The sequence below is a fragment of the Thalia democratica genome, chromosome 1, assembly GCF_965202585.1.
Source record: "Thalia democratica chromosome 1, ktThaDemo2.hap1.1, whole genome shotgun sequence".
NCBI classification, from domain to species: Eukaryota; Metazoa; Chordata; class Thaliacea; order Salpida; family Salpidae; genus Thalia; species Thalia democratica.
Genome location: NC_139165.1, coordinates 66899666 through 66971529, shown reverse-complemented (window position 1 = coordinate 66971529; position 71864 = coordinate 66899666). Strand labels below are relative to the sequence as shown.

Below are 71864 nucleotides of genomic sequence, written 5' to 3'. Positions count from 1 at the left end.
TATTTTAGAAAAACGAAGAAGAAGATGAAGAAATAAGAAGCAGAATGAATTTAATTGTTTTTTTGTTTTGTGTTTTGTTTATTGCATCACTGTGTATGTTTTTTTTTTTAAACATGTAATTTTTTTTTTTTTCTTCTCTGTGCACAACACGCATAGCCGATCTCGGCTGATAGCGGGCCTTATTATTATTATTATTATTATTATTATTATTATACCTAAGACCTTTTTTTTGCTCTATATCATAAATTACAGAATTGTTTTAAACTAAGGCCTCATGGCCCCTTTGCGCTTACCGCCACCTTAATTTCTGTAATGGCCTCCAAGGGTGTAATATGGCTCACTTTAAGCAACCCTAATCTAGTGTAAGTTGCAAAATATAACCTTGTGGCTCGCCCTTTTACAGCTTATGGCCCCATAAATTTCAAGAAAAATTTCATAATATCTACTTTAATTTCAAAACTACCAATCTACTAATTTTAAAACATCATCAACTCAAGAATATCTAGTGTAAGTTTCAAATTATGACCTCATGGCCCCTTTAGTACTCAGCCCCCTTTGGCGCCTTTTACAGCTTATGGCCCATAAATCTCTAAAATGTTTCCTTAAATATCTAGTGTAAGGTTTAAAACTACCCTGAAACACGACTAACACCTTTTTTTTGTTTTTATTGTCAACTCCAGAATATCTAGTGTAAGTTTCAAATTATGACCTCATGGTCCCTTTACTACTCAGCCCCGTTTGATCCCTTTACAGCTTATGGCCGCCTAAATGTCTAAGATCGCATCTAAAAAGGTCATATGGCTGACTTTGGAAAACCCTGGTTTACACTGTCATAAATTTAAGTTTTGTAAAACTATGCTGCTTGCTGTAAAGTATAGCTTAAGTCAGGATTGCCACACACTCAAGATACTCGGGATATTTTGAAACTTTTGACATTATTAGGATGACTCAAGTTATTATGAAGTCATTTTTATAACTCAAGCTGACAGGTAAGGATTTTAAAAAAATCAGTTTTTGGCTATGCAGGATAGTTTTATTGACTCAAAGAGTTGCAACCCTGTTAGTTGTAAACATTAGTTGAGCAGTTTTATTTTTTTTTTTTGCCTTAAATTGCATTCATTTTCTAAAAAGAAGTTTGTTGAAACTAAACTTGATAGTTTTTTGGGATCCATTTTCCTTAACTCCAATTTACAACCTAAATTCAAGCTAAAACCATTTCAATTCTAACATAAACATTTCTCTACATTTAAAACTAAAATTTTACAAACATGTTGTGCAATATACAGTCATAATGGAACACATTTATTACAGTTCTAAATTTTAAATTTATGACCTTTTGAATTTCTTTATAAAATATTTTGAATAATTGATTTTAAAAAATAAAAGCTTAATATAAGCTGATAACATATTTAATCTAATACAAACAATTATTTATACAAACAACTAAACATTTGCAAACATGTTATTCAATATACACTACTCTCATAATTAAACTATTTTACATTGATTCTAACTTGTGTGTTTTCGAATTTACAAACATATGAACTCAACCTTGAAATGAGAAGAATAGTTGCTTACAAAATTGGAGCATAGTAAAGTTTAGCCTTTAAGACATAATGACAGTTTTCACTTTTTTTCAACATTATCAAACTTATTGTAAAATTATAACTTTTTATCACAAAAGTTTACCAAAAATATGTTTGTTTGGTTGAAAAATTCATGGTATATATTTTTATATATAAAAATATGTGTATAAGTATTTTAGACAAAATTATGCATAAACCTATTAAAGCATTTTAGTTTAATATCTGATCTATTGATTAAGACAAACTTTAAACTTTGTAAAATTTATATTCTCAAAACTCAAACTTGTTGTATATGTAAACCATGTTTTTGAACTCTGTATATCATTACATTTAATACACTAGTCTATACAGTTTAAAACTTCAAAATAATAGTTTAATTATTTTTTTTATAAATATTAACAGTTATTAATTTTGCTAACTAAATGATAGGTTCTTAATATTTAATAATCTTAAATTGATTGTTTATGAATTCATCACTGTAAGTCAGTTATTGCAATTAAATGTCTATATCTAAAGTTTTTCCAAGCTCATTTTAGCAATGAGGTTATTATACTTTTTATAATTTTTTAAAACTACTATAAAACTTTTTTAATTAAGTTTTAAAAAAATAACAACAATAGTAATTTCATGGCTAAAATGAATTTGGAAAAAACTTTTAAACACAATACTAACTACAATTTTTTTAATTAAGTTGTACTACGTTATCTTTATATAATAGCTGAATTAGATTTTTACTACTTAACTAACAAAGCGAATACATCAGATCTATTTAAAGTTTTATATATAAACGTTTAAAGCTTGTAATTAAATTTGCTAACTTTACATTTTGTTTAAATTAAAAAACTAAAAAATCCTTAGTAATTTTTTTAATATTTATTTTTTTAGAATAACAGTTTAAACAAGTTGGAAGCTGTCTACTTTAATTTTATTAATTTATAAAAATTATAAAATAAAGTAGTTAAAAACAAAATAAGAATGGAGTGAAGCAATAAAACCTAAAGATGTATTTCTTTAAAAAAAGTCATGTTTGTAATTTAATTACTGAGCGTTATTTCTATTTTTTGTCACAACTATATACTTGAATAGAAAGCTAAGAATCCAGTATTAAAGTACAATATATTATTTTTTAATTTCAGTTATGAGTATTATGATTTAAGCTTAAGCGATTTAAATTATTTTGTACAATATAAACAATTTTTATATTTAATTACAGAATAACATTTAAAATGAATTCTAGTTTAAAAAGTTTCATATTTGACCCAATAAAATTTAAAAATCTGGTTTATTTGAATAAAGTTTATATAATTGATGTACGAAGTCCACAGGAAATAAGTCAGCAAGGACATATTAATACTGCTAATTTTATCAACATTCCTTTGAATGAGCTTAAAACACAATTTAGTTTGAATGAAGGTGATTTCAAAGCCAAGTATGGTATTGAAAAGCCTAATAAAAATGAAGAAAATATTTGTACCTTCTGTAAAATTGGAAGAAGGAGTGTTGTTGCAATGAATATGTTGCATGAGTTTGGTTTTACTCAAGCAAAAACGTTTGAAGGTGGTTGGGACGCTTGGTTGTTGATTAATTCTAACTAATGAACATTAAGTGAACTTAAATTAATCATATCAATTAATTGTTTTACTTACAATATATTATCATTGTTTGAAAATTTTGATTTCCTTTTTATCATTATTATTAGAATTTATTATTTTTAAATCAATGAGTGAAATGGTCAATGATACATTTTTTATTACTTAATAACTTTATAACTTGTATTTTAACAAAACTTTACGATAAAGGTGTTTATATAAAAAAGTTAAAACTACTTTTTCTTAAAGCCCATTGACAGAAACAGGCAAAACTTTAATTTTTTGATATGTTGAAATAGTCCTTTTTTTTCACAAAATATTTGTACTATAGCCAACTTTACTTATTTGTTATGTATTATTTATGTGTATTTTTTGATTAAAACTCGAAATAACTCATTTAGAAATGTTGGAACTAAAGTCTTCATAGAAGTCTTGTAATTTGTTTAAAAAACAGGTACATAGTTAGGTTTTTTTTTTTAATTTGAAACTTTATTTGTTGAACACATAATGTACACTACAACTATTGGAAAGATTTTCCATCTTTTTATGGCAATTTTGATGTTTTTTTCTATTAATCAATTTAACTTTTTTGTGGCACCACTTCATACAAAAAAACTAGGAGGATCTTTTAGGTTCCTAACATTTCTGAACATAGTAAGTTTATTAAACTTTTTTTTCTACTACAAATTTAGTATTGCTTGTGTTAATTAAAGTTAAAAAGAACTTCTAAATTAACTAAATATATCTATCTTAATAAATAAGTAGTAGTAGTAGTACTGAACCCTACAACATTTTTATAAAAAAATATTATTATTGAGACCATAAAGGATAAGGAATTTTTTACAAACTGACCTCATTTTATAAGTTTTTAAACAAGTTATAAGTTGCTTTTTTCCAATTTTTAAGGATAAGTGTTCAGAGTGTCCTATAGAAAAAGGATATCCTAGTTAGGCTATAAAGTCTCTTTTTGGTGATTTTAAGAGCATAATGGGCGATAATTAATAAAATGATAAGGAATTGGTGATTTGAATTATTTTATATTTTAAATTTTGCTATTTATTATTAAAAACTAAGGTTAATAATTAATTTTTATTTTATAAAGTCAAAATTTAAAAAACAGTAGTATTGCTGTAGTAAAAGTTACTAAAGCATTATATTGTTATTGAAGATAAAGTAAATATGTATGTAAAGTTCTTAATAATAATACACATAAGTTTACAATGTATATATATCACCTAAACTGAACTAAAATTTATTTAGAGAGTTTTTTTATTATTCTGATCTCTATTTTTATTATTCTCTAAATGTTAAATTATGCTAAGTGTTTTTGGTTGTGGTTTTAATATGTTTTTAGTAGTTAATTTTTTAAGACTAAAACTATTTTTATACTATTAATATTTCCAATAAGTTTTGCTGTTCATGTCTAATGCTAAACCTGGTATGTATAAAAAAAAGTTATGTACTTAAAAAGTTGAATAATAAAACAAAAGTTGTTTTGTTTTTTTTAACTCTAATTGCTCGTACTTTTCAAAAGATTAAAAAATTCTAGCAGTTTTACCTACAAATTCAAATTGGTATAATCACAATTCCCACCCAAATCTATTCTTGCCTGATAAAATTTCAACCAAAACTTTTTTTTTTTTTTTTTTTTTTTTATTATCACTGTTACCCCTTACCCTGGGTTGGTAACTTGTTTTTCTTATTAATTATTTTTTCCTTGTGTTTATTTTTTTACTTAAAATTTATGGGGTGGGAATTGATTTGGATGGGAATATTGTGCGAGGGTTGACAAGCATGTCGCATTTACATTATGTATTTAGACATAATTATAATATTTATAAAAACAATTATGTACAATACAGTTTTATATTTCAACTATTTGGCTTGGAAAAAATAATTCTTATAACCAGAAAAGTGGACAATTTGTCAAAAAGTTTTGTATATTCTACTAATAATTAATGAACTTTACCGCAAGATCAACAACAACAGCATCCGAAACAATACTACGACCGGTTTTGTCTTAATTAGGACTCATCAGGTAGGAACAGTCGCGAGAAATCGCTGTTGTGATCTTAACTAAGCGGGCTTAAGTACAAAGCACCTAATTAGGACGAAACCGGTTGTAGGATTGTCTCGGATGCTGTTGTTGTTGATATTGCGGTAAAGTTCATTAATTATTATTGATGGCACAAAACATCTCAACTCTGTTGATGATGGCCGTAATAACTACTGGTATATTCTACTATAAATGAAGTAAATTAAAATAGATAAAAGTAAGTTGAGTAAAAAAAAATTGTATTAAGTTATTAACTTTGAAAGTTTTATTTGCACTTAACCTAATTATAATCAAATATTGTTTCTTTTATTTTGAAATTTTCAGTTATATTTTTTTACATACCAGAAATTTAATTTTTATTAAGTTTTAGTCATGAAGATTTTTTTATATAAAATGCTGCATATTATCTTTTTAATTATGCAAAGAACATTTCTTAAAATTTTTAAGTTTATTTCTTAAAGTAAAAAGGAGATGATTTATTTATTATTGTTTTATAGTTTTCCTATAAAATTGAACATTTAAATTGTTTTAGCTGATGTTAGTTTTTGCAAGTTTTTACAAAAATAACTTAAGTAAATTGAATCAATATCTTCTAATAAATATAGTGATTATATCATTAATAGCAAATGTAAGTTTTTAAATAAAACTTAGTCTACTTATTGCCTAGACTTGTAAAGAAATATTTTTTAAATAAAGTTAAGTCCAATATTTGATAATTATTAATAAGGTAAGCTGTCTTCTTAGTTGTAGTATCTGGTTGTATCAAATAAATAATATTTTTTAAACTGCTAGTAATCATTTATCAAATGGAATATTAATAATAAATTATTAAAGCTAACTGTTACAAGTTTTTTATTTTATTTTCAGTAATATATTAAAAACTATAAACTTGACTCTTTCAAATGTTACTGAAAATAAAAAAGTATGGTAAGATCTATACTTGAATCCAAAAAATATATAAAAACATTATTCTGTTCTAAATGATTAAAGTATATTAACAAACAACAGTTCTATTTTTTTATGTATTTATAGAAATAATTTGTTTCAACTTCATTATACCCTAAGTATATTTAATTTAATATTACTAAAAAGTTAGACTATTAACAATACAAAGTTTTTAAAAAAAAGTTTTAAATATTAAAGATAAGTTATAGTATTATAATTATAATCATCTTTTTTAGTTATTCCAAACAACGTATTACTTTTTTGCCTTCGCAATAGATATGCTAACTGTTGTGTTGAATAAGAAAAGTTCTGAAAAGCTCCACAAAATCAGAGATTTTTTCTTAGCCAGCATTGCATTTCCATATGCTATGGTAAGTCAGCTATTTTTTTTATTTGTACTTCATTTTTCAAAGTCTCTATTTTAATTCTGTTCATTTAGATAAAAAAAATTTATAACTCAAAATTAACTTAAGTAAGTTTTTGTTTAAATAACTTTTATTATTATTGTCTAAGTTTGTACCTAAAATTAAATTAATTTATATGGAAGTATAATTATTCAGATAAGATATTAAAGAAAACTTCAATAGTAGATAAGTACAACTTCTTGATGAAATATTTAAGAATGTTTTATTTTTAAGTGTTATACATTAACAATCCTGAAATTTGTTCTGTATGACTGAATACCACAGTATTAAAGACTTGGTTTGTATTTTATACGTTTTGTAGATGTTTAGCATTTTCGAAAAAAAAAACCTTATTTATATAAATTTTTTAATATTTAACAGTATATATACAAAGGGTATTACAACTGGTAGTTCCATAAAAAAAGATTTTTAATAAAAATCTTAGTGTAATATTTAGATAGTAGTTTCTACATTTTGGAGTGTGTACTCAGTTGACCGGGAACTGATTTATCCAAGCTTTCTCGATGATTTAATCCCTTATTATGTTAATAATCTCAGTGTAAGTTATAGTTATTAAATGTATGTTCTCAAGTATGTTTTAAGGTAGAATTTAAACTTGCTTTATTGTATAAAGCTAAAAATAATTTTCTGTTGTAAAAAGAAAACTAAAAATTTTTGTTTTAAAGTTTAGTGTAAAAATATTTCTAACTAACAGAGCTGACAATTAAAAATTTTCAAATCTCCAAAAAATTAATATCAGATTTCGATTTACTATTTAGCTATACTTTTTTCTTAAAGTTTAGTTCATCTTTGATTAACTTGTAATTGAAAAACATATTTAAGTTATTATCTGTTATAGTTTTGCTCACAATAGTTATTAAAGTTAGTATTTAAAATTTTTAATTTAAGGTAATTTTTAAGTTCTTTAATTGTTTTAGCTTAAGATTTACATTTTAATTTCAAAATATTTAAAAATTGTTAAAGTGGAAAGCTAAACATTCTTATGTATAATTATGATTATTACACAGGCATTTATTAGCTGTCATTAATTTTAATGTGAAATAAAGTTTATAAATACTTATCTAAATTTCAGCTCATTTCGTAAATAGGTAGTAAAGTTTTAATTAAAATACTGTATTTTTGATCAAATCAATTATACACTGTTACTTATGTTTACTTAAAAAGCTATAAAAAATATATAAATGTTTTCAGATAATTTTTTTATGTAATTATTATATCTTTATTTCAAAGAATTCTTTACTTAAGTATAATTAACTTATTTTATAAGTTTAAAATATAATGGTGAGTTAAAATATTGAAATATTTTTTGTTTACTATAGAATATTAGCAAAAATATTAAATCCTGAAAGCACATTGTTTTTTTATTCAGCGTTTAATAATAAAAGTATTAGTTAATTTGTAATTAAGTGAAAAAATTAATTGTTAAAAACTTTTAGCACACCTCAGTTGCTCTTATTTTGCTTGAACTTATAATAACTCCACATCAATATCCAAGTCGAAAAGCTGGACTTTCTTTCACCTATCTTATTGGAGTATCGTATTTTGTATGGTATGTATATGTAAGATTTTTGATTCATATACTGATCAATGTCTAATTTTTTTTTAGATTTAAGTATTTCTAGTATAATGCTCGTTTTTATGAGTTTGATGTATATAAGTTTATTTAACTGAATTTTATAGACTTAATTTTCTGGTATAAATAAGTTTTATTTATTAAAAGTTTTTCTTATAACTTATTAGTTTTAATTAAATCTATAAAACTCCTTTGAAAAATTTACTTGAACAGAAAAACGTAGTTCGTTTCTTGATCCATATTGGTATACATTTGATACATATAATATTCTCTATTGTTAATTTTCTAAAGATTAATTGTTGAAAAAAAGATTAAAATATGTTTTAAATGATCATAGTTTTTACTCTCCTTAGTTATATTCTAATTAACTAAATCTTGTTAATTATTTTTAAATCATTAGATATATGTTAATCTTTGCGAATTAATAATTAAAAAATTATCAATAAGACAAAGTTTAATGCATTTTCCTTAGTTTTTAACATTCATAAACTGCTGCAGGTATTAAAAGTTGTATTAAGTAGTTTAAGGAAAACATAGATTAATCGATTTACTTTGGTAAATAAATGTAAATCGCTTTGATGTTAATGAAAAAATAGCGATTTTTATTTATGAGAATTAGCTTCGTATAAATTTCTAAACTTATAAAAAAATATTTTCTTTTCAAGTGACTTGCGTAAATAATCGAACTTTTTAATCTAGCTCTTCAATAAAAAGGTAGTATTTTATGATTTCAATTATCAGAACTGTATGTAAATACAGATTTTGATAAAAAACATAGTAAACAAATTTATGAATAAAAAAGAGCATACTACATAAAATAAAACTGAAATTGTTTTCAATGATATTTTTTTGCAGGATTTCTTACATAAGATATGCAAGTGGAAGATGGGTGTACATTTTCATGGACCACCTGAATGCACCCTTGTTTGCTGTTTTCGTAGTTTGCTTGCTTTCTCTCGCCAACTTGTTCTACAAAACCGGTGAAAGATTTCACTTAAAATGTAAGTTATATTATTTAATTTTTTTTTGATATATTTATTTTTTTAAATGTTTTTTTTGTGTGAAATAATAGTTGTTGGTAGGTCGAAGTTTACTAAAAAAAGTTTTTTGTTTGCTGGATTTGCTGAAAAAATGTCTTAGTTGGCCGTGTAATTTTTGTAAGTTAGAGTATTAAATTAAAATTATAATCAAATATCTATTCTATAAGCATTAATTTGAATTATAAATTTAATTGTGTTTAAATTTAGTTTTATTTATCATCAAAAATGATTTTTATTTGTTTTTTTTTAAGTAGTTCTTAAACTAAGGTAGTGGTCAAAAATGCACAACAGTCACTTTTTTTAGCACGCTGTTTTTACTTTAATTAGTTTAATTTTTCATTAAAACTAGTTAAAAGTTTCAGTTTTTTTTTTTATCTAAATTAATTTATAACTTTAATTATAAAATTTAAACACGTTAAAAATATAAAAAAAATTGTGAAAAATGACGACTCTTGCAAAAGTGACTTGTTCCTCTAAATCTAAAACATAACCGGCCTAATATTTCACTTCGCAAACCGCACGTTTCCCACTTTTAAGGTAAAGATCTATTTTAACTGGTTCTAGTTTTACATAATTTTAAAATGATTAAAAACATTAACAGATAATTCAGTCACGAAAAAAATCAAATAAGAATAAACAACCGAAGTAGAAGACCTTGTTTGTGTTTTTAGTAGTTTATTAACAAGAACTAAGTTTCTAAACATTAATATAGATTTTTTTTTGGAACAATTTGATTAGACTTTTTTTAAATAATGTTTTATGGTAAAACACTCTTTTATACTACATACAGTACAGTTAAATATAACTTGAATTTAGTTAATTTCAATACTTAAAAATTTTTAAGTCAATATTCAAGTACTTATACTCAACAATTTTTTTAATTATTTTTCAGTTAACATTTAATCTTTTAAAAAAATATTACTGTTTTATATTTTTTCTGAATACATCAGTGAAATAACAAAAAATTTCTTGAAAAATGTTTAAAAACTAAAAAAATTATGAAGAATTTTTTAACTGTTTTTTTTTTCCTCTTTTCAATATCATTTTTTAATTATGTTACATATTTAAAAACGTACTATTTTTATAGCTACATATATTTAGTATTTACGATAATTTTTATTAGTTAATGATTAATTCTTGTTTCCTGTCTTAAAAAATTCAACCCTTAAATCTTGTGCGTTAAATTATTTTGAGTACAACTGTAAACATTCAATTTGTGTAACTTTTTCTAAATAAACAAAAGATAAGCTATCGAAAATTTTAGTTTAGTTTAACAAAATATAGGTATATTTTTAACTCGTAGTGTTATATAAGTAAGGTAGTATTTTAAACTGTGCCTGAATGGCTGTTGTTTTTTACAGGTGTTTTGCTATTAATAGTTTTTAAAAATTAAGAATATTTATTTAAGTCTTTTCTAACAACCGTATGATTCGCTTAATAATTTTTAATATTACAAATCGTTCTATAATAAAAAAAAAAAAACCTTTATGAAGTATTTCTTTTGTAAAAATTTCAGTCGTTAACTTTTATTACTCGCTTGAAACTACTACTTGTTATTTTAAATATAACCTAATATTAAAAAATAAAATTTCTTTTGCAAATAATTAAATTATTACTAATTGTTACTAAAAGATTAAAAATAGTTTTCTCTTAATTATAGTGTATAAAAGAAAAGTTTTATAAAATATGTTACGATCATAAACTTTGTTGTTAATAACTTTTATAGTTATTTTTTATATATTTACGTCTATTCTAATAATATTATATCTAACTTTCAATAACCTTAAACTTTGATTTGTAATAAAAATTTTAAATGATAAATAAGTTATGTTATATAAAATATTACATATTAATTAATTAAATGATGTAAAAATATAAATTTTGTAAAACATTTTAATTCAAACTAGCTTTTTTTGTTTTTTTAATGAGATATTAGTTTGAAAGATGACAAGTGATATGTTTTGAAAAAATTTCTTTTTGAATCGAAATTTGATTTAAAGTTATATTAAAAAACAAAAAAAAGTTTGTTTTACTACATGTAATAAACTGGGTTGCCACTTAAAGTTTTGAACAAAAATCACTAAAAAATCTTTGAAAAACTATTACATGTTAAGTAGTAAAACTTCTATTGTATAAATAAGTTTTTTTCTCGTCATCTAATTTTTTTTTATAAAAAACACTTTTTAAAGTCTCTTTTCGATGTTGTTATTATACTTAACACAGTTTTTTACCTTAAACTTGATTTAAACTAAAAATATTGGTGCAATTTTAAGAACCTGGAAGAAATTTCGAAAAGCTGGAGAAAATTTAGCAACCCTGTACTAACTAATATGTATGGATAAAACTTGTTAAGCTATTGTTTATAAAAAGCTTGTATTAACACAATGATCATAGATTACTTTATTTATATTGCTTAAACCAATATAATTTTAATTTATCATACAAAGGATATTTTACTATAGAAGATTTTATATAAAACCGAGTTTATTAAACTTAAAACTACATTTTTTGCTGTTAGTTAAAACTATATAAAATTCAATATTTTGTTTCTTCCATCTTCATATAGTAAACAAATACTTTTTTTTTCTGTAATGTAAAAGATTTAGAATTTGTAAGTTTAAAATAATTATATAACTACTAGTAGATCTATTTACATTTGTTAAACTAGTTCAGGGTTTCCTAAAGTAGGTCATAATTTAGAAATTTAGGGTGCAACAAGCTTCAAAGGGAGATGTGAGTAGTAAAGGGGCCATAATTTGTAACTTACACTAGGTATTCTGCAGTTGGAGATAAAACTTAAAAAAAAGGTCTTAGTCGTATTTAAGGGTAGTTTTAAAACTTATACTAGATAAAATGGGAAAGTTTCATAAGTTTAGAGGGCAATAACTTTAAACTCACACTAGTTACTTTTCATTTTATGAAAAAGATCAAAAAAAGGTCTTAAGCCTGTTTAAGAGCAGTTTTTTGATAAATATTGTCGGAGGGAGCCATAGCTTTTTTCAATTTCTTCAAAGGAGGCCATATGAAAAAAAGTTTGAGAAACCCTGAATTAATCAGAAATCAAACTGAGTTTTCTAGGTAAATATTGTACCGACAAACGACTGTTTTGATTTTATTTTTTCTGTCTTAAGTAACTAAAAACAAATTAGTTTGAAACAATTGATATTTTGACAGAGTACAATTTTTTTAAGATTACTAACAATTTCTTTGTAGTTCTTTACTTATATATATTAAACAAGTACTATAATTCAGTTTATAGAAAAATCTTTAAGAATAGTTACATAAATTCTCTATAAGCGCAAATTTACTCAATTATTTTTTTGAAATTTCTATTAAAACATCAGTATATATTTTTTAAAGTAAACATGTAATTGATTGTTTAAGTAAATGTTTTTTATCTTTTTATTAAAAATGTTACAAGTGTTAGAAAAGTAATTTATTTGTTTGAAAGGCAATACAAACTCAATATTAGTTTACTAGCTTATTCGCGTAAACTAAGGGGCCCGCAGATAAAAATGACTGGCCAGCGAGTGAAGTGACTGGCCACAAGGTCAATACTACGAAATTTGTATAAAACTTAGAAAATTATTTTTACAAAACGTAAGAGTGAGACTTTGAAAACATATTTATTTTAATTTATGTGTAAGAATGAAAACACAGCTTGGTACTTACTAATACTTTGTTTTGTTTAAACTCACTTGGAATATTTTTTTTTGTCAAATTACCCTAATAAAATGTTTTATTTAAAGTCTGATATTTTACATATCTACCTTTCTTAATCTACTATATCAAAGACATTCATAAACAATAGACAAGTCAAAATGTTAAAGTGTTTAAGCGTATGAACGGATTTAATACCAAACTAATTGGTAAGGGTACTTTTGCTCATGAAATGTACTCTGTAGCTAAAGGACAAAGGTTTAAGTTGAATAAAAGTTCTACCCATCTAAGTAAGAATGACTTGACGCATTTTTTAACTCTTGTAGATACTGAACAATCAGTTATATCAACAGAAAAGTACATTAATATCATAGTTTCAGCTGACTATGAGTTTGGTGTGACGATGAACTTCAATAAAACAATACCTTCATAGTAAAATACAAAACTGAAAAACTTACAAAACTTATGATACACTTAACAAAATAAGCTTTTCTAGAGTAACTTTTAGTAGTTTAACTATTGCATTTATAAAATTATTATTAATTTTGCCCAGGGTTATGATAAAAATATAAAGTTAAATATATACTAAGTATTAACTTAAAATGTAATAATTTTGAAAGTTTTTGGGAATTAAAAAAATTCGAAATAGTGATCAACCACATCAATAAAATTAGTATCCGGTCGGATCCGAATCGTTAATAATCGGATAATAATTTCTTATTAGAATCTTATATAAAAAGGAATTATCTGGTCGAATTCGTATACTGGATCTGGTAGATTACTAACTTTAAATGCTCCGGCCCGCCCAAGACTAAATTCTTCCTGATCCGCCCGCGGACTAAAAACGTTGCCCACCCCTAGCCTTAACAATGACCCATAAAGTTAAAAACATATAAAGATTAAACAAAAAAAGATTGTTTGAATATAAATTGTTTTGTCAACGGAAACTATTTGGTAACATCCTTAATTCTGTTATATTATGATGTTATAAATTCAAAACGTTTTAACTTTATACCGCTTATCAGCTAAATTAGCTTGTTTTCAAATTTTTTCCATTAAACGTTTAAAAAGTTTATGCTTAAAATAAATTACGAAACTATGTAAACAAATTTTTATTGCAAGTTCATTTAAACTAAGTTATGCTGCAAAACACTAAACACTTATAAAAAAAGGAATAAAAGCTGTTATAAATATTAAAAATCAGTTAAATTTATTAATATTTAGATCACTTATATTTGTTATAGAATAAAGGTGTAAAACATACGGCCTTTAGTAAAAATCTGGCTTTCGAATTTATTTAAAATAATAAAAACTTGTGATATGCAAATACATAAAAAAAATTAGCAATTTAATTTTTTTAGAACTGAAAACAATATAAGCAAATAAACTTTGATACTAGTAAACGAGATTCACCAAAAACTGGTAAATTTAATAAAAATCTTATTCGAAACACCGTCAGACGTTAATAAACGCATACCAGTAAAATTTTGAGTTATAAGCTTTTTAACCAATATAAACCTATAAAACAGTTAGTTAACTTAAAAAAATTACTAATTTTTATGCTTATAACCGCTATAATTAAAAAAAAAATTGTTTTGATATCAGCAAAATTGAAATTTAAAGATGTTAGAGCGGAATAACTTATGTCTCTCCTCTAAAAACTCATAAAAAAGAATGAAATAATTTCTTGTTGTGCATTTAATTTTCAAAACATACCTATGAAGGATAGAAAAACAATAAAACTACTTTTGCGATAAAATAATAATTATTAAAGAACGTAGTATTTTTATAAAGCATTAAATTTTTCTTTAACAGACTTAAATTGTCTTTTCGCTATAAGTTAAAAATTGCGTATATGTACGTATAATTTTTTATGTATAGACTACTTTACTTTATTAAAAAAAACTCATGGTATTGAATAAGTTATAACAAATAAAAAAATACCAAGTTTTTCTTTTTACAAAAATTGTTGTTTTTTCTTTCTTTTTGCATAAGTTTTGAACTATTTGAATACTTTTTTTGTTAATAGTAACTTAAAAAAACTAAGTTTAATCCTAAATTTCAGCTTTTGAAAATATTTTTTATGCTAGACATTTTTTTTTTAAAGTTTTATTACGTATTTTAAACCCCAAAAAAAGAAAACAAAAGGGAAATAATCTTTAAATTGCAGTCATCTTAATATTGTCTTACAATTCTCTCGTAAGAGCTGAAGCTTGTTCGAGATCTTGAAGACTGAGCAACAAGTTTTTATATACATTTTCAAAGAGTCCCTACTTCAAGAACAATGGAGCACTCATTGTTGCTATGCCTAAAACCAAGCTAACTTTAGATACTTTCATTTCTTTATGCAAATTAATCAAGCAATATGTTTAACAAGTTTATTAGATCTAATTATAATTAGTCCTTGATCAGGGTTGCCACTCGGTCAGGAAAAGTCAGGAAATCAGGAAAAGTCAGGAAAAATTAAAAAATATTACAAAAGTCAGGAAAAAATGGGGGGTTTTGAAAAAAAAGTCAGGAAATTTGATAAAATTAAAAAAAAAGTCAGATTTTGTCAGTTTAAATCTACAAAGTTCTTTGTTTTCCAAAGCCTTTAAATAGTAAAAATTAATTAAAAGTCCTTTAAAGTCAGAAAAAATTCCAAAATTTTCCTAGAAATTTACAAAAATTTTTAATTTTATTTCCAATGCCTTCATCTGGTATAAATTAGTAAAATATCCTTTATAAAACTGCAAAAATTTTCTATTAACATATTGAACAGCTTTATATAGTTTTAAGTTTTAGATTATGTATTTTAAAATAAGTTTAATTTAAGAGTTTGATTTAGAAAAGTCAGGAAAATTTTGGTAAAAAGTCAGGAAAAAGTCAGAAAAATCAGGAAATTTGTCTAAGCTTGATCAGTGGCAACCATGCTTGATAATTAATGTTTAATTTATACATTTTGTGGTCAGTCTTGATGATGGCTATAAAAATTCTTTTAGTTAAGCTTTGAAAAATCAAAACTCTGATGTTGACACATTTATAAAACAAAAAAGAGCCTTATATAATTGAAGCTAATATTTTTAATTTACTATGAGTAAAGATTTTACTAATTGTAACTTAAGCTTTGATTTAAACACTTAGTATCTAAGCTCATCAAAAATTAGTAAAATAAAGTGTTTTTTATGGTGGAAAAATATCAGTCTTAATCTTCCCCTCAAAGATAAACGTTAGTGCCAAGATTAATTCCAGGTCATCAACCAAAACTTGAATTTTTGTAACTATGAAGTATAGGAATAAATTTGAAATGATTTATGTATGTCTGTCTGAAAGAGAGAAAGCATACATATCAAACATCTATAATGTTCAAACTTTAGTTTAAATTTATCTTAATAAATTATCCCTATCAACTCTAAAAACTAAAATTAAGATATGTGCTCTGGATGATTTAGGGCAAGGATCAGCAAACTGCAGCCCGCAAGCGGCATTAAAATCTATTGCCTAATTTTTTTTTGTTCAAAAAGTTAACTTTAAATTTTTTTTTTAAAGCACATAAAAATCGTTCCTTTTTTGACCTGCTGACCCCTGACTTAGAGGTTCTATTGAGATCTTAAGTTATAAAATGCAAGATTAAAACCTGCTTCAACAAATAACAAAAACCGTAAACAACAATTTTATGAACATGTTTTGTAGGTTGTAAAATATCAGAATATAAATTACTATATACATTCACAAATATATCTAAAAATTGAAGTGAAAATAAACACCAAGTAAGAAATTAGTAGTTTTAAAAAGCTTTCTTACACACTAAACAAAACATCAGAACCTATTTTTAAGTATTTATGCCAAACTTTGTTTTAGTTATTTAGATTGCAGTTACTCTACTATCAGAGTAAACAAAAAAGAGTAAAAGTACTTTAGTTATAAGTTCAAGCCAATAATGAGGTGCAGCATCAATTTAAAGTTTTGCATACTTAATACTGCAGTCAACTTCAGTAGATGAACTATAAAAACTGTTATGGGATAGAGCAGGTGATTTTTTTTTACTTTTTTTACAAACAGTTTGATTCATCAGTAGCCAAAAGTCATTATAAAACTTTTGTTTAAGCAATTTAAAATATAATTTTCAATGTTCTCCAAGTATTTTGACATTATATATCTGTCTTGCCACACAATTGATGTTCAAATGAAAAAAAAAATATTTTTGTTCATCTACAGTTCTTACAATTTCTGTATTAAAGATAGCTTTAATTTCTAAATAGTTTCTGATTATATGTTCAAAACATTTTATTTGTAAAATAAATTGACTTTGTGTTGTTGTTGTTTTTTTAACTTTTATTTTTTTTTATTCATACTGATAATTAGTGCTGCCTAATATACTTTTAATGTAAATTAAAACAGAAGAGCAGCTTAATAAACCTCAAAAACCGTTCTTGTTTTTTTATGTAAGCAAATTTGTATAACCATATAAATAAATAAAATTTAACGGTAAAATACAAAATTTAATAGTTTTAAATAGTTTTTGGCCACTCCTTAAGATTTTTTCATTTTTACACACCATCATATGATAAATTAAATAAAATTTTCATTTTATATGCAATATGAGTTTACATAGAATTTATGTTCAAATAATAAAAAAAATAGATAAAGTATTTTTTTAATATCACGAACATAAGCCTACTATAGTTTATTTTACCAATATGAATAACAATTCAATGTTTTTCATTAAAGTTTTGATATATTTTCATTGCAGCTCTTCAGAAACTTACTGCAGACATTTGAAATAAAACAATAGTTTTTAAACTAAAAACAATAAACTTTAGAAAACTACTTAAGAAACTAATTAGATTGCTGTAAAAAACAATCAACAAAAATCAATTAAAACATTTTTTTATATTAATGTAACATAGTGATTAATGCAAAAATAATTATTTTAAAATACAAAATAAAATGCTTAAAACAAACAAAGACACTTTTAAGTAATTAAAATAACCAAAGATACTTACAAATAAATAAAGAAACCTTATCGTCAAACTCTTTTTGCTTACATAATTCAGGTTTCTAACCAAATCAATTGAATTTGTTCAATTCTTAATAACCTTAAATTTTACAAATCATAGTTTTGCATAATCAATGCTATTAAACAGATGTTCTGCTATTGAGGATATTTTATTGCAATTACAACAGCTTTTGTCTTATTATTAGTCTTTTCTTTTATAAAGTTTAATATAAATTTAGGTATATGTTTCACTCTTGTTTTTAGATGCCTAGATGTTTGCCCATTATAACTTCTTTTACAGAACAATTAAATTTGTAAATAATGCAACTTTTGTCAACGTAAGATATTGGGTTTTTGAGTTCCAATCTATAAACTGGTTTTGAAACAAATACTACTCTAGGCTTTACTTGGTTATAAGTCAACTGTCTTAGTTCTTGCACTTTCTTCTCAAATAAACGTGATACATTAACCAACTATGGTAGTTTGAGAACCCTAGGAAATTTCTCTGGTCCAAACAATTTAGACTTCCCAGGTTGTCATTGTATGGTTTTATGACTCTTTTTATAAGCTCTAATGGATAGCCATTTCCCACTAGAATTTACTTAATCTTTTCTGCTTGAGAATGAAGAAAATCAGGAGAACAAATCATACAAGCCAATGGTATAAGATTCCTATCAGTTTTATTTTACCTTTTTTTGGTACAAAAAGATTGAAAATGTAAATATTTCCCTGTAAATGAAGGCTTTCTATACAAACTGGTGAGGAATTTAGCTTTACTCTTTGTAATTAATATATCTAAAAATGGATATTGATTTCTATTTCCTTAATTAGTATTACAATAATCTAAAAAAAAATTGAAAATTGTTTTCTATTGATTGTTTTATTAATTAGTCACTTATGTAGTTTTCTAAAGTTTATTATTTTTAGTTAAAAAACTTTTTTTTTTTTTCAAATGTCTGCAGTAAGTTTCTGAAGAGTTGCAATGAAAGTATATTAAAACTTGTATGAAGTACATTGGGTTGTTACTTATATAGTTGAAATAAATTAAGTTTTGTAATTAATTTTAAGCAAAATATATATTTAAGAATACCAGATAATGTTTTTTTCTATTGAAAAATAGTTAACTTGTAAGGGACCTGTATCATAAATGGTAGTCATAAGCCATTTATTGTTTTTCTTACTAACCTTTTAAATTAATTTGTTACCCCACTTATTTCTATTGTTGTTGTTTTGAACTAAAAAAGAGGTTTTAAACTTTTATTTAGATAATGTAAAATTTTAGTTAGTTTTTAAAAGTAAACAAAATTGTTTCAATAAATATTATTAATGCTTTTCAAAATCCTTCAGTTATGTTAATAAAACTTTGCTCTAATTAATAATTAAAGAGCTTCAGATATACGATTATACTACAACCATAGGTAGTGATTTTAAATATTTAATGTAACTGATGATCATTGGTGTTTTTACCACTGTGAAACTGTAGTTTTGCATAAGTCACTAGTAAATTGTTCATAAATATAAATAACAAATTAGTATACAATCAAAAATAGAATAGTATTTTTTATTATTACTAAGATACCTTTTACTTCCGCTAATCTTAAGGGAATTATTTTAAGTACTAAATCAGTATCTTGTTTTTGTATTTTTAATACCTGTTTTATTTAGAAAAACAGCTTTTAAAATACTTTCACTGTAAATGGATGTAACTCGTCAATGTAGACCTCTAAACAGAGGGGGTGAAGTGATGATTGGTAACTGGCTTGAAGAGGTTGCAAATTCTTATAAACAAATTAATATCATTGATTTTTGTTGCCTCAGCTTTATACTTTTTTATTAAAATCTAATTAAATTTAGGTGAAATTTACTATAATGTGTTCTTGAAAAAATTTAAATTCTTGTTAAATATTTTTCAATTAAATAGTTATTTAATTGAATCTTTTTATAGCACCAAAAATTTTAGTGAATAAGATATATAAAACTGTACAAATCAGGAACTTAGTAACAAAACTTTAAATATATATTAAGTGGTTTATTATCAGAATTTGATTTTCAGTTTACTAATAAGTTTAAGTAATATTGTATTGTAATCCAAAACTGTATAATGTATGCATTTTTTTGTCATTGTTTAATGCAAGCAAAGTTTATTTGAAGAAAATTTATTAACAAAATTACTATAAAAAAGATAAGTTTAATTCTATACTTGTCCAAACCATTTAAAATTTGTGTCTTTTTAATTTTTCAGAGGAAAACAAAGTGCCTTGACCCTGAAGGGCTTACAGATCCTGGATCAAATGTTGCAAAAAAATTGATGAATGGTAACAAGGGAATTATTACTATGAATTTTGATGCAAAAAACAAAAAGACAACTACACAGATGGCAGCATACTCACGGCCAAAGTATCCCCCTATACGTACCAAAGGAGTGAGGTCTCAGTTTATTGAAGAAACATTTTCTAGCAGATTTAGGTTTTTTTTTTATTGAATAAATTAGTTTTTGAAACTATATAAACATGTGCTACTAACTATTATGCTTGTTCTTATAATAATATAAAAACAAAATAACTAATTTTCATGAGTTATAAAAAAACTTTTAACATTTTTTTATCAATTTATTTCCATTATGCCAATATAACAAGTTTGACGGTTTTTTAATTTAGAATGATAAAAAATCATGCATACTTAAAAGTTATAAGTTTTAAAAATCTTAACAGGTTTGGAAAAAGTTTAAAACTTTTATTTATTACACATCCATTAAAGTTAAAACTAAAGCTAAGACTGTTAATATTGTGTTTAATTTTTAGTTTTGTTATTAACATTGTAAGAACTTTTTTTGCTTTAGTCGTAATATTTTTATTATTTGTTAAATAACTTTTATTAAGACTGTAGTTTTTAAAAATTTTAGTACTTTGATTCAATACTCAACTGAAAAAGTTCGACAACTCAATCTAACAGTGTTTGAAAAAAAAAACTTTTATTTTGACAATTTAACAAAGCAAGTTGAGGTATCACATTTAGTACTAACAAGTAGTTTTGTTTCAAACAATTGTAATGTATACATTTATTTAAAATATTGCGTTTCAACAGTTTATATTTTTGGTTTTTCTTTTTAATAGTTAAAGTTTGTTTTTATCTTACTTATACAGCCGTATAAAAAGTTTTGTTGACAGAATTACAAAAATATGTCTAACTTTAAGGCAGTTAAGGACTTAAAAAATTATTTAAGCTTGTTTTGCAACAACTGTTTTTTTGATGTGATACTTTTAAAGTATATTAAAGACCTTTTTTCAGTCTTTAATAGGTATTGAATGATGTACATTAGGGTGCTTATTGTTACAGCTACTTTTGAGTTTCTGGCTGGACATTTTTTTATGTTTTGCAAATATCATAAAAACAACCTGTACAAAATTTTATATGATTTGAAGAAAATTTCACTTTGGCTTAAACCAATTTTCTAAAAACACCCCAATGCAAAATGTATGAGATTTGAAAAATGCAATTCTGGAGTTTTAAGCTGAATTTTTTTTACATGTGGCCAATTATCACAAAAACATATTAAGAACAACTTAAAACGATTTAAAGAAAGTTTTATGGTAGTATTTCTTGTTTTTTAAATAAAAATCTATATAGTTATTTGTCTTAACTAAAAAAGATTGCTCAATTTACTGAAATGTAAAGAGCTTATTTAAAAAACCTTTTTGAATTCTATTTAAATAAAAACCTAGAAATTCAAAAAAACTTACAAAAAGTGAAAAAAATTACATAAAAATAAGAAATGCCACCATAAAATTTTCTATAAATCGTTTTAAGTTGTTCACAATGTGTTTGTGTGATGATTATCCACATGTAAAATATTTTCAGCTTAAAACTCAAAAGTTGTATTTTTTGGATCTCATACATTTTTCATTGAGGTAGTTTTTAGAAAATCGGTTTTAGCCAAGGTGAAAGTTTTTTTTATAATCATCTAAAACTTTGCACAGGGTGTTTTTATAATGTTTCCAAAACATAAAAAAAAATTCCAGAAAATCAAAAGTAGCTATAGAAATAAGCACCCTAATGTACATAAGTTGTTTAAAACATTAAATTTACATGTTCTTAATAGGTTAAAATCGTGTTGTTATATAACGGTCAGAGAAGGCCTTGTACTTGACTACATTAAAAAAGCAGTAAGAAATCTTATTGGTTTATTATTAATTGTGTTTAAGTCCGTTAGGTACAACTGTGTTACGCATAAAGATCGAGTTGGTGATAGTTGTGAAAAAAGTTATTTCTATTATATAACTAATTTATAGATATAAGTGTAAAATTTTATTACGTTCTTTAATTTTTTTTTTTTTTAGAATAAATAGAACTACACCCTTCTATTAATAAGAACATGCTACTTTATTCATATGTATACATTATAGTACTATTACTGTAATTTAATTTGTAACTGTGTGTTATTATGTGTACTTTGTAAATTTCTATAAGTTATAGTCATTAAATATAATTATACTTCCCAATAAACTTATGTTTGCTTATTACAGAAACTATCTAAGAACTAAAAAAGCAGAATTACCAGATGAAGAACCTACCGACTATAACAGCATTTACGTCAAGTCGTTCAACAAACCGGAGTTTGTACCCACTTTTCCAGAGCCCACAATGGTTAGTTCTTTTTTTTAAATGTTTATAATACTTTTTGAGTTTTATACTTCATAACAAAATTCTTTTAGTTATTATTCTAGTAAAGTTTTAATAAAAACAAAACTGGAAGATCAGATTAACATTTAAAAAAAATCCGATTTTTTTAATATTATGAAATATATTAGCTCATATTTTACAAAAGTTTGCATGTATATTTATCTACGTTTAAATAGTGTACATTTTTTTCTAAACTGTAATAAATAATTCTATTCAGGCAAACTAAATCGACATTAACTAATTTTAGTAAATTTGTTGTATTTATAAACTGCATTTAAAAATATATAATATCTGGGTTATATTATAACTCAGTACAGACTATTATGACCGACCGAAATTTAATGTTTATCATTTAATTTAACAGCCACATGATGTTAACAATGAAGTAAGTGTGTCATACTGGTCTGAAAATGCTGAAAAAGTACACGTTAGTTTATTTACATCAAATAAAATTTAAGAAAGTAGATTGAGATGTTTAGGTTGAGGTTTGAAAACTTACGTTAAGTTTGAGATCTAACTATATTTAAAAACAGTATATGTTTTACTTAACCTAATAAGGACATGACTGTTTTGTGACACAATTTATTTTTGAAAAGTTGTATATTTTATAAATTAAAATTTTAGTATAAGAAAACTTTTATAAAGTATTTGTAGTTATAAATTTTTATTATATATTCAGTTTTAGTGTTTAAGAACTTAAATTAAATAAATTTTTACAACACTGACTAATTAAAATTTTAAAATGGGTTATAGAGTTCTTGCTAATATTTTAGTTTGTTTATATATTTACAACATCTAAAACAAGGTTTAGTTTTCTTTAATAATCTCTAAGTTTTTATGTTAAATTATTAAGTTTTGTTTCTGAACAATATACTTTATAGTTATACAGCAGTGCTAAAACTTTACTGTTGTTTTTTTTTTTTGATAATCTTCAAACTACTTGCAAATTAGCAATATTTTATTAATTTATTTGTGTTTTAGTTAACATATTAGCGAATAAATTGATAACAAATTAAAGTATATACTTAGGGTGTAACTCAGATGAATAGGAAAGATGACAACTTCAAGAAGAGTTCTTACTTCACCATGCCTGTTGAGGACCGGTATGTTGATAGTCTCCATATCGGCCCTACTAACACCCTTGACATGAAGTCTTAAGTAACAAGTAGCCTTCTTACTCACTGTGTATTTGTGTTTATAACTTTCACACGTTCGTCATTATTTACGAATTAAGCAAGCTTATATATTTAGTTTTGTTCTAGTTAATTTAAGTGTTTCTTTTAATTCTTAAAATTCCTGCTCAGCAATTTTCGCTAAGGATGATACTGTGAAGTTTGTTTTTGTTCTAATAAACTGAAAATTTACTTGTATATTATTCTATTTTTTGCCGTTATACTGTTTAAACTTAACTGAATTTTGTACTTATACTTTTACTTATATACCCATTTCAATCACAATAAACTTCAGGTTATTTTAATTATATTCTTTTGAATTTAAGCCAATCGATAAAACTATAGTACTGACAATTACTTCTTTTAAAAGTTTAAAAGTAATTTATTCGTATTTACACTTGACTTGTTCATATTTTAGTAGATCAATAGCTCATTTAAAAAAATTACAGTCCTAAAAACTAAAGTTATGTGTTTGAAAGTATTAATTTCAAAATTAAATATGTAAGTTTTTCTAAGTTTTTTCAACTTGTAAAATTTGAGGTTTTTAACTTTGCCTATCGTGAATTTATTTTGAATAATTTTCACTCATTTTTTATTATGCTGTAGAGAACTTTCCAAAGTTTATTTAGATATGTTGAATTTCAGACACTACCAAATTTAAACGAAATGTAGTATTAAAAATTGTGTTATAATGAAAAAAATTTTAAGGTACTAAATTCAAAAGTTACTTTATGAATAATTCATACAAAAAACTATAAGCTTTTGAACACGATTAAAAAAATCAACACTCAAAAATTTTGGTCAAAGGACCTTGTGTATTAGTCATCAGTGAGGTTTCAGTCAGATGAATTAGTTCAATTTGTAAGTTTAAGTTACAAGTTAAAAAATCAGTTCTATGAGTTTTTCATAATTTCTGATAAATATTTTCTTAAATTTAATTTGTACATTTGCAAAAAATTAAATTTAGCTTGCACAAAATTTTTTTTATAAATATTTAAATACAAAAGTATTAAAATTATGGTTGTCAAATCAATTCATAAAAAATAACTTTAACTAGCCTTAAAAAAATGCTACTTTTAACTTACTTGCTAAAGTAACAATTTGCTACTTTAAAATAGTTCTATAAATGTTTACTTGATAAGTATTTCAGTAATGAAACCGTTATAATAAGGGAATTTAATCAAGTTTTTTTTAACTTTTGCTTTAGTGCAATCTTCACGTTTATTCAATATAAAATCTTTTTCAAACTAACCTACAAACAAATACAATCAATGAAGTAATTATTTTTTTAATTGTACAAGATATTTAAAATGTCTTAAATATTGTTATAGAACTTAACACTTTTAGTTAGATACTTGTTTGTTTAAATTTGCAACAGCTGATTGTGAGTTCACACTGGTGGCAGTGACCACACAACTGGATTGTTGCAGCATCGGCAGATACTTGCTTGGGGATTTGAGATTCATGACTTTCCTAAACTTTTAAACAGTAGTTAATACGGCCATCATCAACAGAATTGAGATGTTTCACACCATCAATAATAATTAATAAACTTTACCGCAAGATCAACAGCATCCGAGACAACCTACGATCAGTTTCGTCCTAAATAGGACTCATTAGGTAGGCCTAGTCGCGAGAAACCGCTGCTGTAATCATAACCAAGCAGGCTTAATTATTATTTAATCTCGCTTGGTTAAGATTACATCAGTGGTTTCTCGCGACTATGATTAGGACGAAATCGTTCGTTGGTTGTCTCGGATGATGTTGTCGTTGTTGATCTTGCGGTAAATTTCATTAATAATTATTTCCTATACTGTGTAATGTTAAGAATTAAGCTTAATAGTTTTTTCCAAGTGATAACTTATTTAGTTAGTTTGATGTAACTTTTAAAGGCGCATGTAGAACTACAGGTGATGATAACTTGCTTGCTTGACCTTCATAGTTGTAGAGGGAAGAGTAAATCGGATGTTTTTTACCATTAAATAATATCTTAAAAAGTTCAACTTAAATAATTTACAGAAAAAACTATTGTGCTAATTTTTCAATTTAATAATTTATCTTTATTATGTTCCCTTTCTATACACAAGCTTTCGAAATATAGGTGCTGTATATAAAAATGCTGTTCTAATTTGTATTTGAAAAATTGGTATTACATTCTCAAAAAGATTAAAAAAAAAAAGTATATAAATCGAAGATTTATTATTTTATATTTTTATTAATGAATATTTGTTTTGAGTGGTTAACTACTGAACATATTCACACAAAGTTTTAAGCTATACATACATGTAAAGAAAATTTTTGTTAATCAAGAATTTCAATAAATCTGCTTACTTAAGCTCCAACACCCTAAAGTAAAACATAAGTAATTTATATTACTAAAATCTTTTAAAAGTTATGAGTGGAATAATTGCAAAACTTTTAAACTAATTTATTTGTACTGTTTTTAATTAATTTGCCCACTGTTTTGCTTATACCATTAATAACAAATTACTACCAGTTTCTTAATTGTTCACTTTAAACTAAACTTAATAGTCAATGAAAAAAATTGAATACGATATAAAGAAAAAGTTCTCGTCGTGCTTAAAAAGTGTTTTAAATTTTATGTCACTTAAAAAAAGTAGATTAAGAGAAAAACTGTTTCGCAGTAATGGTAAATATATAAACTTTACCTTTTCTAAAAAGTTATTGATATGCGATAAAATATATTTAACAAACCGGAAATTGTAAACAAACTTATTTAGTAAATAACTTATATCTAATTTAAACTTATCTAAAATATATTTTACTTTTAAGTAAAAACATATATAATGTTTTTGTTTTTACTTGTCTTTAATTTTACTTCTGAGACACTTTAGAAATATATTTAAGTGTTACTTTTTAGTTGTAATGCTTTTCATTTACATTTGGTTCAGAAATAGTTTATTCACAACTATTAAAAGTAGTTTGTTTTAGTGATTATTTATTAAAAGATAAAGAACGTGTTTCATCCAGTAAGCAAATAGTTTTTTTTTGGCTTTTTTATCTATAAGACATGTTGTAGACAAGTAAAACACTTTATTTACAGAAAATGATAATAAAAAAAATATTATATATTTTTTAAATACCGTAGATATAATGTTTTATTCGGCATGTTTTTATCTTACAAGATTAAAAATCACTTGTTAATATAACAGATAACAACACAAAATGCGTTAAAACTTTAAACGACAAAAAAGTCAAGACTGAGATTTTAGGGTTTTTATTTTGTTCCTTTTACTTTGTGAGCTCGGTCGACCTAGTAAATACTGCTAAAGTTGCTCTGACCACGAGGAGTCGTAATCTTGTCCTTATTTTTCATAATCAAATCGTGTATGGATGAGCAAGAGTTTCTAAGCTCAGCTACCATCAAGCGCAAGCCAACAAACTGCTTTTCATCTTCTTCTGTAATGAACCTGGCGTAATCTTTTACTCCTGGACGCTTGCTTATTTGACTGACAACTTTGGCTCGAGCAAGGAAGTAGTTTGCAATCTGTTCCTGGTTACCCGCCAATTCTTGCTCAAAGACTCGAAGTTCACCTAAAGTTTCTTCTTGCACCTGTATTACAACAGTTGATTATAAATATTGAAGAAACAAAAAGCTGATTGGCAACACTTGCAAAAGATTTAAATTTTTCCTTTAATGACAGCTTGTTTACGTTCTATTAATTATTTAAAACTGTCTTTTTTAAATTATTAAAATGTTTTATAGTTTAATGCAAGTTGGTTAACAAAAACTAAAATTTTAAATCGATAAATTAATAAATGTAAATGCTTTACATGTTTTTCATGCAAAGAGTAAAATTTTAATACGTTTATTACCTAACTTCAGTAATAAACGTATTAAAAAATAAATATAATGATTTTTAATAAGTTTGAAATATATTGCAGTTTTTTTTAATTTTTGTTAAACTGTATATCTCACTAGTAACTATTTTAATAAAAAAATACTCTTAACAAAACCGAATTACAGTACACCAATTAATTTCAATTTGTACAAATCGTGATTTGCTTATAAAACAACAACAAGAAAAGTTGAGCTGATACTGTCTGCTATTATAAGTACCAAAATCAAAAGTTATAACCTATTGTCGTCATAACTATTAATTTTAGAAGGAAATTAGTTTTTGGTTGTTACTGATTCTTAAGAAAGCAATATAAAAAACAAAATATACTATTGTAGAACACTTTTCTGTATTTAAGAGTTTGTTATTACAATTATAAGTATTCTGACTAGTTTATACTTTTGTACACTAAATTGTAAGTTTTATAGTACAACAACATGTTTTTACTTAATAACTTAATCGGGCTATGATTAACATACCTCAACACCAAAGTTGTTTCCGTCTTCAATCTTTGGAATCAACAACACCACCCAAACTCGCAGAGTTCCAGTGGCCTCTAAAAGTTCTACGATTTGAGGTTTAATCATATCCATCATCTTGACTATATACTCATTAGTACTGAAAATTACGTCTGGTTTAATAGGCTCTTCATTCTCCCCGTCTTTAGCATACAATTTAAGGTTCTCTAATGTTTTTGCAGTGGCCTGTCTAACTTTTGCCAAATTACTCATGTGAAAAACTTGTCTACCGAGAAGAGCATCTAGCTCAGCAACTTTAGATGGAAAAAAGTCATTGACCAAACCTTCAGCCTCTTTACATACTTTATCTTTAAAATCATCTGATTGGTTAGAACTTAAGGCAGAGGTCATCTTGACAAAAATAAATTATTTTCAAGACAAACAATCAATGTAAAAAAGACTGTTTTGTAATCAGCATGAAAAGTTTTGAAATCTTATGAAGACTTATGACGTAACAATAGAGTTTAAAATTGGTCAAAAATAAATCGCTAAAATTTTCCGCATAGTTGTAGCATTGCTGAACTAAAAAATGTTTTTGTTGTATGTAAGAAAAAACTTTTCTTAATTTTCATCAAAAAAAAAACATTGGATGATACAATTAATTAGCTTGTTTCAAGGGTGCTTGTTTAAAAACTACTAGAAGACAAGATACCATTTTTGAAAATAATCTTGTAGCTTTATGTAGTTTGTGATTAAAATATTATGAAACTTAGTGTTTTACAAAAATCTAAATGTTTTACGAATTTTTACTAAATACCTGCTTTACACTTACATTTTAAACGCAATTACTAAGAAAACTTTTTAAGGTTGATCAAGTTTTGTAAATCTAAAAACAACAGAAAACTTACTTACTTCTAATGATTTGAAATGATAAAAGATATACAGTCACTAAATGAATTAAAATCCAAATTTATTAAAATGAAATGTTGAAATGAAATATATAGCTTTTTATTTTTACAAAGTTTCTTAATTTGATCAAGTTTAATAAAACTGAAAGCCTGTTCAAAAAGTATCAAAAGTTCTGTTTATTGAAATTAAATACAGATTTTATTTTGAATAATTGATTTAAAATATTTAAGCAACAACAAAGTGAAAATTTTTATTTTAGACAAAACTTTTAATTGTAAACATTAAATCATATCAGTTGAAAGTTTGCCAGGTGATGTGTCTACGGTAATTGGCTACTAGTTTCCGATTTTAAAGCAAAATATATTTGCTTTTATCAAAAGGAAACAAAGCTTCTATGAATAAAACAATAGCAAAGTAGTTAAAATATAACTACTTATTTTAGTTACACAAGTATATTTCATAAGTATATTCTTGTATACTGAAGTTGCGAAACAGTTTAGTAAAAGTCTTAAAAATTGTTTTGAATGAGTTTTAACAAAACATTTATTTAATGAGACAATAGGAGCGCGAAATATTTAATACAAAATGATTTTAAAACATTTCTTATAAAAAAAAAAGTTTAGACAAATTAGTTTAGTAAAAAGTTATAGCGAAGTAAGATTTAGAGAAGTTTTAATAATTTTTGTTATTTTTACATAAAATCTACATCAACTGAACAAAAAAAAAATCTTAATGTGTTTTAAGCCTTTCAGATTTCGGTTTTAAAATTTTAAACAAAAAAAGCCTTTTTTTTATTATAAAAGTTAACTTAAATAATTTATATTCTCAGTTTGTTGTATTGCACTATGACCATTTATATTTTATCCATAAAGTATTAACTATTAATCGATATAATGTTTACACAGATTTAAAAAAAATTCTTTTTAGTAAGTTTTAATTTTATTAAAGCAGTATGAACGAAGGTGTTAAAAATTTATATCGTCATGAGTTTTACTTCTAAGTAAATAATGTTGCATAAAAACGCTTTTATTCTTACAGCTTGAGGTTTATTTTAATTGAAAGTTTTTCAGTAAAATATTTATGTTTAATAAAGTTAATATTTGAAGGTAAGACGTAAAAGAATATTTTAATACTTTAGTTTTTTTTTTCATTATTCTTATTTTTGATTAAAAATAACATTTGTATACTTTATGCTTTAGTTTTTGGTTGAAAAGGACAAGAAAAAAATATTACTTAATAAGAATTTTTAATGAAAAGAGCTGAAATAACTTTGATTAAAAGCATGTTTAGAAAAGTATGTTGATTTGCTTATAATGCATACTTAAAGATTTTCTCACAGTAAAGTATTTTTATATTTAGTTTGATACTAAAAAAGAATATAAATAAAAAACAATTTGGTGTACCTTAATATAGGCTTTTTTACTTAAAGTAGATAAATATAATTAGTTTTCTGTTTATTTAGCTTTGTTTCATTAGTTTTAAAAAATTTAAAATATATTGGCAATTATTTTTTATTTACATTTGTTTGAAAAATTTTGTTAGTTCGTAAAAATCATAAAGTTTAATTCAAAAGGTTCAATAAATAAAATTAGCCTGAAGCGAATCGTTGTATAATAAATCCGTATAACGTATAGCCAAAACTTTTATGATGAAAAATTTGTAAAAATTATAAGCAACAATAAACTTATCCATAATTTATTGCAGAAAATACAAAGCTGTAATATTTATAAGCTTATTAACACTTTTTAATTTTATAAGCAGCTCATAAACTTCTATTTCTAAGTATAATGTACTTTAAACATACATAAGTTAAGTAAATAGACTGTTCACATTATAAAAAACACTTTATAGCCATTTTTATAGGTAAAACATAAAAAATGAAACCGTACGTGTTAATAACTTATGTATTGTTTAGTCTGATAAGCTTTGGAAACTTAGCTGTCTCTCAAAGAGCAGAGAAAACACGAAGTTAGTCTTGCCTTTTAATTACTTAACATTTTAACTTAGTTTTGTACTTGTTTGTACACGATGATATTAGTGTATTGTCATTAAGCACATTGTACACTAATGTGCAATAATTTTTTTTTAGTATTTATGGTTAAAAATGGTTAAACACATAAAATCAAAATAATTTTGATATTTCTAATTTATTTTCTAACTGTCAAACCAATTTAATGTTAATATCTACTTTTTATATATTAAACAAATGGTATAGCAACTATTTTGCTTAAAGGTTTTTGTCTACATTCTTGTTTTATTCACAGTTTATAAAAAAGCAATTACTGATATACCGTTAGTCGGATACTTATAAATAATACTAACACTTCAGACAAACTAATATATAATAATCTAACATTCTTTATTTTTTGTGACAGCTTAAGTGTAATTGTCAAAAGTTTGTAGCTAAACGTTTAAATAAATGTTAAAAATGACTTAATATCCAGCTTAAAAAAAAGTATCTTCATAAAAGTTTTTTTTTTCTAGATAAAAAATGTAAGTTAGTATCTATAAACTTTGCGAGACTTTTTTCAACTAGCTTATTTTAACCAGATAATTTGTTTTTTTTTAAGAATTTTACAAGCTTGTTAAAAAAATAAAAGGAATACAATTATATATTATTTTTTGCTTATTTTTATCGTTTTGATAAATGATATTTTCAAAGCTAGTTATCATTAAAAAAAAACATTTTGAAATCCTATTTAGAAAAAGTTTTAGATATTTCCATAACTAGTACGAGAAAATAAAAAAACTTTAAAATATATTTGTTAAATACTTACTAGTAAATAATCAATTTTAAGCAAGCTAAAAGTCAAAAAAAAAACGAAACTGCTCTTAGAAGTAATATATAGCAGTATTTTTTATACATGAATATTTAACGTAGCTTTCTTCTAAAATTTTTGAGACATGTACCGGATTTTATAAGTGTAAACTTTAGATACAACGTAAGACTTAAAGTTTAAAAAAAAAAGACAAGAAAAGGCAACGCCTATCAAAAAATTTACATTTATTTGCATTAGTTATTGTTTTTTAAACCGACCTGTTGATCCTTATTTAAATATTAATTAGCAAATCTTCTTAATTGGCTAATAAGTTGAGGTGTTAATTTTACGGTTGTACAAAAATAAAGTGATATGTAAAGTTATGCATAAGTACTTTTTTATTTCACGTCATTTATAGAACAAAGTCTTCTTAATTTACAAAAGTTTAACTAAAGCTAAAAGTATATACTATTTTAACTTAAAAACTTTAAAAAGTTAATAATAATAGACACCAACAAACCTGACAGAACTCATTTAAAACTGTTTTGTATGCAAAACTTTATTTACTGACGACGTTTAGGTGTACATAAAGTATTAATAGTGGTTTATTGAACAAAAACAAAAAATCGCTCAATTTTTTTGGTTTAGGGACCTGAATACGCAAAAAGACCTCTCGGTCATCGAGTTGCATACCCAACTTAATCAAAACTATAATGAGCTACAAATGGAAAAATAAAAAAAACTTAACAGATTCAAACTTTACCATTTCTACAGATTCAAACTTTCAAAAGATCCAAATAAGCAGAGCAAAATAATTTTGGATAATCAAAATATCTGATTTTGCAGGCTAATATTTTAGAAATTAATCTCCGTAAGCTGTTGATATTTTAATAACAGAGGGACGTCGTCAATCAATAAAGTACTTTCGTACAAAAACAGTTGTTTTGTTGATCCAATGGGCTCTGATTGTTTGAATCTAAATGAATTAGTGCCTTTAAGTTCTGATGAGGACATATTTGTAGTTCTTTAAGTTGTTTTACTAGTTTTTTAAAAGAGCATTTAAAAGTGTGAACTTCTGCTCAGTAAATTTTAAGAAATGTATAACTAAATAACAACTTCACTAAATATTAATGTTACTTCAACTTAATAAACACATAAGAATTATCATCCACAACCTTTTTAATAAACAATTTTTAGACTTTGAAATTCAAATGCTGTTGAGAGGTGTGATAAGTGATATTCTGTCGATGAATGTCCTTTTATTATAATGACTGCATTTTAATTTCCACTAAAACAAGGCTTAATATTTAGGACGTCTTACTATCATCAAACTATTAATCAAAGCGATTACCTGTTTTTATTTTTGGTTCTAATCTTATTTTAAAACACTACCTTGATATTACTTCAAACTCAAGTCTTCAACAGATATGCACTTAGAAGTAAGGCTGACATCACCGATTCAAGTTAACGACACAATCGTACTAACCGGTGTTCTCATGAAGAGACAAGCATCTTTCAAGCTTCAAACTGATCTGACATTCTGTGTACCTTTGGCGGTATCGTTTCTTACTAGAAAGAAAAAGGTAGAGTAATTGAATATTTTTGTACAAGTTGTACAAACATAATTTATAAACCTAAAATTTACTTTTAACTTTGTCTTGTATTCAGCAATTAAAACTGGTTCTTACCACTTTTTAGAGTAAGTTGTTTAACTGAGAATAACTTAGTTTTTAAAATCAAAATTTAAACTAAATATTATTTTTTAAATATTATAGTAACTTTTAGTTTATTGGTAATAATTAACCAAATTAGTTTAATAATGTTATAAAACAGGTTTCTGTGTCTACAATGTATCAGAAAAAAGTAAATACGTACACAAGTTTAAGAAAGCGTAAAGTTACTGAGCATAACAAATTTGAACTTCTCGTTAAAGGTATATCAACTAAAAAGACCGTTAACTTAATTACATTTATTTCTTTTTATTAGTCTTTTTACAATAAGATACTAATGTTTCAAAAATTGTCTTAAAAAGATAAAGTTTGTAATCATTATATATATCTTATTAAAATGAGTTATCATTTATGTTCATTTCTATATGTTCAATAATTATTAATGTTCTGTAAAAACAAAATTTTAAACAGTTAGTTGATTTCAAGCAAAAAGGTAAAAAATATTCTGTTTATTTTAACTATTAGCTTTCTAATAAATAAGTTTAATGTCTTTTTTTCTATATATGCAACTAGATACTTTTTATTTTTTATTAAGGTTTCACGATTTTTCTAACATCTTTAGTTTTTTTCATAGTAAATAAAGCTTTAAACTTTGTTTTGGAAAGAATAATATCTTGCTGCTTGGAAATATACAAAAAATATCAAAAATTGGAATACTTTAAAAAAGTTTTAGATAACTTTTATAGAGTTAATAAGTTGTAATTTTTTCTTAAGCAATAAAAATATTTTCATAGCTATAACATTCTGTAATAAATACTACTGATATAACTACAGTTTATATAAAAGTTTATATTGTTTATTGAATGACAAAAAAAGCGCTCAAAATTTTTTGTCTTAGGACCTGGTGCACGAAAAAAACTTTTGGTTAACGAGTCGTATACCGCTTGGATACCTTTTAACGTCTTACCTTATAGAATCCTTAAAAATACTTTAACTTCAGCATAAACTTATTACTTAATATTTATATATAACTTTTTTCAAAAAAGATTACAAAAGTAGCATTTCTATACTTATAAAATATAAATCACCTACTGACTTAATGTCTACAGCTACATCAAAAGTTTTTTCATTGTGTAGATACTTTAAGTATTCACAGCACCTCTATAATTAGTAATTATATAATTATACGAATATTTTCTAAAACTACAATGGAAATTAACAAAGATGTTTTTTAATTAGCTATTTTTAATATAGTTTAACAATTTAGTATTACCGAAAACATTTGAAGTTACATTAAACGGAGACTTATTGGAGAATGTTCCTTATAAGAAAAAAGTTCTTAAAAGTATTCTTAAAATGAGAGCCTACAGTGCAAAGTTTGATGATTTGTACATAATTCCGAATGACATAAACATTCCTGAAATTTATGGTTAGTAGTATTTAAAATAAACTAAGTATCTACTTAAAAAATAGCATTGACTATTTTATTTAGTTAGAAACTCGGTTTCGTTTTTTTTTATTATTTCATTTAGTTTAAAATATTAGTCTATAAGTTTTATTACAAAATTAACAATATTTCACTCCTATATGGTCTATAACGGATCTTTAATTGTTAATTAAATCTTATTCAAATAGAATACTTAATTCTACTGTATTAAGATTTAATTAACAACTGAAGATCTCCTATAGATCACTTTAGGATATAAAAAAATTGTATTGTTTTTGATAATTTGTTATTTAAAGTCTAATTTTCTCCTTTTGTACGGTGCATAAATTGAACTTTTTTTTGTGCATTCTAAAACAAATTACAATATCATAAAGTTTACTAAAACATTAATAATAAAGTTTAAGAAAAACATATTATGAATTATCTGAATTAAAATTTTGTATTCATCTAATAAAGTTTAGCTAAATTTAAGTTTACGAATAACAAGTTTAAAAATGAGCTTTTTTTCCGTTTTTTGTACCAGAACTAGCTTTATCTTATCTATTTTTGCAGAAATGTTTAATTAAATAATATCAAAAAATTCTTTATATTTTAACAAGTTATACTTTAATTTAAATATATCTTATAATTTTCACTTAAAAGTTTTTTTTTTGAAAATTTTTAATTTAAAATTTATAACTTACTGTGTTTGTACTCTTTGAAGTTTTATTTATTTCTAATGAATTGTATTTTCTGACTATAAACTATTTTGTTAAAAACTTAATTCTATTTATTTTTCAGAGCCGGATGGTGAAAGTAAGTTTTTTATTACAATACAACACAAAGTTTTCATTTTTATAGTCTAAACTTCTATTTTATTTGTGTAAAAAATTAATAGATCACTACGGTAAAAGACCATCCGTACAAGAAAGCCGAATTATAGGAGGTAAAGAAGCTAAAAGCGGAGAGTATCCTTGGCAGGTGTAAAATACTTTTTATCAAAATTAAGATCGTATAACTGTTTTAAGATTTAAAAAGAAAGAGTCAATAAAATATATTTCTAACTAGACAAAGGGTCGACAAACTACGTCCCGTCAAGCGAAAATCTTTGGTCTCGATTTAATTTCTAGCTTGAAATGAACTTTTACAAAACAATCAAACTCAAACTTTTTCGTAATAATATTTTAAAAAATGCTTATAATTTGTTAGCAAACTTTTCTGCTAATAAAAAAACAATTTAAGTATGACTTTACTTTTAATTATTAATTCAAACTGTCTCAGTCAACTGAAGGCTTGTGTTCTGATGATCGATTTGGTATGATCAAACCCTATGTTTAACTTGAGCTTGTCTCACGACATACGAAAGTCCAGGCTTAGGCTCTGTAGACTATCGACGATGTTTTAATTGATAATTTTTTTTTTTTTTTCTTATAAAACTTTCAAAATTTCAGCGGCCTTCGAAAAACTGTTTCTAGTAAGTACTGCCCGTTGCTTCTAAACTAGCTTTTGATTACGGCAAGAAAGTATTAATTTTCAAATCAACTTCTAATTTTCTATAGAGTTAGACATGCTTTTTTACTTAATAATAGACATATTTTAAGAGAAAAATCTACTTTACCTTTACCGAAAAAAATAAGAAAATACAAAGTTATATTTATTTGTTTTATTAACTAAACCCTTTTGGTTTTTAAAACTGTTGGCTGCAAGTGTACTTTTAGACTCTAAAATTTTTGTTATGCTTTTCAATTAAAATTTTTTAACTGTCTATGAAAAAACAGCTCCAGAATCTAAAATTTTCTTAAAATGTTAAAGGCTTTTATATATTTGAAATTTTGATAAAATGACTTAAAACTAATCTTATACTTAAAAACATGTCTCTAAACTTTCAATAAAACTACGACATTGTGTATACATATACTCATTATCAATAACTTTAATAATGTAAATAAATGCCATTGCAACTAAAAAGTAAAATAGTTTTATTCATTGTTAGTTCTAAGCTTTCCGTCTTACTTATATAAATCGAATTAACAATGAATAAAACTATTTTACTTTTCAGTTGCAAATGGTATTTATTTACGACAAAAAACCTTCAAAAGTAATTTAATAATCTACTTTTTTTTAAATGAACTATTTTTTATAGTTTAAAACAAAGAATACATTTGAAAATGTTTTTTTTTATCAAGTTATAGTACAAGGTCGGCATCACGTGGCCCGCAGGCCAACTGCCGCTCTCAAAAAGTAGATCTGTGGCCTGCGAGCATGTTTTTATTTTTAGTCGGATGCGGCCCGCGAAAATCAATTCTGTGGCCCGCAAGCATGTTGATCTGACACACTAAAAAATATCTTTTTTAAGTTGATCTTTTGATTTAAGTTGGTTAAAGTTTAGTACTTTGATTTATTCCATTTTATGTTCTGACCAAAAGTATTCAACTAATTTTACCACTTAAACTTAAAAAAATAAAAAGACATATTGTCGAAATATGATTATTTCTAAACATCAGAGTTTTTTTCGTACTCTTGATGTCTAAACTAGTTAAAACTGTGGAATACTGTTCTATGTTGAGTTCTTCTTGGATTTTATAAGTTATTAATTGTCTTTGAATAAATTGTTAAAGTCATTGATCCAATCATCCAATGAAAAACTAAGCTTTGCACAGTAATTAAAAAAAATTCTAATCACACTAAGTATTTTATTTAACAACTAATTTGTATGTTATTTTCTGAAGAATAATTTTTTCACTGAATTTATAATTGGTTCTTAAAGATACATTTAAAAATCATAAGAATATTGTTTTGGTAAAACAGTGTATTGATCGCAACACATTTCCTTATTTCATATATGTATACTTAAAACTCAGACTGAAGCATTTATCAAACTGATTAAAATTAAAAATAAATAACTTTAAATATGTGATTAAAACTAATACTGCAACTCGCGAAGATGTTTCAAGGTCAAAATTTGACCAGCTAATACATCCAGCCTGCCGACTTCTGATTTAGTATAAGCATTTCTGTATTGAAAATTATGAATTTTTGTCATGAAAAAATACTTTTATCAGTTATTAACAATTTAGTTTACAATCGCTAAAATAAAAATGTAGTTTACTTATTGCAATTTTGTTTTAAACTACTTAAGCATAAAACTCATTAGCAAACTTTCAAACTGACTCTAAAAGCTAATGATGCAATTTTAGGCTGCTATTAGATTTGTTGAGAGACCTCCCTGGTCGCCTATCAAGCACGAATGTGGAGCAATTCTCATCAGCTCTTGCTGGGTGCTAACAGCTGCCCATTGTTTGCAAAATGCGTTAGTATATCCGTTAAACTTTTTTTTTAATTAAAATTTAAGGAGTAATTACTATAAAGCACGACACACTAACTTTTTATTTATAACTTAATTTATATAATGTCTTTTACAGTTTAAAAAGGATGTTTTAAGTGAACTTATTTAATCAACCTAGTAAAAAATTAAGACTTTATAAAGTAATTCATTCAAGTTTAATACTTAAATAAATACTTCAAAAATCAAGCATCACGATTAAAAAAGTAGTTTATTAGTTGAAATACGTTGAAATTTATACCTTAAGTATAAATATTTTTCCAAATAGCATCGTTTTTTATTACATTTTGAACTTTTAGAATGTCAAACAAGTATTAAATTGTTTTCTTTGCCAATCAAAAAGTATTTTATCCCTTTAGAAAGTCGCAAGGTAATCGCCGGTTCATGGATTACCGAGTTATAAGACTTGGCGATCTTCACAATGGTGACGATGATGATGATGATGAACAAGTTTTATTTTAATTGTTTACTAAAAATACTTTATAAGCAAATAAAATTTACATTCCAAGAGCGTTTTAGAATATTGCTTTTTTGTTTCTTTGAATATTTTCTATAAAACTATAATTTTACACCTGTCGTTAAGTTCTAAACTTTCTAAACATTATATATAGTTAAAATAACAAATAGCATATAGTTATCAAAATAAACTCACTGGAACTCATCGTACTATTTCTTTTTGACTAAAGGATGTAAAAATGGATCGCCTCGTTCTACATCCGGATTACAGCTACGAACATGACCATCCAGTGCACGATGTCGCTCTGATTCATCTTAAATCAAAAGTTGGAGACGAGTGTGTTCATTACAGGTTTTTCCCACTGCTAAACTTTACATTTATATCGTTTTATACCAAAATGAAGTGTAAAAAAATATACAAAATTACTTAAAGAGAATTGTCAGTATGAAAATTTCAAAATAATTCATTTTTATTAAAGATCAAAAAGGATCCAAATTTTTTATCATAAAGAGATATATAAACTTTTACTAATAAAGACAACGTTATACTTGTCCTGGACATGACATTAAACTGTATCCTGATTTATGAATCGATAACCGAAAGTTTTTTTTGTACACCAGGTCCTAGGACCAAATGTTTGAGCGCTTTTTTTTCGTTCATAAACAATATGTATCCTCAATATACAGTAATTTATCTAAAATCGAGCACTTGTTTTAAATAATGCGCTGTAAATAATAGAAAGCCTATTGCTGACAAAAAAATAGTTAAACTTATGTCATTAAGTATAAATTATACATTTAATAGTGGAAAGGTAGAACCAATAATTCTACCTCCGCCAACTGGATATAATGTAACAGAAGGAGGCAGATGTTTTGTTAGTGGCTGGGGCGCAATGAATTGGACTCATGGTAACTAATACTTTAGTTCAAATAGAAAAAAAAACTTTTTTTAAATTTACACATTGGAATTATTATTATAAGTTGTTTTTTGCCTTTAGTATTTTTCGTCATTTATTTTAGAATTGTATTAAGTCTTATTAGTATAACTACCATTGTAGAATCATTACCAAAAGAGGGCAGTGATTTGATGTGGACTGATGTCAATGTAATAAAATTCGAAAAGTGCGTTGAATCTTACGGAAAAGATTTTGGGGTTGATAGAATTCAACCTGGAATGTTTTGTGCAAGTGTTCGTTTGTTTATTACTTCAAAAATAAAAAAATAATTTCATAAAAATTAAGTCATGTTTTTTAAAAATTACTTTTATCTAAACATAAATCAAAGTTTTACACAACTTTTAAAAACGAAGAAAAACTATTTTATCACCAAAGTAGCTTACATGAACTTATTCAAGTTCTATTAATATGAAAACTAAAGCGTAGATATGAGAGTTAGCTCAAACATGCATACATTGTAAAGTTTTAATTATACTTAAAACGTACATTAAATATTTTTTTTATAACTAACAACAAGCAGCTCTCTAAATATTTCATTCGTAAAATCCGTTGTTACACTAAAACTTCTGCGAAAAGTAAAAGTCAACATTAATTAAATTTAAGTTGTTATTTTTATCAACTTTAACAATAAACGTAATAAAAAAGTATATCTTTACAGGGAGACGGCAAAGACACTTGCAAGGGAGACAGCGGAGGTCCGATATACTGCAGCGACAAAAGACTGTCCGAAAATACCGTGCTATCGGGAGTCACCTCGTTCGGAATAGGTTGTGCGAGCAAAACACATCCGGGAGTTTACGTGGACGTCAGCATGTACATGGAATGGATCACTCAAGTCACTGGCGCTTCAACCGAAAAATCTCCGCCCAGACACACGCATGTTGTAGAAGAAAAATATTTGTACTAACAAGATTGCTTTGGTTTAAAATGCACTATCTTCAATGAATCTTTTATGCTGTTGTAGAATTAATATTTATCTGATTAGTTTTTTACCAGCAGACTTTGAAAAAACTTACTTTTGGTTATTATAGTTTTCTTAAATAAAAATATGCTCCTAAAATGTATTTTTATAACAACAGGTGTTATTATATAAAAGTTATTAATATTTAATCGGGATAAGCAACACTTGGCAATACCTATAAAAGTTACACGAGCTTCGTTGCAAAATCAGTTACATGTGTAATATTCAGCTAGTTCAGGGTTTCCAAAACTTTTTTTCATAAGGCTCCCTTAGAAAAAACTAAAAAAGCTGTGGCCCCCTCTGACAAAATTTCTCAAAAAACTACCCTTAAACATGTCTAAAATATTTTTTTTTCTATTTATCATCAACTGCAGGATATCTAGTGAAGGTTTAAAATTGTGGCCTAATTCCCCCCTATTGCCCCTTTGCAGCTTGTGGCCCTTTAAATTTCTGAAATAGCCCCAAGGGAGCCTTATGGTCCTGGACTGGATTTTAAGAAACCCTGGACTAGAGTATAGTTCTGAAAAAAAAACTTTATTTTTAAAATGTTTTTACTGCTAAAACAATTATAATTCATACTTTTATCTTCGATCTATCGAACACTGAATCTAACTCAAGTACTATCTAACACAAAAAAACAATAATTAATTGGGAAAAAAAATAATTAAATCATGAAACTTAACTTAACAAGTCTGTTAAAATAAAAATTATCAATTTTTTTTTTGCATAAAAGTTCTGTAAACCTAAAAATCAAAAATCGTTCTAAATTGGAATTTTTCTGAAAAATTTAATTTAGGCTTATGGTATATAAAAAAAAATGGAAAAAACAAACAAGTTTAAACTAGATTTAATAAGTATATTAAAAAAAATATTTCAAAAAAAAATATTATTTTCGGAGAAAACTTGTAAAATTAAAAAAATAGAAAAAAAACTCAATATTTTTAAAGGAGCCCCACTACAAAATTTAAACCTAAATTCGATGAAAACTATTGTGAAAAGCAAAGCAAAAGAACGTTCTTTAGAATAAATAAAAAAAAGTTCCAATTTAGCATTAAAGAATTTGAATGATTGGTTTTAAAGTTTGGTTCAAAAAATTACAAAAAAAGCCATCCAAACCAAGTTCACGCTTGTTCTAATTTTAAGGTAATCCTATAAGTAAATTTGAAGTAGCAACAAAAATTTTTTTATTGAAACAAAAGTAAGACTGAATCTTGGTTGTGCTGTAAAAATTACTGGATGGGTCATGTTAAACTAAAGATTAATTTTATAAAGGTCTTTAACGGCATGTGTAGAATATTACATTTAAATATGTGAAGTAACATTGCCAAACATTGGGTTCTTGTTCAAAATTTAAATCTATATGTTTTTTAAGGTATTAGAACATCAGTCTCACTCTTCCCTTTACAGCACTAAATGTTATAGATGTCAAGCAAGTAAGTTGCATTATATGTTTTGTTTTGTATACGTGTTGACCTCTGGGTTTTAATCTTTAAATGTTCAATCCAGAGAGTTTTCAAAAACTTCATTAGAACATTAGCCCCATCAAGCCACACTTTCTGCCTGCTCTATTAAAATTAACATTTTTAAAACAATCTTTAAATAAAAAACCTTTAGTCATAAGTCTCTGTCAAACACTCTTAAGATAAAAAAATCAAGATTCTAAATCACAAAGTTCGGTAAATCATGAAGCTCAAATCCCAAATTATGTGTCTGCAAAAACTGTAACAAAAATAAATAATTACATCAACAATAAAATCATTTGATCCTCTGAAAAGATACAATAAAAATATCCCTGTGCAGTTAAGCTATACAACTTAGTACAGTTTACTGATGTGGGTTATAAATGAAGCTAAGTTTACATTTGCAAGTTGAAGAGATTAAGTCTGATGTTTTTTTACTACAGCAGTAAAAAAAATAACAAACACTATCTGACAAGATTTCCTGTTCACTTTTTTTTTCTTTTATTCTATGCTGCAAAATTAATGACTACTTGCCAATTAAGATACTCAAGAGAGATTAATTTTAATATCTTATTTAAGCCTTAGATAATTCTAGCTTTTGAACAAACTTATTATAAATGACAACTCAACCTAAAAAACTAAATAATTTTTTAGTTCAGTGTTCATAAAATATTGAAACTGAAACGAAATTCTTTAATCAAATTCCAAAATGCTAAATATAAAAACAGATTTTTCAATACAAAAACAGTTTTATAAAGCTAGTTATACAGTTTTAACAAAAAAAAAACACATAAATACCACTTTAACTTTTTCTCGTTTTTATTTCTTCTTATCTTATTTACATAACATTACAGGTGATTACAAATTACTTGCTTGACCTTCAAAAATTGTTTATTGTTGTGGAGGTGAGAGTAAGTCTGATGTTTTTCTACCATTAAAAAAAAATTTGCGGTTTAAGTTCTAATAACAAAATATTAACAAAAAGTTGTCATTATTAAATACCTTTTTTAAATTTCATAAAAGTTACTAATTTTATATACTTTAAAAAAAAGAAAGACGTTATTTAAACTGTTTATTTTTTTATGTTAGAGTTATAAAACAAAAAAAAGATTGAAAAAATATTAATTTTTTTAGCTTACATTTTTAATAAATAACTTTTGTTGTAGATAAAAAGTGTTTAGACGTAAAAAGTATAACTATCTAATTAGTGCTGCTGCTGCAAATTTTAACTTAGAGTCCATGTTTTTTGAGTTTTTTCAAGTCAATATGTATGTCTTATAACTGCTAAAAGACAAACACATTATGTAATTTTTTTATATTCGGTATGATGTTTATAAGTATAGTGATTTAAACTCAGTAATCTTTCTCTTTAGTAAACTTTTTAGGTACACACTTCCTATTAAGTACGCACATTTTACCCAAAAATTGTTGTGTACAAAATGACAGACTTGTATTTTTAAAACTTAACTTCAAAATATTTGTCAATAAAACCCAAAAAAAAAACTATTACAAAGATAAAAAAACAATTAAAATTTTCATAACAAAATATATTTCGTGCTTAATTAATATTGCTTTTCAGTTGTTTACTTAGCAATAAGATAAAGATTTAAATACATACAGCTTATACAGTCAAAAGATAACCAATATAAAAGTAGTATTAATAAGAAAAAAGTAATCAAAAATATATGAGTAGTTTTAATTACAACAGAACGAAGTAGAGACGTGCAAATCGAATACTTTATTTACAACCAGGTTTCAATGACAAAAAATGCGACCTCTTCAAGTAAAATAAAATAGTAAACTGCACAGCTCTGTTAAAATAAGCTCTTTATATTTCAGTAAATTGAGCAATCTTTTTTAGTTAAGACAAAAAAACTACATTACAACAAAATTAAAAATAAACAAAACATACGTAACATTTTATAAAACAATTTAAGAAAACAAAGAACCAGTATAATCAAAACCTTATTTACCTTGTTTACAAAAGTTATGTTTTCTTAATACAATACAATACATATAGCCTAAATTATTTGATTCAAAAAAGTCTTTTCAAACTATAATTACTTGCACAATCAGGTTTCTTAACTAGATGTTCTGCAATAGCAGATCGCTTTGAAGCATTCACAACTCTTTTGGTTCTTTTATGACCCCGTTTTGCAAAAATCTTTTATAATTATTGGAATATGCTCTTTTATCCCCTTACCAAAATTCCTAGAAGTCATTCCGATATAACTATCTTTACAGAAGCAGTTAAATTGGTAAACTAACATACTTTTTTTAATTCTGATATCGGATCTTTACTCTCAGGTCTTATCAATGGAACATTTTTGCTCTCAAGTCTTAAAGATATTTATCAAATTAAGAACTTAAGAGAATAAAACTAAAACTATTTGCATTTATCCTACCGGCAAGGTCGGCGATTGATTTTTATTACTTAACGAAATAAGAGCTTCTAAATTATGACAAGTTAAAAAATTATTACTTGGTATATGTTTAAATTATGGAAATGGGTCAAAATTGCACGAAGACATAATCGCACAAGGATACTAAATTGCACGAGGGGACTAAATTGCACGAAAACAAAATTGCAGGAAACAAATTTGCATGAGGGCACAAAAATGAACGAGGGAACAAAGTTGCGCGAAGGCAATTTTGCACCAAGAGTAAATTTTGCACGAGTTACACTTTTGCACGAGAGTAAAAATAAATAAATAGAAAAAATATGTAAAAAGAAAAAAAAACTAAAAGATAAATAAATAAAAAAGGAAATAGAAAAAAAAAGTTACTGTCCGAGAGTAAGGGGTAACAGTGATAGTAAAAATTAAAAAAAAAAAATAAATAAATAAATATATATAAATAAATAGTTGAAAAAAAAGCTACCGACCGAGGGTAAGGGTTAGGGGTAACAGTGATAGTAAAAAAAAAATAATAAATTAATTTAAAAATTATAATAATAAATGAATTAAAGAAAAATAAAATAAAGAAAAATTAATTGAAAAAATATATATAAGTTTTAACAATCCCGATTTACTTATATTGTTACTTATCTTTACCCAGCTGGTTATTATCTGACTCCGCCGTGCGTTGTAACACTATCGGTGATGTTATTTAAATATTTAGAAATGACTTAGCTAAGTTATTTAGCTTAGTCGACTTAATGAATTGCGAACTAAACTATAATTTAAGCTTAGCCTAATTAGATAGTTAGATTGTTGGACTGCTTAAGCTAATTGTATATAAAGGAATCGAGTCTAGAAATACAAAGCTGTATTACAATGAATAGAAAATGCGATTACACATAATAACGAAGTATACAAATAAACTACTTCAATTCACAAGTTGATATAAAAGACAGTCGCCTTCTTATAAGAAGTACGAGGCGAACACAACACTTATCAATAACGTTCACTAGCGCTCTCAGAAACTAACTCATCAAAAAACTAGCGCTTCACTAAATTAAAGCGTTTTTAACTTTGAGAAAAAAGAAAGAAAAGAACAGTGCTAACTGTTACAAAGTTACCGACCGAGATATAGGGTTAGGGGTAACAGTAAAAGTTAAAAAAATATTTTAAATTAACAAAAAAGTTAAAGAAAAAATTAAAAAAATTCAACCCGTGCAAACATGTCTCCGTGCAAAATTGTCTGCTCGCGCAAAAGTGTCTTCGTACAGTTTTACCCCCTCGTGCAAAAGTGTATTCGTGCAAAATTATCTTCGTGCAATTTTGTGCACTCGTGCAATTTTGTTCCCTCGTGCAATTTTGTACGCTCGTGCTAATTTGACAGCTACCCTTAAATTATACCCCTAAAGCTTTTAAAAAAATATCATGTGAACAAGCCAAAAAATAAGAATATGTCATAATACAAGTTAGTTATGACGAAAAAAAAACTCATGAACGCCCAAAGTCCGGAGCTGTTGGCATTTGTCCTACAAGAATTTATGGATTTTGGTTGTTCGGCCGAAAAAGAAGGAGGAATGAAAAGCTAAAAAAGGACAAAAGTAGAGGAAAACGTTACAAAGTAAAAATTATTCTTGACTCTTTCTATCTTCAAATCTAAAGTTTATTTAGTCATTCATTTAATGAAACTATTTTTTGTGTATTTATGTATAAACCAATATTTTAAACTACTTGTTTCAAGCTTAACAAAAAGTTACAAACAAAACTGGACGGCATGACAATGTAAGGCCAAGTTTTGTCCTAGACAAGACGTCAATGGCTGGCCACTAGCCAGCGCTATAAAGTCTGAAGTATTCTTGTACATAAACACCAAACAAGCGAGAAAACAGCTAATTCTTTCAAATACTTCATTTGAGAGTTGTAGCTCTTTGTATTTTTTATTTGTTTGTATAACTATTCAAACGTTTTATAATGTCTTTCTTATGACAGTTTTATTTTTGATGTAAAAAATAGTTTGCTCACAAGCTCATTGCATTCAGCTTACATACTATCTGTAAAGTATTAAGTTAGTAAATAGTAAAGTGTTTTAATTTAATAGTTAACACAGTCGTATGTAAATCTAGTAGGATACTGAGTGAGTATTTGTACAATTATATACAAAAATTTTATAAAAAGGTGTATCTTGAACCCGTTTACCCTAAATTTACACTAAACCGATACCTTGTTTTCTATTTTTCATCAAAATTGTTTTTGACATACTTTTACTTTACTTTTTTTAAGAACGGATTAAATGATACCGTTTACTGAACTTTAATTGTAAAAGAACACTACTATATAGTTTAAAGTCTCTACATATCTTTTTGAAAAAACTAAAAGCATTGAAGTCGCAAAATTAGCAAAACTTATTTCTTAAAAGAAGTCCAAATGTCCTTAAACAAACAAAAATTAAATGTTAAGCGCATACTTTAACAACGTCCGATATTAACTAAGAAATTGCAAAAAGTAAACAAACCAACAACATATTGACATAATCGTTTATTTTTTTTTATAAATATTCGTTTTGTTATCATAAATTAAAAGAATTTTAAGTTAACAAGATGTTGCTCACGTTACTTTTTGTCTCAGTTTGCTGTAAGTTATACCTTTTATGGAAAAATTTAACAATTTTTTTTTCTGAAAACATAAAACAAACATAAGTTTTAATAACTTTAAGAGTTAAGTTACAAATCTATTATGACTAATTTAGTAAACAACTTTTGAAGTTTTACATTTTGTACGGTTTTTTTTTATTGAGATGTTGTACAATTAAATATAAGTTTTAAAATTAAGAGATAAAATTTTATTCACATACTGTACTTGTAATTTTCAAAAAATATTAACTGAAATTTTATTTAAATTTTTTTATGAAGGTAGTTTTAGTGCAGCAAACACTAATGAAAACTACAGTGATGCAACAACCTGCGCTGGTTAGTGATTTTATAACTTTTATAACTTGCAATTGGCTTTATTGTAAAAATGAAACATAAACATTACAAACTTCTTTTAAAACTAATTGTTTTGTAAAGTTTCACTTCTACTAGTACCTGGATATTTTTTCAAAAAAATAAAAATCAAATTAAAAAGTTATTTTTATTATAAGTGGTAGATACCTTAAAAGGTTCCTTAAAAATATTAACTGAATTTATACATACAGACCTGTTCAGACCCTGCGACTATTACGATATTTACTATTTCTACCCTATAGCGCCCTCCGGTGTCTACACAGTCTTCCCTTATTTCAAGGCGCCTGAATTTCCCGGAATACAGGTTTCATGCGACATAACCACGGACGGAGGCGGTTGGACGGTTTGTACAAGTTTAATTAAATTTATGAAGAAAGACTAATATGAATGAGTGTACGACACAATGACCGAGTGGTTTTCCTTAGACCAGGGGTCGGCAAACTGCGGCCCGCGGGCCAATTGCGGCCCTTGAAGGGTAAATCTGCGGCCCGCGAGCACGTTTTATTTTTGAATGGAATGCGGCCCTCGAAAGAAAATTCTGCGGCCCGCGAGCATGTAATGTGGCCCGCTGAGCAAAAATATATTCTAAGTTTAATTTTTTATGGTAAAAATGCTGAAGTTTGTTTAAATTTGATTAGTTTCATTTGAAGTCCCTGTTTAACATTTTGAAACAATTAAAAGCTTCACTGCTTTGGGTAAAAATTGTAAAATAGACAGATTAGCATTCGAGCCGTGTTTTTTTTTCTCAGTTTTATAATAAGTTGGACTAAAAATACTTGTATTCAGTAAGTTATCTATATAAATATCTTAAGTAAATGAACAAAATGCAAATGTTTTCCCTTGTGTACAAAATGGACAGTAATTAAGGAAAACGTCATTTCTTTACAGTTTATATATTTTCTTTAATATGTAATTTATACCTAAGATATTTTATCACTATATTAAAGTGTACACAAAATCATTAAAAATAACATAATAAAAAGAAATAAAGTTTATTTTATTTAGATTTTAACACATTTTGAATGTTGTATAAGTTTCCTGTGTACTTTAAGTTAACTCCTATGCACATGAATGTACAGAGATGTTCATTTTAAAATACTTTTAAAACTTTATCTAAGTTTGATTAAGTTCAATTTAAGCATAATTTTCGATTATAATTGTTTTTACATACAATATCTAAGATTCTACAGACACATTTAAAACAATAAATATGACATAATTGTATTAGTTTTTGTTCAGTATACAGTTTTATTTTACAAAAAAAAATTTTTGGCAACTTAAGTTAATTTCTTTGCATTGTACACTTGTATACACAGATGCTCTTTTTTGGGAAAACCTAATTAATACAAACTAGATTAGGGATGATAAATTTGTTAAGTCTGTGTATTACCAATCAAAATTGTTTAAATTTCAGCAAATAAACAACTTAACATTGCAACACACTCAGACTAATTCAGGCTAGTTTATAAACTCTTTGAAAATCATGCCAATTTAGGAATTTTTCAGTTTTTGACTTAAACTTTTTTTTATTCTTAAATGTAAGGATACTTTTTTGATCACTCAGGCAAGATTTTTTTCTTTGAAGAGTGGCAAATTAAACTTATGATGTATGTTTTGTTCACTTTACAGTTTTAGTTTTAATTATGATATATGTTAAGTTTTAAGTTTTGTATCTGCTAAAATTGGAAATATTACTTTTATTATTGTTTACATACAAATGAATCAATCATTGTTGCCAAAAACCCTTTAATTTTGAAAAAACTTGAAATTTGACAGTTTAGGCTAAAAGAATCTGGAACTTGAGAAATTTCGAAAAAGACCTTGAGTTTTAAACAATTTTTACCCGTAAAGTAATGAAACTTTGACTTTACACAAAAGATCTATCAAACAAATATATTTTTTGTTCTCAACAATTTTATTTATTTAAAAACACAAAAAAGTCACCTAACAGTATCTTTTAAATGTTGCTTTACTATTTTAGACAGTTTTTTTTTACTGTAAACTTAATTTTGTACTAAAAATAGACTAAAAACTTGCACTTTTAATATCATGAAATAAATTGAGAAGACATGGAAAAAATTTCTTAAAAACTTACAGCAACCCTAAAACTGTTTACATTCTTTCTAAGACTTAAAAATAGCACAAGTATTTTTTGTTTGACATATGTTATTTATATACAACATAGAATTTTTTTTTTAGAAAATAATTAAAAATGGTAATTTTAAGTATAATGACCAACTATTTTAATTTTCTTATCTTTAACACCCCTTGTAGGTAATCAGATTCATATGATTTCGCAGTAAAATGTTCTTAACCTTCTTGATAAATGCATGTAAATCCTTATACAGAAATTATCATAGTTATAATTTCAATCACAAAAATTAAATAAAATATCATTTTTTACAACTTAGGTAATTTGTTTGACATGTATTTCATACCTAAGTTTCTCTTATAAATGTTTTATCACTACATGTTATATTTGAGTGTACAAAATTTTTTAAATAATACAATAGTAAGAAATAGTGTTTATTTAATTTTGGTTTTGACTCATTTTGATTTTTTTAGAAGTTTTCTGTGTATCTTAAATTTATTTCTACGCACACCAATGTACAGAGATGCTCATTTTTAAACCAAATCTTAAACAGTACTTAAGTTATTAAAAACACCTCAAACAAATATTCTCAGATGAGCAGCATTTGTTGTTGTTTTTATCTTAATAGATCATTTAAAGTCATAAATTGATTTATTTGACTTTGAAATATCAGAAATTGCCTAAAAGGGACTTTTTGTTGTCACTGAAGAGATTAACAAATAATTTTTACTACCACTAACACAAGTCCTTTAAAAAAGTTTTCAAATCTAAACGGTGACGCCTTTTAAATATTTACTTTTGCCACTTTATAACTTACCTTGACAAATTTTTCTGTAAAGTTTGTAGTTACTGAAGATTATCATGTGCTTTGTTAAAACTGACTTAAGCGATTTGTTTTTTTAGTTTCTCGCAACAACTCCTAATTAACGTTTTGTGATTCTTATAAATCGTCTTATATTTTTAGTTTACTTTTTTTTATAAGCAATATTTTCATTGCAGATAAAGCAATAAATAATTGCTACAATTATCAATAAAAAAAGTTTTTCTACTTCATTTATGGCTTAACAAATTTTTATACTATCGTTAACACTATTTAAGTAACTTAACTGACTGTACATTCAAGCTGGCTTACAATATTTTTTTTTTCTGTATATATTTATTTCACTGTCAAAAAACTTCGTTATTTCTTTATTTCGTGAGTTTTATTTAAAACAGGGTGGCCAAAAAAGTCAACTAGTTGAAAAACTCACACTTGGTTAAACCTATTTAAGAGATTTTAGAAAACTTAGGTGTACGTGTGAAATTTTTATTGCAAACACTTTGAATAAATCTTTGAATTCTCAGAATAGTTTTTATGACTGCAGTGAAGTTTATTAATTATAATTTTTTACTTGTCGTTTTAAATATTTTGTACTTTTTTATGATGATACTTTTGTTAAGTATTAAAGTATTAAACCTTTTGTTTTTCAAAGGAAATTTTTGGCTTTTTTAACTTTCAATAAACTCAGGCTGGTTTTATGATATTCAGACATTTTTGCTTTTAAAGTGGCAACCATTTAAAAGACTAACTAATTTTCAATAGGGTATTTTATAAAAATATTCAAGCATTAATTATTTATTTTGTTAACTAGCTACACAATTTTTTTTTAATGCAAATTATATAAAACGTAAAAACTAATTTCAGCAATTAACATTTTTAAATTATGAAAAAGTGGTTGACAATACAGAAAATATATAAAAGTGACTTATAGATGGTTTTCAAGCATAGTTTTTTTTAAGAATTAGGTTCTAAGTAAAACAAAAAAATTTATTAAGATTTTCTTCTCAACTTTTAAAGATAGTATATAGTTTATTAAGTCTTGAGTATATTAGTCTATGTAAATTTTATTCCACTAAATATGTATAATTTAAATGGGTAATCTATGTGTAGCTAAAAGTCATTAAAGATAAAAAACTGAATAAAAATAAAAGTTTTTTATTAGTGTCACTAAAACTGCGGCCCGCGAAGATTTTGGAAACTTGAAATTTGGCCCGCGAGCACCAACTGCATGCCGACCCCTGCCTTAGACCAACAGTTTTTTGAGCTATTTCGTTTTTCGTTTATGTTTAATAAACTAACTTACTTCATACTATACGTCATATGTCTTTTTGAAACAGTGTTGACAACTTGAGTGAGAAAAAAAAATTGACTCAGTAAGCACAAAAAGCTTTTCTGAAAATTAAAATTTTTTAGGTGTTCATGCTCCGCAAAAATGGCAGCGTTGATTTTGATAGAAACTTCGATGAATATACTCAAGGGTTTTGCGATGTATCCGGAGAATTTTGGATTGGTGAATGATTTTTTTTAATTTCAAAATTTTTTTTTATGAAGAAAACTAGTTACATGCACGTTAAAATCTAAGGATTTTTATTGATTATCTGGTACAAAATGTAATCATAGTTAACTAGCAAAATCTGCGGAACCCGATGTATTTTTATCTAAAACTGAAAATTTTAAAAACAATTTTTTTTGTAAAAAAACTTACAATGCAATATAAGCTGATAATCTTAATAATTACTGTTTCCTAGTGTTTTTATTATCATAACTGCATTACTATTTTGGATTTTATGTTATGTTTTTAAGTTGATAACTATAAGTTTTTTACACTACGGTCACGTGAGACTTTTTGCTATACAGTGCGACCCACGAGCAACTTTGTTTAGTAAAATTGGACCCTTACTTATTAAAAGCTACCGACTCCTGAACTGTATAAATGTAGATATTTAACAACGCGATGTTTGTTTAAGGCTTGGAAAAGTTGCATTTGTTCACTTATCGAAACAAATACAAGATGCGCATCGATTTCAAGGCCTATGATGGCCGCCATGCTTACGAAACTTTCGAGCTAGTTTGCTTTTTTCTAATAAAAGTTATTTTAAAAGCAAAAAAAATAACTAACAAACTTCTAAAAAAAAATAAAATGAAAAAAACAAGAATCACTCATTTCGCTTTTGAAAACTTAAAACTAGATGATAAACTTTCAAATGGTTACACCTGTTAAAAAAATAACTAAACAGCAGTAGCTTAGAACAAATATTATTACAGGGAATCTAATATTGGTGAAGGCGATGTTTATATACTCAATTATTACTCTGCTTGCGGTACGGCAGGTAAACAATTATGTTTGTAATTTATAAAACTTAACATTTATTCATTCTATTATTTTTAACGTCAAAAGTAAAACATTTGTTTAATTTCGTTAGAAAAAAGTTAACCATTAATACTTCAAAATTTATACCATAAAAATTGAGTATCATTGTAAAGCATTGTACAACTGTTTTAATAAAAACTTGAAGAATATAAAAATTTATTATAAGTATGTAAAATCAGACCGTGTTGTTACAATCCACGCATACATTCTTTTCATTTTAGAGGCTTTAAACTACGAAACAAGCAATCACCCTGAAACAACTTATTTTATAAAGAACACAGACGACGCCATCTACGTCAACAAGGGATGAAGTTCACCACCGAGGACCGGGACCAGGACACGGATCCGTCCACCAACGTCTACTACGACTACCGCGCTCCTTTCTGGTACGGCACCCACACCTTCTGCAAGCTTTTTGGTTCGTACGGCGACATCTACTGGTACTATTTCGATTACTACAACCCACTCGAGCGCGCAGAAATGAAGTTCAGGGCGGAGTATTGAGTTGATTGCAGAGGCTTATGTTTGAAGTTTGGTGCGTTGTTTAGTCGCTTTCGCATTAAACTTACTTGTGATGTTTGTTACTTTTTATTTCGTTTCAAATTACTACAATACTTAAACATTTAAGGTAGATTGATTCGGGTAACACGCTTCAATTTGTATGGTTTGGAACATTAAAGTTTAAATACTATTTGAACTCACTAAGTTTGTTTAAAAAGGTTGTTGGAACAATAGTACACTAGTTTGTTTATAGATAAAATCAGCTTTAAATATATATAAATCTTAAGACTTTAAACTAAGAGGTTTACATATATTTTTTAGAACAAATTTGTTTTTTAAGCTGTATAAAGTTATTAGAAATATAAAATAACTGATTGTTAAACATGTAGATAAGGTACAGATAAAATGTTGGTAAATAAACAAACCAACCCTTATTTAGTTTTTGCTATAAAAATAAAAGTTAAAAATTAAGCCCAAAAGTTTTATGGTTGATGTATATTGTTTATTGAACGAAAAGAAAAAAGTTCAAAAAGTTTGGTCCAAGGACCTGGTGTACGAAAAAACCTTTTAGTTAAGGAGTTGTATACCACTTGGATACAGTTTTACATTTTGTCCAGGACAGGATAACAAGATAGTTCTTAAACTTCTTCTTAAAAAGATTATTAGATTCGAAAAGTAGGTTGTAAATGCAATCAATTGGTACTGCTTGTTTTGATAATATTTATTGTGTATCAAAATGTTAATTAATATGATTTTAAAGTCCTATCTATTGTTTTATCTAAGTTCGCTGTGTCAAATGAAGATAAAGTTTGAAAAACAAATCAAACTATCCTACATATGATTAATTGTAAAATTCTCAAACTAAATTTCCTTAAAAGCAGAATATGTACTTTATTAATTTTAATAGAATAAAAATTACCGAAGTTTTTAAACAGAAATAATTAAATATTAAAAAGGAATTATCATCATACGATTGTATGTCCACATTTAGGTCTATTTATTTTGATTACTATTTATTTACGTGTTTAAGTGTTTTCTTTGATTTTTCGCTTGTTTTTATTGTTATTTTATTAATCATAAGCAAGTTTTTTTTTCCTTTACTTTTATTATTAAGTGTTGGTATATTGAACAGAAGCTAATTATATACTGTGATAATTAATGATTAATGCTTAGGCTTTTCATTGTCTAAGTAACAAAAATAGTGCAAATTTGAATATTTTATTCACTACTAGGTTTCGATGACAAAAAAAGAATTACGACCTTGTCAAGTGTAATAAAATAGTAAACTGCACTTAATAATGTTGTTTATCTATAAAGTTATTTAAAAACTTATTTGTGCATGAAAATCTAAACAAAAAAGCTAATATGTTGCATATTCAAAATATTCAAGCTTATAAGTGTATATTTAGGTAAAATTAGCATTAGTTTCATAATAAACTGAAATTAACTAATGCAACGAGTCAAAATTTAAATACAATTAAGAACTATTGAAAATTTATCTAAAATTCTTCTAAATAAAATAAAAACTATCTAAAAATTGTAACTTAAACAAAGTATCAACAAAATCATTAACAAAATTTAAAAATTGATTAAAAAGTCAAAACCCATTTTGTATTAAATTAATGTAACATTCAAAATTTAAATTCAATAAAGAACTATCTGAAATATTTTTTAAATTTAAAAATTTATCTAAATTGAATTAAGAACTATCTGAAAATTTTAACTTATACCAAGTATCAACAAAACTCCAAAAAAAAAAATCAAAACCTATTTTTTAACAGTGTTGTATACTTACTTAAATCTTATCTGCTTTCCATTTTACTAATAAAATTTGTTCCTGTGTCTGCATGAGATCATTAATTATTTTTTTTTTGTTGATGTAACATGTATCGGATTCAAGTATCAATAAAGCTTTTTTTAAGCACAACATGAATGTTATTGTTCATGGTTGAGACTTTTTTTCACTTTTAAGTATTTTCCAAGTTAATTTATAGTTGTTGTTTTTATTTATTTATTTGTGTGTTAGTTTCTAAACATCTGTGGCGAGTGTTTGTGTACTGAATGTAGTTTTTGTCGTTTGTTTTGCTATTAATTGTGGAATTTTGTGTTGGTATACGTTTTTTTAGCTGGTTGGCACTTTGCCAAATGTATATTTTTGATTCGTTATCTGTTTTTATTGTTGCCTAGTAGATGACGTTTTCTGCCTTACATTCTCCTCCTTCCAGGGGGCACGTATGTTTCTTTATACAGTTACATGATTCATCTTACTCTATAGATACCTAAAACAAGCTATCATAACTATGAGCCAATTAACTTTAACTGTTGATTTACTTATTCTTCATTTTTTTCGTTCCCCTTATACTTTATGTAATAAATGTTAGAAATTTATCTGATTACTACTTAAAGCTATTAAACTTGGTTAACTTTAAGTTTTGTTTAAGTACTTGATTATTTAATAAGAAACTGCTTTATAAGGGTTTATTATAACTATAGGTAGTCCTTTTTAGAAACATGAACTTATTTAAAAATATCATGCTCGTTCATTTGCTGTGTTTTGTTTATTAGTTAATTTCAGATCTAAAAATTTTTTGCAAAAAGAACTTGGTACTTATTTAAATTTATTTGTTTCTTATGTTATTAGATATTTTTCGTTTCAATTCTTCTTCTTTTTTTAAATTTACTTTGATGTCTGGGCCCAGCATTCCACAGTAGGCAACAATTAGTATAACACTAACGGTTTAAACTTAAAATGTTTGACTCATATAAATTAAAAGATTAAATATTTGTCTAAAAAGCACTCTATTTGTGTGAAAATTCTTAAAGTAATTATATTTAGCTATTAAAAAAATACTTACTTAATTTGGTTTAACAAACAGTTTGCTTTTAGCTTATATCTTTTAAATGTTCAGCTGTATGTTGTATTAAAAAGAATTCGTAATTAAAATTAATTTTTGTGTTACTTTTAAACAGTTTAAATAACCAGCTTAAATAGATAGTAAGCTTTATCAGTTTTTTTTTTTGAATAGACTTGTACCATAATAGCGACTCTAACTTAATAATTTAAATAATTATAACTTAATAAAAACTAAATATAAAGTTCAATAGCAGAAATATGTAAGAAAAAACGCATTATTTATACGATTTTAATAAAGTTAATGTGTTTTATCAACGTTTATATTTGCATCTTTAAAGTTTGGTTAGCGGATAGTGTTATTTTTATAATAATAAATAAGTGTTTACCCAAGCAAAGACTCCTTGCTTCCAATATATAACAGACATGGTTTTAAAAGCAGAGTTGCAGTGATGAAAGTGGTGTGTTGCGAGTGTAGCAATAAAGCTTGCAGTCTTGGAAAAAAAGGTATCCAAGTTAAAAGCGACTCGATAACCAAATAGGTTTTTTCTTTCACCTGGTTCTAGGATCAAAAGTTTTGAGTGCTTTTTTGTCCTTCAATGAACAGTACTAGTTATCTTATCGTCCATTTGTTCTCTTATGATTTGTAGTTTTAGTCTAGCTGGTTGTAGTGTTCATTTAATCTACTAGTTGGTTTAGTTTGTTTATAATTAAAACACATCATTAACAATTAAATAACAATCGAACTTCTAACATATAACAAATCCTTTTTTAACCCATATCTATCCCGTTAAACACCCCCAAGTAACTAGTACTTTCCATGTTGTTGATTTTTACATCAATTAAAATTAACTGATTTAATATTTTAAATTATTGTGAGTTGAGTATTCTTTTAACAAATATTTTGATAGATATTCTAAATTTATTTCATAATATACAGCAGTTGCGACGCGTGATATTTCGGTCGTGGGTGCGGAAAAGTTTAAAATGTCTACTTAATTTGAGTTGCGAAGATGGTGCAAAAATGCTTTAAACTTTTTTTTTTGCTTTTATTTTCAAACCCCAGATTACATAGTGAAATTTTTTTAATTTGGGTAAGCTATCCTTACATTTGCTCGAAGACCGTGCGTTGCCCTGCCCTAGCTGAAAAGGTATTTATTGAAATGTAATTATTTTTGAAGTTCAATAACCTGTATAAAATATATTTATGTGCAGAAATTTTTTTTTTTACATTTGAGAATGCTGGTAAAATATGTAATACTAGAAAAGATGTAATTGCAGGGTGTGTGAATAAAAATGTTACATTCACCTTTAATACGACTCTTTATACACTTGTTTTTTATAAGTTTACTCAAAACTTGTACATTAACTATAGTAAAAAATTGAGCGTAAGGTATCTGAATGTAGCTTTAAAATACTGTGTCAATAGAGTTAAATATGCAAATAAATGTATAGGATGTAAGAAAGAATGTTATAAAATATTTTCTCTTATTTAGCTCATTATTAAATACCAATTAAATGACCATTGAGCTTTTGAATGAGCAAACACTAGAATTATTTTAACTAAAATGAGTTTTGGGATAAAAAACTTACCAAAAACTTCAAAACTAGCAAAAGGTTGTAGATATCTTATACTGTTAAGAAACTCAACAGTAGTAAATTATAATTTAATTTTTGGTAGACTACACTTATATATTTGTACAACAAACAAAAATTTTAAATACGATAGAAAAAATGAAAGTATTAGCACTACACAAAACTAAAAACTGTGCAGTAGCAAAAACTTATTAAATCTCTCAGCAGTTAATCTTCAACAAAAACAAAATTTAGTATAATTTAAACCTTAAGTGGTAAAAAATTATTTATTATACTGACAAATAGGAAGTTTATTCTTTACATTAAGTGTAAGTTATAGAAATAAAACGACTAATATGTAAAAGTATATGACATAGTAAAATATGTATAACTTTTTTATTTAAAAACAAATTTTGATTGTATCAGTATTCATATAGGCAAGTTTATATACATTTATCTTTTGTATATGAAACTTAAAGTTGAAAATGATTTAGTTAAAAAACTCAAAGTAATGATAAAAAGGTTTAAAATTCAACAAGATATTCACATAAAGTAAAATTATAGTGAAGCTTTGCATGAAATACACATTGGTAGTTTTATTTCAAAAAAGTACTTTTTGTTTTATGTATTTTTAACGTATATTAAACATGTTATATTTTATAAATTAACACAAAAATTTTATTTTAAGTAGATTTTGTTTAGTTTTTATTGACATAAGCTCAAAAAATAAAATTGAGAAGTTATAAATCTATACTTGGAAACGCAAAGTCCTTGAAAGTAAACTTAAAACAGGTTTAGCTTACGATTAAAATTCAAGGCTTAACACATTTAAAACAGAAAAACTTTTAAAAAAATATAAAAAAGTATTTAACTAATTTATTTGTCTAATTAAGGAAATATTTTGCTAACCAGTATATCGCTAAATAAAGACACAGTGGTTATTAAAAATTTTTAAGATGTATTAAGTTCAAAAAAAAAAGAACATTAAACATATTTTTATATTTCATCTGTTTGCTGAAAAACTTAATTTTATCAATACTTAAAAAGTAAAACACATATTGTACATAGACAGGCTTAATTAAATAAAGAACAATTAGCAGCTTAAATATACTTTTTTAGACGATAGTATGATAGTTACAGAAAATACAAAACTCTTTAAAAATTATAACATTTTTTCTATAGTAATCTAAAGTGTATTTCAACGCTTTATTACAACAATTTGGTCCGGATGCCAGAAATAAGAGAGAGATTTACCTTTGATTACAGGCATGTTGTTTAAAGAGTAAACACAGTTTTGTTTGGGAACTGCAACCGCCCTTCTAACGTTAGCGCACAGCTCGGCAATCCACGAAACGTCCCACTTCGGATTGTTTCCTTCCTCCAAGGGCTTGAGCGGCGAGGCAGCTACGACCTCATACCTACCTGTTAACAAGCTCCAAGATAAATAAAACTGAAACTGCTTTTTAGTGTTTGTCAGGGCATTTTTGGTATGATCTTGTTTTAGCTTGGGAGAAATGTCAAGTAAGGCAACTATTAGAATTATAACCGAGCGTATTTCTGGACAAGTGTCAACTATCTGCACGTCGTAATCTATTAGCAAACCAAACTTGTAAGTTATGTAGCAGCGCGTACGAAGAACATCAAAAATTACGTGCTCAACGTCTAAAGTTAGCTGTTGGCTAAATGCTATTGGATTAATAGCTTTGTTTACATTTTGTATGGGCATTAAAGGTACCCTGTTGTTATTTTGAAAAGTGACTGGGCCGTTAAAGAAACCGCTACTTTCATCAGTTGAAGCCACGGCTGTATTTGGACTAGAACTTCTTTCGTTGCAAATAGGTTCATCGTAGAAAGTTTCACAAAATGATACAACTCCGTCGCCTCTTTTACTGCTACTACATCGGTTGTTAGCTATTGAGACAGTGTTAGATGATTCTCCTAAACAGTAAACGCTTCCACTACTTTCACTAGCAGAAGGACTTGGTGTAGGTGCATTTAGTTCAGAGCTAACAGCACTTGAACAAGCTTTTTCCTTAAAATTTGTCAAAAGAACCTTTCTTAGCCTTGAAATGTTCAGAGAGCTTGAATTGTGTTCAACAGCAGTTTTGCTTGATTTTGACGAAATAAATTGGTTAGAAATTGTTTTAAGGCCACAATAACTACATAAAGTAACTGCATTTTCTTTGAAGTCTCGATATTTCATTGAAACAGATCTGTCTTGAACAGGTGATAAGGGCATTTTTTCTTTGTTGGTACTAGAATATATGCCCAACTTTCTTCTACCTAATCTTGATGTAGTTTTGGGAGACGAGTAAGAATTATGCATCAAGTTTTCGCTATAATTTAGAATAGGTTTTCTAGGCTTGCTTAAAACAATGCTTTTAGGTTCTGAAGAGAAATCTGAAAAGGGGTCAAAGCTGTATTCTTTTTTAGACAATTCTTTTAGTGTAATATTGTTTTTTAACTCTGGGGGAGGCATTTTGTTACTACAAGAGCACTGAGAAAGATCTAAACTTGAGTACTGGGCATTGTAGTTTTCATTAAAAACTTTGTCTTGTTTAATATTAACATTTACATCATTAGTTGTTTCACTGCTTAGTGGAAAACTGTAAACATCAAAGCTTTGATCTGTAGACTCATGCTTATTTTTGTTAAAAGAAGTCTCCATATCTTCAAATAACTGACTTGTGTGTTGACTTGATTGTAGATGAGCTGACTCTTCTAAATGTTGAGACATAACATTATCATTGTAATTAGAACTAACAGTTTCTTCGAAAGTTGCTTGATTGATGGTAGAAAGAGGCAATGAACTTGAACAACTTTTGTTATCTAAAATGCCAACACTAATAACTAAAATAGAATGGCCCATGTTTAAAACAAGAAGATTATCTATTTTTAAACCAATAGTATTCAAAATATTAGTGTTAGGAGAGACAGAAGCGTGTTTCATATGAACTGAGTATCCGTGTTTAAAACAGGACTTATAATTAATGTTGCAAAGTTTTTTTATACGCTCACACTGTAAACATTTCCTAAAAGTAGGCACTGCAGCAACTGTTATGTAACATACATCACTATTTATTGTTCTTCCATAGACAACAAGCTTAGACTTGTCAACAGGCCACTCAGTGAAATTTAAAAGCAAACTGGTTGTTATTTCTTCATTTGCAAAAAGCTTAATTGAAGAGAGTTTCTCAAGCTTTTTGTCAAACTTAAAGAGCCACCAATGAAGTTTGTATACATAAGACAAAACATCTGCAACTTCTTCAGAGTAAGTCTCAGTGTACGACAACAACATGATTCCTTCACTATTAAAACCCAAAAAAACATGTGCTTCATCAATAAGAACTTCACTATCTACAATTTCTTGCAAAGAGTACACCAACCTCTTAGGTAGGCTAGGAAAAACTCGAATATTTTTAACCCCAGGATAAGAGCCATGGTTTGTTCCGTACAATTGACGATTTCTTAGAGCAGTAACTGGATTTGTTTTACCATTTTTCTTTCGACTTTTGTTCATCAAATTTGTTAGAACAAAAGCTTTCACTTAAACTTTAATTACTTAAAATTCTCTAAATAAAAATCAAAGTTAAAATTTTCTAACAAATTAACATTAAAAAACAAGTACAAGCTAAAAAAAGTTTTTTCTATATTAAACTTTTTCTATATACATTCTAATAAATCTAATGAGGTATTTAAAAATCAGAAAAAAATTAACAACAAGTTTTGATCATACCATCATCAGATCGCAATTAGTTAATTTTAAGAAAAAACGAGTTATAACTAGTTAAGAATAAAAGTTTTAGTACTACCAGACCAAAATTAAGATCAAAGTTTGTTGCTAAAAGCAAAATTTGAGCGTTTTTTCTAGGCCCATGAAAGTCCAGGCTTTATCTTAAGTATTCTTATTTTGAAATAAAATTTAAGAAAGAACTGAAAAAAAATGTACTTACAAAATAAAAGCTTTATAAAACTTCGAAAATAATTACTTTGTACTATTAATATTAATGATAATTTGCATATCAAACTATTAAATAAGATTTTGAAAAAATATTTATATTTTATGAATTTTTATTGTATATTTTGTATTTATAAAGACAACCGAAAATATTAAACCTAAGTAGTAAAAAAATATATAAAAACAGTTCCTATTTTAAAACTTCATGCTAACAACGTTCAAAAACTTTATACAATTGATGTAAGTCAGCTAGTTTTACAAAACACCCATCTTGTAACAAACTTTCAGGAGGCTTCAGGTGTTTACGAATGTTTGGGAAAATAATGTTCTCAAGTTTACTTTTTACTGAAGTGTCACATGCAACACATTCTTCTCTAATTGTGTAGAACCTTGCAAGTTCTTGAGAAAAACTTTTGAAAAAATCATCTTCATCTTCCCAACATACTTCAGTTGATATTCTCAAAATGAACATAGGAAGACCAAACATTAGTGGCTGATAGTCATTTAGTAGCATTGGCAAAGTTTTTAGTTGCTCATTTTCTACTTCAATACTAAAATAGTCCTTTAACATTTCAGATTTTTCACTAAGAAATTTTACAATGTAATCAGCTAAATCATCTTTGCTTCCATCTTGGGGCGTCCAACCTGCTTCGTCCGTATCAAGAGCTAGCTTGGTCAGCTCCTTGATTGAAGCTGGCTCTGAAAGCCTTAAGGGAGGAAAATTACCAAAGTCATCTATAATAATTTGATAAAACATGTTAAATTGTAGAGCGTAAGCATCAACAATATACAAATCTGTTTTGTATTGAAGTAAACACTTTTGTACATCTACGCTTCCAACAAAACTATGATCTTTTAGGAGTTCAGTTAAATTTTCACTAGTTTTTTCCATAACTTCAGTTTGGAGTTTAACTATGCTTGTTAATTTAATATTTCTATTTTTAGGAAAACCACATGCAGTTAAACTGCATGAATTATGTTTCTCTTGTTTACTAGACACTTTAACATTTTTAGGACTAACGAGTCGATCTAAAGTCTGAAGTCTTGAATCTGTTCTAACCAACTTATGATCATATACTTTCTGTTTATTTTTAAATGAATTATTATTATCATCAACTTTTATTTCTACCTTTTCTTTTGACAACAAACTTCCAGCAGAACCTTGAGGGTATATTTTCTGGACAAAGAAATTCCGAGAAGAATCACATGTAAGTAACTTATTTTCAATTTTTTTTTGTATTTCTTCAACTATATCCTCCTCGTTAAGAAAGTGAACTTGGTGCTTAGTTGGGTGAACATTGACATCAAGGTGATTTGGATGCATCTTAAGACTCATGTATATAAAAGGTGAAGCACCTCTTGGTAAGAAGGTTTGATAAAGTAAATCAAGCGACTTTTTTAGTGAAGTACACTCAACTAGTCTACTATTTATAAACAATAAAAAAGTAAATTTTTTCAGAGATACATTTGCATTTGTGACATATGCCTCAATATCTAATTTTAAACGCTGACAATTTTCTTTTATGTGAATCAATTCTTTAGAAATATTACTTCCAAAAAGAGCACCAATAGCATCTGTTTTAGTCCAGCTTTCCTGTGAATGCACAATGACAACTTGTTTCCCAGCTTTGTTTATTTTTTTAAGATGAAACGATACACCAGTATTGTGCACTGCATACCTTGTTATAACTGTAGCAATTTTTTGAAGCTCTTCTGAAGCACTTTTAAAAGAGTTTTTCCTTGTAGGAACATTGTAAAATAGATCAGTGATAGTAATTTGAGTTCCTAAATTACCAGCAATTAGTGATACTTTACCTTGAACTTTACCATCAAGATACTTTGCCTTGTATGCACATGGTTGTTCTTTTGTTTTTGTAATTATTTGTAGATTGGCAACATGACTTATGCTTGCTAAAGCTTCTCCTCGAAAACCGAAAGTTGAAATAGATTTTAGATCATTAAAGTCGGTCAACTTTGAAGTAGTGAATCTTTCACAAACAATTTGTAAGTCTTCTTTATTTATACCGTGTCCATTGTCAGTAATTTGAAGTAACAATAGTCCACCTTCTTTCACTACCACTGATATAGAAGTTGATCCAGCGTCTAGACTGTTTTCAATTAGCTCTTTGACAGCATTAGCTGGTCTTTGAATGACTTCTCCTGCTGCTATTCTATTAACAACAGACTCTTCCAATCTTTTTATTTGTGACATAGTTTACTTGTCAAACTCTATTTTTTGAGAACTAACTGCTAATATAAATACAATAAAAGTAAAATACTACATTTTTCTTGTTTTATAACTTTAGTTAGTTTTTTAATGTATTTATATTAAAGTTTTCTACCTACATTTTAAATCTAATTGTTATGAATGTTATAAAAACGTATGCATGATATTTTTTAAATAACTTTTCAATTAGACTTTTAATTCTAATGCACTATAAAACAGTAAGTAAATACTTTTAAAAGCTGCTGAAACAAACTTATTTATTACTTAACTTAAAAAACCGAAACAGGGTTACAATAAATAGAAAAAACAATTGAACTTCTATTTGAAAGTTATTAACTTAAAAAACTATATTTATTAATTATTAACTTGTCCATTAAACAATTTAAATTTTAGTTTTTTTTTAGTAGAAGTACAAAATTGAAATAAAATTTACCCAAAAAATACTTATTAATTAGGTTCCCTAATTTGGTACCTACGTAGTAGAATTACTTTTGTAAGATAATTAATTTAAATAGTAACATTTAAGCTAAAGGTGAGGGGGATGTTTTTTAAAAAACAAAGATCCACCTCTAATTGTAAGCTTGATTTAAGAACAATAACTTATAGTAGAATATAAAAATTTTAGTTGAAATTTGAGATGAGGTAAGTTTTACTAAAGATTTTAATTAATACTCATTGCATGATTATAAATAATATTGTCTTTGCATTTAGAAAAAAAACAAATCATTTAATAACTAAAGTTTGAAAATAAGTATACAAAACCAATACGAATAATTATTTATTTTGAAAATAAACGAATTTGGTTAAAGAGAAACTAACATCTCACAATACAATTGTTTACGTTTCTAAGTAAAAACTTAAAAAGGTTAAAAAAACATTGATTAAAAATTGTAGAAGATAAATTTTAATTAAAATAGTCAATTTTAGCTTTTCCAATAGTTTGTTCATTTCCAAAAGAAATGTATTTAATTCTAGCTTTGATCCTCTAATATCAAAGTTACATAATTATATTTTCCCTAACTTTTTTAATAAAATTAAAAAACAACTTTTAGTTTTTTGAAAGACTTTAGAAATAAGAACAAGTTGTAAAAAATATCTTAACACCCAAATGGGCCCAAAACTGAAACTTCTGAACTGAAAGTAGAAAGGAGTCATTATACAAAATCAGTATTTTTAAAAATAAACATTTAATGTAGTCGAAAATTATAAATTTTTAAATATACTAGTTGTTAATAATGTTTACTAAAAAAAATATTAAGACTAAAGAAATTTGTTGAAACATGACAACAACAATAAGAAAAGTACTAAATTTATTAAAAACTAATGCAGTTTCTCTGTGCTATAACTAGCACAACTCAACTGAGTATTTTCTTATAAATTTAGGACTGTGTAAATTTCTGTTTTCACATATTATAGCAGTTTAATTTTGTTTAACTAATTCATAAAAAAAATATTCACAAATTAATTTATCAATTTAGAATATAAGCTTTTTACCATGTTTTGTTTCACACTTTTTGTGTTTAAAAAATAGTTAATTATAAGAATTTTTATTTGCAAGTTTAACTCATACTTTATTTTTGTTTGTCTTGTAACAGCTTGTAGATGCTTAATTGCAGTAAGTTGTAGTTTTTTATTTAAAATGACGATTTCTATTTAAAATATTAAAACAAAAACTGAACTTTAATAGGATATTTGTTAAATAACCAAACTTTAAAGAAAAATACAAATTTAATTTAAAACAACAGCATAAGTTGATGAATAACTATTTCAACTGATCTTTTAAATTAAAAGTTTTATTTATAAGTACATTTATTTGGTTCAGGGACCAAAGATCGTTTATTCACAATCTTTGAAGATTACAATGTTAAAGACAAAAAAAAGCACATATTTTTATTTGTTTTAACAAAAGAAAAAAAAAACAATTAAGTTACTTACTTAAAATGATAGACAAAACCTTGAAATACACCCTGAAAAAACTATTTAAAAAAAAGTTTTATTTTATTGTTATTCTTTTATGTATATATATATTGTTCACTTTCTAATTTTATAAATATCCAAATTTTATTCGAGAAATAATCCTAAATGGCTTCATACCAACTAGAATATTTTCAGTCCGAGGTAATTTTACTTTACTTATATTTAAAACAATATCCTATCTATTGCCAGTTGTTTTTATTCCACTGTTCATCTATGGAATAGAAAGCATTAATTGTTCTATTACAAATCTGATACTTATACTACATTTTTATATTTTGTTTAAGTATATAGTAAAGTATTTTTTAACTTTTTAAACCCATACAGGGTTGCCACAGATCAAGCTGAGAAAAATTTCTTGACTTTTTTATTAAAATTTTCCTGACTTTTCTAAATCAAATTCTTTATTTTATTTAATCAAAAGTATTTTAGATTTTTGTTCACTAAGTTGAAATATTAAGTTTAATAAATTACTTTAAAGTTTTTTTTTGAAAAGTTATTTTTTTCACTTTTTTTGTAGTAATTTAATTAACATTTAATGACAACTTGTAATTTGAAAACGTCCTATAAAACATATTATAAAAAAAAATTATTGAATAGTTTCAGTAAAACAAATTCTTTTTCTTTATCAAAACTTAAATTAAACATTTAGAAGTAGCTATATCACAAAAATATTTTAAGCATGAATTTAAGGCCATATGAGGTTAACATTTTTTTTACATATTAATCTTATTTTAAAATTCTTTAACTTAGATAGTAGTTGCCTGTTACCTTTTTGTAAAATTCAAATTTGTTTTTGAAAGATGAGGACACAAAACTCAAGAGCTCATTAGGTTCCAAATGGAAGGATTAAATAAAAAGACAAAAAAAGACTATTTTATTGAAAATTCATTTTCAACAGTTTTTAAGCAATAGTTCTAAAACTTTCTCTTAGTTCAATCTTAAGTAAATAAATAACATTTATATATTACAAATCTATCTTATTTTGAATAAATATGTACTTTTTTTTATTTGCCCTAAAGTTCTTTTTTTTAGATGTTACAATAGGGTTTTTTCTATTGAAGCAAAAAACATTTACTGAAAATTTGAGGTTAATTGACCAAAAAAACAAGGAATTGATATATTTTTAGTATACTTTTGAAAAAATCAAGAAAATTGGCAATGATAACTTTTTTCTTTATAAATTTCTATCGGAAACTTTTTACACAACTGCTATATCTTAAAATTTATTTTATGTTCTGTGAGAAGTACCTTATAGTATATAATTAAAGCTTTCATTTAAGGTTAGTGCAGGGTTGCCACAGATCGAGCTGAAATTCTTTTGACTTTTCTAAATCAAATTGTTAATTAAAACCAACTCAAAAATACATCACCAAAAACTTGAAAGATTTTAGTTAATTCCAAAAGTTGAATTATACTTTGAAAAAAAAGATGAATTGAAAACGATTTTTTTTTTTAATAACGTAAGCAAAATGGAGTATTTAGTGATAATTAACTCTCTTATTAAGACCATATTTAAATAAAATTTCCCACTTTTTCGAATTTTTTTCAAAAATCCTTATTTTTTTCCTGATTTTGTGGCAACCCTGCGAACTTTAATTTTTGTAAAAAAATAGTAGTGCATTTTTATATACATAACTGAAACAATGTTTTGTACAATTGTAACACCATACCCTTTGTTGTCTTTGCAATGTTGCTCAGGACAATAGATAAATTTTAGATAATATTTTCATTGTTTATTAAATGTCCTAAAAGTGTTAAAAGGTTTCTGAAATTGGAATTTTAATGGAAACTTTGTAAAAGTGTTCTTTACATTTTACCATTTAGTTATGGATTTACATTAGCTCTTAAGATATGTTTGAACAAGTTCAAAGTATGCTTATATACTTAACACAAAATTATTGTAATAGAAATTTAAATAGACATACTTTAAATACTAATTCTACATCCAAAATTGTTCTATTATTAATAATTAATAATTTTACTTTCTTTTATTATCAACTCCTCCATTCTATAAATGTACTATTTTTCTAAATTATGCAAAACTAAAATCATGTTTTAAACCATACAGACCAGGGTTTACTAAACACGGTCATACTAGAAAAGAGAGTTAGTTATTTTTTTAGAGAGTTAGGGGGCTATAAGCTGCGAAGTGACTAGTAAATAGGCCAATTATGCTATATTTTGAATCTTATACTAAATATTTTTGAGCTTATGATTTAGAGAAAAAAAAAAAGCTAAGTTGTATTAAAAGGTAATTTTGAAACTTACACTAGAATATATCACTGTAAAATCTGAAACTTATACTAGATATTCTAAAGTTAACAATAAAAGTCAAAAAAAAAACGCACAGTATATTTTCAAGAAATGTTATTTTAGCTAGGGCTTTTTTTTTTGAATTTTCTTCAAAAGGTTGGTCTAAAACTTTTTGGGAAATCCTAATATCGACTAAACAGAATAAAATATAAAAATAAAAACATTTTACAGAAAACTGATTTATCTTGATAAAAAAAAGTTATGAATTTATCTATTAGATGTACTAAAGCTGTAGTTATTTTAAACACATAATTAGTTTTTAAGTAGTTTTTTTTATAATTTTAGAAGTCAAAAAAAGTAGTGAGAAAAATAACATACTTATTTTTAAGCAGTATTTAGAAAAACAATGTCAGAATTTACATCCACATTTATAAAAATAACAATATTTCGGAATATATATAAAACTATACACTTTTTCTTCTTTCATTTGATTATTGAACTGTTATTTTTTTTTTAAGTATAGGTATTTACGTTTCCACAACTATTAAAAGTTTTAAAGATACACCTGGAAAAATATGGATTTAAATAGTGCTTTTGTACAAATCGTCTATAAAACAAATATAAATCTTAATTTTATAAATAAAACATAACAATTTACGATGAGAGATAGTTTCACAAATCTTACTTATATAAAAGAACTATTTTTAGTATAATTATTTGTACTCATACAGGATTGCCACCCTATGAAACAAAATAAAACTAGTCTTTATCAGACAATTTTTGTTGGAAAGCCTACAAATTATTCAAGAATTACTTAACTAATTCTTAAATTTTAATCTAAACTAGACTAAATGCTGTTGTTCAACTAAAAAGTACAAGACTTGTTGTAAGAAAATGTTACTAACAAACATCTGGAACACCATTTTTTGTACAAGAAAATTAAGCCAATCAAAAAAGTAAAGGTAACAAAAGTTGCAATGGAAAAGTATGTTATTATACATACTTTTTGCCAAAACCTTTGATTGTAATTTGTTAGAATACAAATTTGTTATTTGAAAACATCAATATAATATCTAAAATATTTTGAATTTTATAAAGTTTAGACTAAGGTAGTGACAACCCTGCTATATATTAAAGATTTAAGTGAAACTTCATTATTTCTTTTAAAAACAGATAAAGATTTAAAAAACAATCAAACCTAAACATTTGAAAAAAAAGTATGAACAATTAGTAAATAGTTGCAATATAATTTCAAGTCCATAATCAGAAACAACAGTTTATACTCTTAACTAAACAAGATTTAGATATAATATATATATAAATTTACTTGCAAACTTAAATATTTTAACACGATTAGTATTATTTTGATCTGTGACATAATAATAAATTGTTTTATTATTCTACAACTTTTTAAATTCATTAAAAGTTATACTTAACAAATTATGTTAATAAAAATAAATAAATAATACATCTTTTGCAAGAACTGTATTTTACAAAAAGTGTTTAGTAAACATGTGTGTTTAGACCGAAAAATTGTATTAATTATAAATTTTAAACAAAAATCAAAAAATAAGTACCATACTAGTTCTCTCAAAGTTTTTAAACTTTACATATTTTAAGATAAATAAAAAACACTACAATTTAAAATAAATCTAGTTTTAAATCTTTATAACCTTTTTTAAAATTTATATTCAAGTTTTATTTCATTATCATCAAAAAAAGTCAAAATAAGTTTATTTTATTTAATGTTTAAAGAAAACGTATTTTTTTAAATAATTACACTTTAAAATTAGCAGTTTAACTTAATAAAGCACCAACATAATAAACACTATCATAAATATTCTTATCTATTATTGTCAAAGTTATCCTTGCAAAGCCCAACAACAAAGTTCTTCATTTTTTTTGCTTCTTCAGAACCTTTCTTTGTATTGTTTAGAATCTCCATAAATTTTTTCATTTGCTTGATCTCTTTTTCCATTTCTTTTTCTTCTTGTTCCTTTTGCATGATGTTTTCTTCTACTTTTATTTGTTTTTCTCTTTGCTTTTTACGAGATTTTTTTACAGACTTGTTGTTTCTTTCGCGTTCTAACTGATACTTTTCATCACCATCTATTCTTCTTTTACCTAGAAAACTTTTTGACTTAGTATTTTTCTGTTTTTTAATTTCTAAGCCTTTATCAACTCCCTGATATGCCGTTAAACTAGAACTTGATATTACTTTGTTAGTATAAACTTGGTCAGCAGATAATTTACTTCTCTTTTCTAAATATTTTTGATCTAAAAAATCATCATCTGCTTCAAATAGTTGAAAAAAGTTTGAAAACCCTGTATCAGTTTCTTGTGATGCAGGTTGGTTTAATGCAACAATTTTGTCACTACTTGTCAAGTAAGGAAGAGTATCATTTATGACATCATCAAATATTATGTTTTTATCATCAGTTAAATCCCTAGCATGACTTGCATCTGACATGATATTATCTTGCACTATAGTTTTTTCTATATCCTTTACTTCTGATGTTGTTGACTCTTCCAAAAAAACAAAAGTGCTTGAGGTCATTGCAGCTTGATATATATCAAAATTGTTGTTTTTATTGGTTGTACTTTTAGAGATTGGTTTTGTTAAACTTTGTAATAAAATTTCACTCTCATTCACTAATGTTTTTTCTTCACACTCTCCTATGTGATAACTTAGTTCACTATCAAAATTATCATTATTTGACATTTTTATTACTTATAAAATTTAGCTGAAAATATTTTTTTACTTCAAAGAAACTATTATAAATACCCTGGCCTTAGTTTATCGAAGGCTTTTATCAATTTTTTTTTAAGTTTTGTTAGATTAAAATAAATATACTTTATTTAAAATAAAAGTTTTAAAAAATTGATCAGTACCAACCAGCAGTAAAATAAAAGTAAACTTGAAAACATTAAAAAATACTAAGTAGTTTAAGTTAATTGTTATTACAAAGAGTAACTTAAAAAATAATAATGCAAAAGCAATGGCATAAGTAATCAATATCAAAGTCTGGACTTATATGCATATAGTAAAATTAAAATTTGCAAATAATAAAACCTAACAGTTTTGATTATATGACCAAAAGTAGACAAAATACAACAAGCTGCTTAGTAAATATACAAAATTAAATGATAAAACTTACTTTATAAAACTTATATTTTCCATTGACTTTTGTTGGGGTAGCTGTCAAATTTTCACGCTTGTACAAAACTACATGAAAGAATAAAATTGCATAAAGGGTCACTTTTGCACCAGCAGACATTTTAAGACCATGCATCAGCATGGGTTAAGCTTTTTTTTACTATCAATATTGCCCCTAACCCTTACCCTTGGTCATTAGCTTTATTTTTTTTTTTTTTTTTTTTTTTTACTCTTGTGCAAAAATGACCGCCCGTGCAAAGTTGTCTTCATGAAAATTTGTCTCTTTGTGTAAATTTGTCTTTGTGAATTTTTGTGCCCTTGTGCAATTTTAACCTGTTCCCCTTTTGTTGATAGTTAAGCGGTGCAGTTTAGTGCTTATCACATGATGGCATAACATTTCAGCTTCACTGAAGATAACCAAAGTAAATACTAGTAGATAGTCATTTTTCACTTGACAAAAATAGACTGGACAAAATAAGATATGGCATTCTAACACAAGCAACTCTTTATAAAAGCTGTTTAAATTTTGAAAACTTGTTCTTAAGTATACAATAAGTTTGTTTTTTATTATTCTAACTAAATCTTTAAAAAAATTACAACTGTTTCAACTGTATCTTAAAAAAATAACTATCTTTGCTTTTACAAATTATACACCATTACCCTGTAACAGCATGCGCTGTTCTTTCTACCTTTTCTCTCAAAAAATGCTTAAGTTGAGTAAA

The 71864-nt window shown here is 25.6% G+C and overlaps 8 protein-coding genes across 8 annotated transcripts; 4 read left to right on the top strand and 4 right to left on the bottom strand.

The window, feature by feature from the left end:
• Positions 1-3633: 3633 nt before the first annotated feature.
• LOC145829830 (androgen-induced gene 1 protein-like) lies at positions 3634-10634 on the top strand. The gene is made up of 6 exons (XM_082937702.1): positions 3634-3829; positions 6413-6547; positions 7038-7139; positions 8038-8150; positions 9030-9175; positions 9816-10634. Exons 1-6 carry the CDS (start codon positions 3683-3685, stop codon positions 9842-9844), a joined length of 672 nt encoding a protein of 223 aa, XP_082793828.1. The 5' UTR covers positions 3634-3682; the 3' UTR covers positions 9845-10634.
• An 8881-nt stretch (positions 10635-19515) lies between these two features.
• On the top strand, positions 19516-24028 carry LOC145846889 (sperm-associated antigen 8-like). Its single transcript, XM_082953450.1, has 5 exons — positions 19516-19620; positions 20095-20318; positions 22376-22496; positions 22897-22959; positions 23562-24028. The coding sequence occupies exons 1-5, from the start codon at positions 19549-19551 to the stop codon at positions 23688-23690; spliced, it is 609 nt and encodes a 202-aa protein (XP_082809576.1). The 5' UTR covers positions 19516-19548; the 3' UTR covers positions 23691-24028.
• Positions 24029-26978: 2950 nt separating this feature from the next.
• On the bottom strand, positions 26979-28433 carry LOC145838182 (proteasome activator complex subunit 3-like). Its single transcript, XM_082945745.1, has 2 exons — positions 28044-28433; positions 26979-27278 (listed from the first exon to the last, which is right to left on the bottom strand). The coding sequence occupies exons 1-2, from the start codon at positions 28431-28433 to the stop codon at positions 26979-26981; spliced, it is 690 nt and encodes a 229-aa protein (XP_082801871.1).
• A 2347-nt stretch (positions 28434-30780) lies between these two features.
• Positions 30781-40595, top strand: LOC145832170 (tryptase-like). The gene is made up of 12 exons (XM_082939516.1): positions 30781-30899; positions 33116-33273; positions 33524-33623; positions 34628-34789; positions 35588-35602; positions 35685-35767; positions 37984-38096; positions 38489-38579; positions 38816-38937; positions 39391-39494; positions 39644-39774; positions 40200-40595. The coding sequence occupies exons 1-12, from the start codon at positions 30809-30811 to the stop codon at positions 40446-40448; spliced, it is 1419 nt and encodes a 472-aa protein (XP_082795642.1). The 5' UTR covers positions 30781-30808; the 3' UTR covers positions 40449-40595.
• A 6360-nt stretch (positions 40596-46955) lies between these two features.
• On the top strand, positions 46956-53147 carry LOC145838174 (fibrinogen C domain-containing protein 1-like). Its single transcript, XM_082945735.1, has 7 exons — positions 46956-46989; positions 47268-47324; positions 47552-47703; positions 51686-51782; positions 52240-52336; positions 52538-52602; positions 52918-53147. Exons 1-7 carry the CDS (start codon positions 46956-46958, stop codon positions 53145-53147), a joined length of 732 nt encoding a protein of 243 aa, XP_082801861.1.
• A 5588-nt stretch (positions 53148-58735) lies between these two features.
• Positions 58736-61136, bottom strand: LOC145830810 (uncharacterized). Its single transcript, XM_082938293.1, has one exon. The coding sequence runs from the start codon at positions 61088-61090 to the stop codon at positions 58769-58771; it is 2322 nt and encodes a 773-aa protein (XP_082794419.1). The 5' UTR covers positions 61091-61136; the 3' UTR covers positions 58736-58768.
• Positions 61137-61413: 277 nt separating this feature from the next.
• Positions 61414-63741, bottom strand: LOC145849152 (DNA mismatch repair protein Mlh1-like). Its single transcript, XM_082954251.1, has 2 exons — positions 62068-63741; positions 61414-61977 (listed from the first exon to the last, which is right to left on the bottom strand). The coding sequence occupies exons 1-2, from the start codon at positions 63738-63740 to the stop codon at positions 61737-61739; spliced, it is 1914 nt and encodes a 637-aa protein (XP_082810377.1). The 5' UTR covers position 63741; the 3' UTR covers positions 61414-61736.
• A 4815-nt stretch (positions 63742-68556) lies between these two features.
• Positions 68557-70724, bottom strand: LOC145849153 (uncharacterized). Its single transcript, XM_082954252.1, has one exon. The coding sequence runs from the start codon at positions 70705-70707 to the stop codon at positions 69829-69831; it is 879 nt and encodes a 292-aa protein (XP_082810378.1). The 5' UTR covers positions 70708-70724; the 3' UTR covers positions 68557-69828.
• Between the last annotated feature and the right edge of the window lie 1140 nt (positions 70725-71864).

Bases quoted from the DNA above. Each gene is read 5' to 3' on its own strand.
- LOC145838174 (XM_082945735.1), top strand. From the start codon at position 46,956: ATGTTGCTCACGTTACTTTTTGTCTCAGTTTGCT. The intron at 47,704-51,685 runs GTTTGTACAAGT...AAAATTTTTTAG, and splicing joins CGGACGGAGGCGGTTGGACG to GTGTTCATGCTCCGCAAAAA. The intron at 52,337-52,537 runs GCTAGTTTGCTT...ATATTATTACAG, and splicing joins CATGCTTACGAAACTTTCGA to GGAATCTAATATTGGTGAAG.
- LOC145832170 (XM_082939516.1), top strand. From the start codon at position 30,809: ATGAAACCGTACGTGTTAATAACTTATGTATTGTTTAGTCTGATAAGC. The intron at 38,097-38,488 runs GTTAGTATATCC...TTATCCCTTTAG, and splicing joins GCCCATTGTTTGCAAAATGC to AAAGTCGCAAGGTAATCGCC. The intron at 39,775-40,199 runs GTTCGTTTGTTT...ATATCTTTACAG, and splicing joins CTGGAATGTTTTGTGCAAGT to GGAGACGGCAAAGACACTTG.
- LOC145849152 (XM_082954251.1), bottom strand. From the start codon at position 63,740: ATGTCACAAATAAAAAGATTGGAAGAGTCTGTTGTTAATAGAATAGCA. The intron at 61,978-62,067 runs AAATGAGCAACT...GAGAATATCAAC, and splicing joins TATTTTAGTATTGAAGTAGA to TGAAGTATGTTGGGAAGATG.
- LOC145829830 (XM_082937702.1), top strand. From the start codon at position 3,683: ATGTACACTACAACTATTGGAAAGATTTTCCATCTTTTTATGGCAATT. The intron at 3,830-6,412 runs GTAAGTTTATTA...CATCTTTTTTAG, and splicing joins TCCTAACATTTCTGAACATA to TTATTCCAAACAACGTATTA. The intron at 6,548-7,037 runs GTAAGTCAGCTA...TGTAATATTTAG, and splicing joins TTGCATTTCCATATGCTATG to ATAGTAGTTTCTACATTTTG.
- LOC145838182 (XM_082945745.1), bottom strand. From the start codon at position 28,433: ATGACCTCTGCCTTAAGTTCTAACCAATCAGATGATTTTAAAGATAAA. The intron at 27,279-28,043 runs GTATGTTAATCA...GTTGTAATACAG, and splicing joins GAAACAACTTTGGTGTTGAG to GTGCAAGAAGAAACTTTAGG.
- LOC145830810 (XM_082938293.1), bottom strand. From the start codon at position 61,090: ATGAACAAAAGTCGAAAGAAAAATGGTAAAACAAATCCAGTTACTGCT.
- LOC145849153 (XM_082954252.1), bottom strand. From the start codon at position 70,707: ATGTCAAATAATGATAATTTTGATAGTGAACTAAGTTATCACATAGGA.
- LOC145846889 (XM_082953450.1), top strand. From the start codon at position 19,549: ATGGATGTAACTCGTCAATGTAGACCTCTAAACAGAGGGGGTGAAGTG. The intron at 20,319-22,375 runs GTTTTTTTTTTA...TGCTTATTACAG, and splicing joins ACATTTTCTAGCAGATTTAG to AAACTATCTAAGAACTAAAA. The intron at 22,960-23,561 runs GTTAGTTTATTT...GTATATACTTAG, and splicing joins AAAATGCTGAAAAAGTACAC to GGTGTAACTCAGATGAATAG.